General features: G+C 43.1%; 1 protein-coding gene across 1 annotated transcript; it reads right to left on the bottom strand.

The window, feature by feature from the left end:
* Positions 1-16,468: 16,468 nt before the first annotated feature.
* On the bottom strand, positions 16,469-61,163 carry LOC126272423 (uncharacterized). Its single transcript, XM_049975267.1, has 8 exons — positions 60,861-61,163; positions 58,662-58,762; positions 45,601-45,816; positions 33,611-33,738; positions 30,510-30,599; positions 26,525-26,617; positions 21,469-21,588; positions 16,469-17,062 (listed from the first exon to the last, which is right to left on the bottom strand). The coding sequence occupies exons 2-8, from the start codon at positions 58,756-58,758 to the stop codon at positions 16,769-16,771; spliced, it is 1,038 nt and encodes a 345-aa protein (XP_049831224.1). The 5' UTR covers positions 58,759-58,762; positions 60,861-61,163; the 3' UTR covers positions 16,469-16,768.
* Positions 61,164-72,089: the final 10,926 nt, after the last annotated feature.

Genomic DNA, 72,089 nt, shown 5'->3' with positions numbered 1-72,089 from the left:
GAGGACAACTGGTCCCGGGAAGCGATCGGCGGCCCGTGACCCAGGAAGGCACCCGGCGGTTGCAGCGACGCGTCCACTGCGGGAGAACAGGCGGCGGCGGCGGCAGTGGCGGCGGCGCGTGGCCATGGGAAAAAATGGAAGGCAGCGTCGGTAACACCTGGGGCTGAGGCGAGGTAGTAGATGGGTCCCCGGGGAGCTGACCGGACGTCACCGTCGCTGAAAGCAGACGGTGAGCGGCAGATCCCGTGCGACGACAGAGGCGCAGCTGATTGAGATGCCGACGCAACTCACCAGAGGCCCCCAAAACCAGATACACAGCGCGTCCGAGACAGCGGAGAACGCGCCCTTCGAGCCAACGCATTGAACCTCGGTAGTGGCGATAGTAGACAACGTCGCCTGGAGCAAAGCAGGTGTCTGCCGCTGCACAGGAACCTGATGCGGCGGATGTAGCAAAGACATCAAGGTTCGATGAAGACGACCGTGGAGCAACTCATCCGGCGAGCGACCATCTCGGGGCTGAGAGCGATACGAGGACAAAAAGAGCAATAACGCGTTCTCCCGAGAATGCGACTCTTTCAACTTCAACATCTGTGACTTGAAAGTCCTGACCAATCGTTCCGCGGCACCGTTTTACTGTGGCGAAAACGGCGCGGACGTCAGGTGTCTGTGGAAGACCTTCAATGCAAAAGATAGCAGATAACGCTTGAATGGTGGCAGATGACGTCGTGGAAGACATCCGGACAACAAAAGGAAAATTACTGAATGAATCTACCACAACCAACCATCGAGCATTCCAGAATGGACCAGCCATATCGATGTGTAAGCGTTGCCAAGGGAAAGTGGCTTTTGGCCATGCAAAGAATTTCCGCGGTGATGCTGATTGTTGTTCGCCACACACCATGCAAGAAGAGCACATATTCGTAATCGCGGCATCGATTCCGAACCAAGTACAGTGCTGACGAGCAAGTTGTTTCGTTCTCACTATACCCCAATGTCCTTGGTGGAGAAGCTGTAAGACAGAGGATTGTGACGAACGTGGCACCACGACCCTGGACTGATCATTATCAGAACGCAACAGCAAAAAACCACGTCGAACAAAAAGTCTCTCCTTGTGAGCAAAAAATCGGGTCCCCGATCCGTAACTTTGACAATGGCCATTGCGTAGCAACAAAACGCAGAACGGGAGCAAGGACAGTGTCGGCAGCTGTGGCTGTAGCTACACGACGAAAATCAATCGGAAACGATTCGACCACGTCATCGGTTTCCGCATCAATGAACATGCAAGCAAGTTCGGAGGAATAGAATGCCCTATCCTCAGCAACAGGCAAGCGGGACAACGCATCGGCGTTTCCGTGCTTAGCAGTGGACCGACACAAGATATCGTAGCGGTACTGCGAGAGGAAAATAGACCAGCGAATGAATTTCAGCGCTGTACGTGGAGGTACAGGCTTGGTCGGATGAAAAATCGATGTCAAAGGTTTGTGGTCTGTGATTATGGTAAAGTGACGACCATACAAGAAATCATGGAACTTCGTAACACCATATACGAGAGCCAATGATTCTTTCTCGATCTGTGAATAATTTCTTTGAGCAGGCGAGAGCAATTTGGACGCAAAGGCAATAGGGCGATCGTGCGATCCATCTTTGTGCGCAAGCACAGCACCGATCCCGAAATCCGATGCATCCACCGTCAACAAAAGGGGCTTCTGGGGATCGAATGGCGTAAGGCAAGTATTGGAAAGAAACGCCGATTTCAACTGGTGAAAGGCGCGTTCGCATTCCGTCGTCCAGACGAACGGAACACCCTACGGCGTAAGCGATGAAGCGGAGCTGAAATGGAAGAGGCATGCGGCACATAGCGATGGTAATAATTGAGTTTTCCCAGCACACTCTGTAGCTGCTTCAAATTTTGCGGCGAAGGCAAGTCTTGTAGGGCACGAAGGTGCGTGGGACTGGGACGTATGCCTTGGGCATTGAGTACATGGCCCAAGTATGGCAAGTCCCGAGCAAAAAACACACATTTGTCCTTCCGCAAGCGAAGACCATTTTATCGCAAGACCTGAAATAATGTTCTGAGATTGTCCAAATGTTCTTCTTCCGTCTTTCCAGAGATCACAATATCGTCCAGATAATTTGCTGCAGTAGGGACCGACGCACAATCAGTTTGTAGATATTGCTGAAATAATGCAGGGGCGGATGCACACCCGAATGGCAGTCGTTTGAATCGATACAAACCAAGGTGCGTGTTAACCACCAAAACGCGCTGGGATTCTTCGTCCACCGGTATTTGCATTACACATCTGCTAGGTCCAACTTCGAAAAATATTTACCCGGGCACAGTTTGTCAAAAAGATCTTCCGGGTGGGGTAAAGGAAAAGTTGCAACCACTAATTGTGGATTCACTGTTGCCTTGAAGTCCACACAAAGTCTCAACTTGCCGGAAGGTTTTGGCAAAATTACTAAGGGTGATGCCCAAAGAGAAGCATGCACACGTTCAATTACACCTTGTGATTCCAAATCGTGTAATGTTTTTGCGACCTCACCACGCAATGCGTGGGGAACATTGCGCGCTCTGAAAAATTTCGGTTGCGCGTTGACTTTCAGTTCCAACTGTGCTTTATAGTTCGTAGCGCAACCGAGGCCTGGTGCAAAAATGTCTGCAAATTCTTCACATAGACGAGAAACACTGTCTGAAGGCACAGTCTGGTTCACTGAGAGGACCTGATTTACTATAGACAAGTTAAACAACTGAAATAAATCGAAACCAAACAAGTTCACAGCAGAAGAAGAACGAAGGACGTAAAATGACACAAGTTTTGTTTGTCCTCTGTATGTTGCAAGAAGGCTGCACTGTCCTAACACAGGGATACCTTGACCTGAATAACTACTTAATTTAACGTTTGCGGCACGCAACGGAGGTGTGCCCAGCAGTTTGTAAGTGTCTTGATTGATCAGTGAAACTGCAGCACCGGCATCGAGCTGGAATGGTATCACTTTGCCGTTAATGTCCAAGTCCACAAAAAGTTTATTGTCCTGCTGACGACAAGAGCGATTGTCTCGTGCAACGTGAACTGACACTGGTACATAATCACTTGCTACTTGACGGGAGTTCCGGCGATGTCGACGCACTCTATTTTTGGGACGAACACAGTCACTGTTAGAGAGAGTGACACTGCGCGGAGTGGAATGAACTACATGAATTTCCATGGGCGAAGTATCGCGAGCCTGAGTATCCTTGGTTCGATTCCGATTCCGGAGCGAAGCAAAGGGTCTGGAACGGGTTTGAGCTTCGATCGAACCTTTTTCTGGCAAACACTCTGAACATGTCCTTTTTTATTACAATAAAAGCAAATAGCTTGGCGTGACGGGCAATTCTCACGCGAATGTTTAGTAGCACTCCGCGGGCATGATTTGATCACTGCATTTGCTTGCCCGCGCGACACACGTGGCTGAGAGCCTGGCGGCAGCGGCGCGGCCGGGCGCGAGGGCTGTTTACTGCTCCGTGCAGCTCGCCCGGAGGGCCCGTTAACCTGACACACTGCTGGAGAAGTTTCACATGATTCCTGAGCAAAGTCAAGTGTGTCCGCCCGATCCAATATGTCCATCACTTGTTGTAGGGAGGCATTTACTAGTTTCAAAATCTGTTCCCTTAAACGAACATCAGAAACGTTCTGTGCAATTGCATCACGTATCTATGTATCTGAATAAGGTAGTCCACATTGACACTGAAAAGCACAATCCCTAGTAAGTCCTTGCGTCTGCTGATTCTGTAAGCGATAAAATTTGGACAGTACACCTGCAGACTGTGGCGAAGCCATTACACAAGTAAATCAGGGCAATTTAGAGAAGGACACTTTTACTCTTGTCGCCAATGTTGTGCTTGGCAGGAGAGCCAACCCCTTGGTACTAAAGGAGGCCGAAATGCACGCGTTTTAGCTCACGCAGGCTGGCGTGAGGTCTGGTACATGGCAAGGGAATTAGAACTGAGAAAAACGGACGTAGCTGGTGGAATACTTAAATTTAATCTATTAATGACGAACGTCGCTCTTGACATGATTTACAATATCAATAGAAACTGATCATGGCGCCTTGCTAGGTCGTAGCAAATAACGTAGCTGAAGGCTATGCTAACTATCGTCTCGGCAAATGAGAGCGTAATTTGTCAGTGAACCATCGATAGCAAAGTCGGCTGTACAACTGAGGCGAGTGCTAGGAAGTCTCTCTAGACGTGCCGTGTGGCGGCGCTCGGTCTGCAATCACTGTTAGTGGCGACACGCGGGTCCGACGTATACTACCGAACCGCGGCCGATTTAAAGGCTACCACCTAGCAAGTGTGGTGTCTGGCGGTGACACCACAGGTTCGAATCCTGTCTCGGGCATGAATGTGTGTGATGTCCTTAGGTTAGTTAGGTTTACGTAGTTCTAAGTCTAGGGGACTGATGACCTTAGATGTTAGGTCCCATAGTGCTTAGAGCCATTTGGACTATTTGATGATAACACCGTCGGGGAAGACATGAAACATATAGGTTCAAATGGCTCTGAGCACTATGGGACTTAACATCTGAGGTCATCAATCCTGTAGAACTTAGAACTACTTAAACCTAAGGACATCACACACATCCATGCCCGAGGCAAGATTCGAACCTGCGACCATATCAGTCGCGCGGTTTCGGACTGAAGCGCCTAGAACCGCCCGGCCACCGCAGCCGGCAAACATATAGGGATGCAGGTGGTCCCGCAGCTGTCAGCGTTTCTTCGATTACTATAACAGCTCCCATGGAAGAGAATGTCTCCCATATCGTAATAGTGCTCCAACGAACCTGCGTCCTTAGCACGCTGCATGTTTCGAGCATCTGTTCACCACGAAGATGGCGTTTGTGTAGCAAATTTGTGATTCACCCGAAGAGCCAGTTATCGACGGTCGAATACCGATGGTCCCGCGTCGGCTGCTGTCGTAATTGACGATGTGTTTGGTCATGTGAACACGTAAGGGAAGTCTGCTGCGGAGCTCCATATTCAATAACGTACGATGAACAGAGCGCTCAGAAACACTTGTGCGTCTAATAACGTTGTGCTCTTTCGGCAGAGATTTCACAGATAACCATCTGTATTAACGTCGCGGATGTCCAACCATTTAGCGTCTAGTGGTATTTTCACTGTCATTCTACCTCTTTCCACAGATGCTCACGATAGTAGCACCCTAACATTTGACCAGCTTCACCGTTTTCGAGATACTCGTTCACAGACCCTGCGTAATAATAATATGCCCTTTATTAAAGTCGCTTATCTCAATGGATTTTCCCGTTTGCAGCCCACATCTTCCCTAGAGTGATTCCCCCGTCCGTATCTGGGCCGCTTACATACATAGGTTACCGCATCACGAGCCCGCAACGCCCACAGGCGGCATACAGCATTGCGGTGGGCAGTGGTCATCGTATTTTGGTTAATCAGCGTATAACCTATGAAGCAACGCACATCAAGTCTATACTGATCGTAGAAACAAAGAAAACAATAATATTATTGCGATATTCAGCGCATGTGATGGACACTGAATTTTTACGTGAGCATGGTGTTTTCAAAGTTTCTGTTGCAAAATAAACTTGGTTTACGTTCATAAGCGGTTTCCGGTTGTGACAAAATTTCACCGCGTATCACGCATTTCGAAGCATATCGCGGAATATTGCACAGAAAGCTCACAAAAAAAGTAGTACCAGCAACGACATTCGAAACAGAGGCTTTACGCTTATGAACCTAAATGATTACTCTCTCGACTGCGGACTGTGGGATATTGGCAATCCTATAAACTATTGGAGGCAACGGCCTTGTCGCAGTGGTTATACCGGTTCCCGTGAGATCACCTCAATTAAGTGTTGTCGGGCGTGGCCGGCACTTGAAGGGGTGACCATCCAGGCCACCATGCGCTGTTGCCATTTTTCGGAGTGCACTCAGCATTGTGATGCCAATTGAGGAGCTACTCGACCGACTAGGAGCGCTTCGGTCACGAATACCATCATAACGACCGGGAGAGCTGACCCCACGCCCCTCCTATCCGCATCCTCCACGGAGGATGACACGGCGGTCGGATGGTCCCGGTAGGCCACTCGTGCCCTCTCGACAGAGTGCTTATAAAGTGTAAGAGCACGCCTAAAAATTTCAGTCTCGGTTTTCTCGAAAACGGTTGAAAGTTGCGTCTTCCTGTTTAATATGTTGAGGTCCTAGTCGTGTCCTGCACACATACACACACTGTCGGTATGAATCAAATAGGTGGGGGAAAGTTCGTGTGGTCCTATTGTACGAGAGCTCTGCCCCGCACCCCGTAATGGTAAAAGCTTTGGGGAGTAAAATCTGCGGAACACAAAAGTGGCGTGAGCCATCTATCCTCGCACACGGCTCACCAGTAAGCGATTTGTGAATCGAGCGCTGGCCGCATTTCGCTGGTTGGTAGGTAAAGGGGCTGACCGACAAAAATTTCTTCGAAAATGTGGAACGAAATGAAACCTCGGATGTTGAGAGGTTACATTATTTTATTTCAGTGATTACAAAATCAGGCAAAACTAATAATTAAGTTGGCAGTATGAGCACAGTGCTAGTACTCGTATCAGCATTGTGTTGCAGTAAGTGGGACCCGAGCTGATACAGGGCCAGTTTAGGTCAGACATGAATAAAGATGGAAGCCACTGCACTATTAAATTCTGCAAACTGTAAGATTTCTTTCTCACGAAATTACTGCTACAATGTACTTATGGAACAGAATAAGTCAACTGCGTATTCTATGGCGAGAGAGAACAATGAAAACAGTATTCTCTAAATCAGATTGCTGCAACTGGTGCTTTACAGAGTTAGAATTTCTGTTTGGACTCCATGTGTTAGGTCGCTGAATCTGATGTGAGGTTTTCTGCTGTGCACATGTTTTATACATTGTTTAAGTGGATACTACTTTTAAACTAATTTCGCATGAGTTCATTGCTACGGAAACAGTTGATCTTCCCTAATATTTTCCGCTCTATACCACTTGAAACATTTACGTCGACCAAGTCAATCACGTTATCTGGAAAGAATGACCATGACTTAACTGAAGACATTAACTTTATTAGAGTACGGCTCAGCCTTCGACATACCCCTGTGGATGTCAGAATGATCTGCATTGGTTGGGCTGGGTAATAATTGGACTGCACCCCATGGAGACGCATGCACTTAACGAAAAAGGAGTCGCACAACGGCTAATTAACAAGACGGGGGTGACCTAGCCACCAAATGAGACATGGATGCTGTGCCTCACAAAGGATAAACAGAGTATCCATCCAGCCATGAAATGCAGCTGTGGTCCACATTAATCCCTGTTTATTACGAAGTTCCCTTCTCACATTCACGAATAACAAATTATTTGAGGATCATTTCTATGTCGTAATACAGGAAAGTACTTTTATTTATTTAATTTTTTCCGACATCCGTCACAGTTGCGACAATAGCACTCTCTTTGTGGCGAGTGGTTTCGGAGCATCACGTCCACTATGAAACCATAGCCTTAAACGTAAGTGTAATCAAAGCGTCTACCCATGTCAATTTGAGTAACAAATGTTCATATTCATCGTTAGAAACCATTAAATGAATTTGAACCATTACATGAATATGAACATTTGTTACTCGTATGTACATGAGTGTCCAGTATGATTTCACCTACTTTTAAGACTATTGTTTGCAAATGGACGTTATGGGCCGAAACTACTCGCCACAAAGAGATGGCTATTATCGCAACTGTGATGGATACTGGGAAAAATAAAAATATTTAATGTCCAAATTGAGACCTACCCTCTATCATGTTGGAACCTCATAAGCTATCAGTCGTTGACATGCGTTAATTATAATTAACACGTTAATGCATCCGCAAAGATCTGGGAGTTCTGTTTAATATGAGAAGTCCTTAATTAACACATGACTTATGGGGTGGTAACTCCACGGTCATCGCATAGTGACTGACTGAATCTGCCAGGAGAATAAAGAAGCTATACTTGCAACTAACGTTTCCGATGGGATCGTAATGGGTACGCCCGAGTATCTGGTCACTGGCCTTGTCCACTGTATCCTGGTTGCCTTATCACGTCCTGCAATGAACTACAAAGAAAATTAGTCAAAAAAGCGTCACAAGGAAGAATCCCATTCCTGGCTATCAGTGAGTTACTCACTAGACTCATTATCGATTTTAGTAAGAGACGGGAATAAAGTTCAGATAGTAATCTTCTTAAATCTAATCGTGACTTTGGATACCACCTGAGACTCATCAGGCTGGCAACTGACTTATGTATCAAATGTCTCTGATTTTGGAGCTGGATTTTAGCATCAGTTTTAGCTTTTTACAAGCGTCATTACTAAGTGGAAGTAATTGAAACAAAGCAATGCGATTTCTGTCATCAAGTGGAACGTATTGACTTAGAAGTAACGTACCTAATAAACAACTGAGAAGTATTTTCTACATTTGGAAGTAACTAAATTATCCGTGCGTGGTAACCATGCGGTCTGGGGTGGATTGTCACGGTTAGCGCGGCTCTCCCCGTCGGAGGTTCGAGTCCTCCCTACGGCATGCGTGTGTGTTTTGTCCTTAGCGTCAGTTAGTTTAATTTGTAAGCCTTGCGACCGATGACCTCAGCAGTTTGGTCTCATAGAACCTTACCATAAGAAACCTAAATTACCTGTTATACAGAAACAGTTTCTAAAAGTGATATAAAAGCCTCAAGTGCTTCTTGTAAGCACACCGGCAGGAGCAGGTAAATGAAGATAGTACTATAATAACAACATTAACCGAACCATCCGGTAACTTCATACTCTGCGGCGGAATTTCTCGAACTGAAGAATTTATTAAAACTGCAAATTTCCAAATGGCTTCATATCAAGGCTCTCATTGCAATAAGCCCTCTGGCAAAGGAGTAGCATAATTTCTGTCTCAGAAGCTTGCTGATAATTAACTAGTTAATAGTGAGATCGTTTTCCTTCATCCTGTCTAACTGTATGCTTTTTAATTATAGCTTCAGAAATTAACCGTAACCAATTAGCAGTTAAAACGACACAAACTGGTTTTGGCGGTTATTTCAAAATCACACAAAACATGACTGAATTATGCGATTTGAGCAGGCATCGAGCATAGCCTAGGTACCTGGTAAGTACAGATGCGATCGAATAAAAACTGCAGAGTCAGGAAAAGAACAGTCTGGAATCCGCTTCCATTGTGTCAGGAAGTTAGAAATCTCATACAGTACCGCGTATCTTCAGTTACAATCATCATGAGCCTGTCAAATGCCTGCTTCAGTGGCCTGATGGACCGATCCTAGTTTGATAGGCACTAGGTACAGGTATGACTACTAAAAGTGGCCAAGGCAAGTGGATACGATTGGACGTGAATGTATGCAGATAACCACACCCCTTGAACTGCATACTACGTGTTGGCACGCCACGTGATTTACACTGTTTCAGACAATAGTGCGGGTTGTGTCAGTGTGAATGGAGCAGTGCAAATGAGACGACGGTACTCACAGTGGAGCAGCTGGTGTTCGTTGTGTAAAGTCACGTGACAGAAGTCATGAAAACGCTGTGGTGAATTGTTTGCTGACAAGTGCCAAAGTGCCAGCAAATAGTGACATGCAGCGCTTGGTCCGGAAATTGTGTCGGACTGGATTTGGTTTCAGAAAGTCAAGAAACATACCGGAACGTACCCGCACAGCACAGTGCACCAGAAACTGCTTAAGAGTCCTACAAAATCAACCTGACGCTTGTCGCAAGAAACCAGCATAGCAAGTCCATCAGGCGGACGAATGCTCCACCTGGACCCGCACACGCACCCCTCTCATGCATTAAAACAGCAGATGCTCCACAGCGCCTCCAGTCTTTTGACTAGCTGTTCGCTGAGATTGCAATGAATGCCTTAGAGGAAGAACTGTTCGTTATGTCTGAAGAAGCCTGGCTTCACCTGAGTCAACTCACAGAATTACAGCTTCTGAGCAGCGGAGACTCCGCGTAACTTCCACGAAAACCACTGCATGATCACCGTGGCGTGTGGCGTGCAACGTCTGCACGCCGCAGTATTGGTCCCATCTTCATTATACGCTAACTTCGGCGTGTTACACTGCCAACATTTTGAAATCATTTGTGGCAGCATTAACGGAGGAGGAAAATACCTACAGCTACTTCCAACAGGATGGGGCAAGTGCCCATACTGTGCCGCTATCAACGCCATCTAAATTTCCCGCCGCGATGGGCAACTGCACAGAATCGCATCTCTGCTGGACGAATTCGCACCAGAACGAGGGCGTTGCCGTGGCCAGCCGCAGATCTCTTCGGGAGTAGGAAGCGCTCTCTTGGTTTGGAGTTTAGACCACCGAGTGAAGAGGTTTTCATCGGGGTACACAGCAATGATTCCGTGTTGGACTCTTCACCGTGCTTGTGGCCAATATTAGCGGACAACTTGCCGGAGTAAAGGAAAGACTGTTGTAGCGAGGTGTGCATAGGAATAGCGGAATTTGTGGGAATCCTACGTTGACACGTGGCACAGGAAACTGAATAAACGCAAAGCTAACTGTATTTGACGGATTGTTTATCTTGTGCCATTATACTTCAGGTAAGGGATACGTGTGGGCGCATAGTATTTACGGATGTTTACTTGTTGTCATTTTCTTGTGACTGGTTTAGTTTAAGGAGCGTGCTGAGTGTGAGCTAGGAGGTGTTTGTAATTGTGTTGCTTTACATCACAAGCTAAATGCTTGACAAATATTCATTGGCAAGTTCCCTGTTAATAATTGTGCCCAACTTCATAATTTTTCTGTCGGTCTATATCTCCGAGTATTTGTTCTTCGTTTATGGACGATAATCCGTTGTGTCATCAGGTTACCTTCCATTAGGAACGTGGGTGCACTCAGCGACTGTGATATGATTTATAAATTATAGAGCGTAGCTATGAGTCGTTCTTTTTTCCATGTTTTATTTGGCAAATCCATATTTCGTCTAGTGCCCAGCCATTATGCACTAATTTCTAGTCTCTACGCATGTCAGTTCCCTGTTGTTAGGGTGTCAGTCACAGTTCTTTCAATACTACTGTATAATGAAAGTAGGCTGTGTGGAGACTACATTGCTCCATTGTTTTAATTTTGCTAAAGAAGCTTGGTATTTTTGAATGAAAATTCACTTAGAGGAGCAAGAAAAAATTTCAATCGTTCTTGCACTGTGCTAACGGTCAAAATTTAATAAATTTTTTTAGCGATGTGTAAATATTTCTGTATTTCCTCTCAACCCAGCATTACTCACACCTCTTGGGATTGTGTAGTTGCTACACATACAACCGTGCTAACCTTGGAGCACGTTTACACAATTATCATGCCTGACAGTTTGAGGGGTAACTCTGGTCCCGGCCCTAGGTGCCCATCCATGTCACCTGATCTGCCAATTGGGGGGGGGGGGGGGCGGCTCAAGTCTAAAGTGTATCGGAACAACCCTCATGGTTTCAAGAAGTGCATCAGAACATTTTGGACGAGACTGGAGCTACTCCAGTAGTCCGACTTCGATCCACATTCAGCAGTTTGCTGACCAGGGCTAAAAAGTGCCAAGAGATGAATATTTTTCACTTTCGTCAGCTGCTATAGTAAGATTAGTGTTGTATTTCCTTTCGTCTGCTGTGTTTCTTTGTACTGGACTTCTGTTCTCCGGGCCACTTATTTGCCCCATCCTGTTTTGGTTCAATTCCCACTTCTGACTTCCATCTTTAACAGGCGCAGACCTTAAACGCCAATTCTGCCAAAAAACGTCAGGTTGCAATTTAGCACAGAATCCACATTCAAAGATGAGAACCATTCGCTACCGATGAGTTTAGTTTGGAAGAGGTGGAAGTCACGGCAAACATACTTTCACTGGAAACTCACTAGAAATTCTCTTTAGTGAACCAGTGTTCATTTTTAAGTTATTTTATTGGAATTTTAAGGCGTTGGAAATTTTAGGGTTTGATAGGAATTCGAATTCAGATCCCACTTTCGCAGTAGTTGACACTTTCAGGACAATACAGTTCTAACGTTTCATTGCGTTCAGCAATATTGCAAATTCCTCTACGGTTCCACGAAAGACACATATGAGTTCGAACCATAGTCCAGCACTTAATTTGAAGCTCTAGCACGTACACCAAACTGCTGACGAAAACCGGTTTTCATTTACGAAATCTATTAATCTGTAGCCAATTGTAACAAGAGGTGCTGGTTTCAGCTCAAACTTTTCACAACATTTCAGGTTCAGAGTCTCCAATCCTAGCTACGGTTGAATGAGATTTTGATAGTTAACGTGTGCGTGAATGGACTCCCAGCTAGCACAGAACTTTAAGTCTAATGTAACGAAAACACTTGCAGATTTAGATACTGGTGAAGAAACTCGATATGTAACGTCGATCCATAGAAAACGGTGGTAAGTACTGGGTTAGAATCCTCATCGGAAAACATGTAACGATATTTCAGTTTTAAACATATGCCCTCTTTGTTACTGAAAATATATGCGAATTGCTCCGTTGACAGCGGCGAGGTTAGACTCTTGATATAATTCCTGCTTCAGTACAAAAATTTTAGTCATTTATTTCCACGTTCAGATTGGCTGAATGATATTAGTGGATGCTTCTGTATTTCAGGTCTCTTATGCCTACCAAGCATTGATCATTGCCGCGATCGAGTCTTAGACAAACACCAAAGTTTTGATAAGGTAGCTGAGTTTGAATCCAGATAGAAAAAAGTTTGGCATGCCGTTTAGAGTTCAAACACGTGCACGAGTAACTATTCATGAATGCCTCAGATATTTAGTATCAGGCTGAGTTAGACAACAAGAGCGACTGGTGACTACCGGACTGCGCAGATCCACGTACCACCACCACAAGTGCGGTGAACTTACTGATACGCTGTAAATGTTACTGTTTAAATACAGCACTTATCACTATTGAAGGCTTCGTTTCAATTGGTTAGTTCAATAACCATTTTGTGCTAAACTTACTTGTGACTAGAATGATGGTTAGTAGGCGGTTGAAAAGTGTTTTAGATAGAAAAAATACTTCGAGTTATCATAAAACTTTGGGAGTCCAGATATTTTATCAAAATCTCTTGTTCATAAAAATATTGATGACTCAGGATTCTTGAATTATTTGTGAGGCACGAGTTAGTTGGCTCCGATTCAACTGAGTATGGAAATTGTTATGGAATGTCGCTTACTCCAGTTAACTTGAGCACAAAAGCGTAAAGAACCGTTCTTTCTCCAACAATGTATTCTTAAAATTTCCAACACCACTATGTAAATTTACGTTTCGATTTATTGTGATACGGTTCGTCATCTCAGTACGACTGCTAGTGTAGTGCAGGAGACTACACAATTAATCCAAGTACAATAACTGTCTTTATTAGAGCACTCAAACAGAACTTAGTACTCTTATATTTGAACACAAATAACATTGCTGGAACAGTTAACTTCCAATGAGTCAGACCGCAACTTAACATGCAACCCAAGTCCATCAGTTGTTCTTACAAGCGTGCAACTACGAAGTTCGAGATTACCACATGGAGGTCCACTGTACTGCCAGTGGCACCTGCAGGGTGAGTCACCTAACGTTACCGCTGGATATATTTCGTAAACCACATCAAATACGGACGAACAGATTCCACAGACCGAACGTGAGGAGACGGGCTAGTGTAATTGGTTAATACAAACCATACAAACATGCACGGAAGTATATTTTTTAACACAAACCTACGTTTTTTAAATGGAATCCCGTTAGTTTTGTTAGCACATCTGAACATATAAACAAATAATTAATCAGTGCCGTTTGTTGCATTGTAAAATGTTAATTGCATCCGGAGATACTGTAACCTAAAGTTGACGCTTGAGTACCACTCCTCCGCTGTTCGATCGTGTGTATCTGAGAGCACCGAATTACGTAGGGATCCAAAGGGAACGGTGATGGACCTTAGGTACAGAAGAGACTGGAACAGCACATTACGTCCACATGCTAACACCTTTTTATTGGTCTTTTGCACTGACGCACATGTACATGACCGTGAGGGGTGAGGTACATGTACACACGTGGTTTCCATTTTCAATTGCGGAGTGGAATAGTGTGTTCCGACATGTCAGGCCAATAGATGTTAAATGTGGTGGCCATCATTTGCTGCACACAATTGCAATCTCTAGCGTAATGAAGGTCGTACACGCCGCAGTACATCTGGTGTAATGTCGCCGCAGGCTGCCACAATACGTTTTTTCATATCCTCTGGGGTTGTAGGCACATCACGGTATACATTCTCCTTAAACGTACCCCACAGAAAGAAGTCCAGAGGTGTAAGATCAGGAGAACGTCCTATGAAACGCCCGTCGAACATCCTGTCAAGGGTCAGCCTAGTGTTAACTGCGGAATGTGCAGGTGCACCATCATGCTGATACCACAAACGTCGACACGTTTCCAGTGGGACATTTTCGAGCAACGTTGGCAAATCATTCTGTAGAAACGCGATGTATGTTGCAGTGCTCTCCGATACACACGATCGAACAGCGGAGTGGTACTCAAGCGTCAACTTTAGCTTACAATATCTCCGGATGTAATTAACATTTTACAATGCAACAAACGACACTGATTACGTATTTGTTTATATGTTCAGATGTGCTAACAAAACTAACGGGGTTCCATTTAAAATAACGTAGGTTTGTGTTAAACATAATTCCGTGCATTTTGTTTGGTTTGTATTAAACAGTTACAATAGCCCCTCTCACGTTCGGTCTGTGGAATCGGTTCGTCCGTATTTGATGTTTACGAAATCCAGCGGTAACGTTGGGTGACTCACCCTGTATATCTGATGACTTGATACTGGAGTTTCTTTAAGTGTAAGTTTTATGTCAAATATTCCTGCATAAAATAATTCATGTTTATATTCAAGCATTCTGAGCACCCTGCGTCACCCTTTGCAGTAAAGTCATTGTCATCAGGTTACCTTCCATTAGCAACGTGGGTGCACTCAGAAGCTGTTATCTGCTTTATAAATGATAGAGCACAGCAATCAGTTGTCCTTTTTTGCAGGTTTTATTTGGCAAATCCAGATTTCGTCGACTGCCTAGCAATTATCAATGCATTATTTTCTAGTCTCAATGCATGTCAGTTCCCTGTTCTGGTTTCATATTTCTTTGAATACCAATGTGCTACTGTGATATCCTTGCCGAATTATCACGCCTGCTGATTATGCTACCCGCGACACCATGCCGTAGACGGGCTATCTTCCGGCAGGCGCCTGGCTACTTAGTACGATTGGTTACCATAAGAACTGTTCTCTAATGGTCTCATTCGGTAAATTTTGTATAGTGAGCTGTTCCAAAAAAGATTAGAGAATCTGCAAGGAAGTCACGTTAAGTGGAGTGCATGCAAACTAGATTACTGCTTTTCATGTCTTGAATACTTCAGCATGACGGTACATTCTGTTCTTGTTTGCGATTGTAAAAATCTCGGTAACGCCTATACCGCAGTTTGGACTTTCTGGTGTGTCAACAGAAGTATTCATATTGAGCTTTGTTTGAAAAATGCTTGAATTACTGTACAAGGAGCTCAAGGAAGCTATTAGATTAATTTGTACAGACTACGTTAAAATTTCTAGTATCCTTTTCAGTGTGGAAGTCCAACAACTAACAAACCCACATAACTATGTGGATCTTTTAGGCTAGTTGTGTAACTATTACGTCTGCAGAAAATTTTACGTTTACATTGAATCACAGAACTAGTCCAAGTAGTCAATTTTGACGAATGTTATCGAGATTCATTTGCAGTCTTATCTCATCACGCACTTAAAGGCAACATGAAGGATACCAACAGTTGCATATGAATAACACAGTTTACAGTGTGTCCGAGCGTGGTACTTGTTTCATTTATACTGCAGAATTTCAAAAGCAGCTTTATATGTCAGTAACAAAATTCGAAACCTGTTTAACAATAGGATTTAGTTCTCTTGCTGCAGCATATAGCTACTGAAACTTTTGTAAGGGTCGGGGCCCTCATTTTGCACAAAGTACCCTTTTATGCTTCTGTCATTCGGCCATGTGATATGAATGTGCTAAATACTTTATAGTTCGAAGGTTTAACTCCGTATTCTATTACGGTCATTCCATCTTCTGAGATATAAAATAAAGAACGTATCAACTATTTTTGTAGAAACTTAGCCGCATCACAAGCAGGAAAGTTCTTTGAGCAGTTCCAGAAAGTCTTGTAGACGTGCAGAGGCTAACCCATTATTATTATACGGAAGTGCTTTACTTTTTGTTTAGGCGATCTAAAAGCGTATTGAAGCAGTATAGTATGTATTCTTTGAACTCGTCACTAGGAGGAATTTTGGGCGTAGATTGAGGCAATTAATGTAATGTTGTAGATTTGAAGGAAGTATGACCAGTATGGGAAGGGATAGGAATGGGAAGAATGATTTAAGTCCGAAGATTTGCTAACCAGAGCAGAGTTTAATGGATTCCCAATTTGAAGGCATGCTACAACTCACTATAGGCATATGTCTAAAATACTTTGGAATTCCTTTTCTTGGGTCACCTGCATACGAAATCAAGGTTTCGTATGGAACTATATTTCCTTTAATATGGTTTATTTAGTATTAACTTTGGTATATTAAAATTCCCTTTCCATAGACGTTAAAATACTAATATCAGAACACTTGTCTCATCTAAGGCTAATACAATTTCTTGTTTATACTTTCTCAATAATAGTACAATTTTATGCGGAAATATTTTAAAATAATTTCGGCCCAAACAGACTGAGGAGGAGCGAGGCCTTTGGGGCTTTCGAGATTGCTTTCTTTTTTCTGCTCGTGGCTTCTTCTGAGTGAGAGGTATCCTCAACAGCCAGCGGGTCCTTCGAGGACACACATGGTACCGATGGTTGTGGCGGGGGTGGAGGTACGACGCTCATGGCCGCCTTCTCCGCCTTCTCAGTGGACAGATGGTGCTCAGGAGAGCCCGATTGCTGTGGCTGCCCCGCAGTCCGTCTTTTTTTCTCTGGATTTGTCGTCGGCGGTTCTTCAGCCTGTGGACATGTTACATTACGTGCGACTTTGTGTGTCTGAGCTCAGGACTCAAATACAGTACTGGAAGTCTATAAGAGCAAGGTTCCTACAAAACGAGTACAATCTTTGAGGCACACATGTATGAAACTTATGATAGTACTAGATACACGTAAACCAATCATGACGGAATTTCACAGTTTCGTAACAATTAACAAAATAAGGCGTCTACATTGCCTGGATGGAAACTCGTATAAAGACAACCTCTGTCCTGTTCTATCATTGCATTGTTGGTACTTTGTGTAACTTCCGTTCTTCCTAATTGAAAATCTCTCGGCATTGAGCTCATTTAGCAGTGAAATTGTCACCATTCTTTTCGTATAGCTCTTTTCAGCTCAAATAAGGCCTCAAACTACCTTACATTGCGATAAACACGTTTTGGAAGTAATTATCTGAAGTCTTCCAAGAGTTTCAGATCCGAGCTACGTGCATGCCACGGCAAGACATCGTTATCTATCTTCCAACGAATTTTTGTTTGGACGAGGAAATCAAACAGATGCATTCTCTTGTTGAAAGTTCGAACTTTCGACCCCTAGGTCATATTTAAGTCCTCTCGGTCTGTAGCATCTGTGTGCAGGTTACAGTCCATTATAGTGTTCACCCAGACAATGCGTGATTTTCCTTTACCGCAGAAGACTGCGCAAATCCTATTTCCATCACCGAAATCTCTGTTCTCCCTTACCTGCTGCTCTCTTATCATAGCATGGCAATAATATGGAAATACATCCGACCCATCTAAATTAGGCCTCTCATCACTGAGTATTACTAACCCATTCTGAAATCCATGGCATATGTTTCTCAGCAAACTTCAATGTAGCCTAATGATATATGGGTGTTCGAATGGGCCTGTCCAGTCGTTTCTTGAATGCAAGATATATGTCAAGTTAAAATTTGTCGTACACGTCTGACAGTTACTGGTAACTGAAGCAGCAACAAGACGAGATTAACAGTTTGGGGTCCTCTTTACTCAAAATTTGCCTTTCTGATGGCTCAATTTTCGACCTTGTCCATATTTTCTGCTCTTCCCGTGTCGTCCGCCTATCTATCGAAATTATCAAGCACGATGCTTATCAGTTCACCTGTTTTATGATTTGACGATTAGAGTGACCCATTTCCGTGTATGCAACGATTTTTACGTCACATGATAACGTTTTCCGAGTGGCTTTGTCACAATCGTGGTTGATGTACACAACAAACACTGTTCACTGATGGTGTGTTTCCTATCAGTAGTAAAGCGATGTACGCACACATTAACACTGCAAATAGACGACTGCTTTTATGCCGAGTTCAAACAGCGATTCAGTGAGTCCAGTTATCGAGGATGGAAGAGAGCAAGGGAGGAACACCACAAACAGCACAGTCCAGTCAATGTGCAAACAAAGAGGGGAAAAAAGGGTCACCAGGAGGAGAAAAGAACAGGTGGGGAGGGAGGGAGGGAGGGGAGGGAGGGAGTTGGAAACCGTCAGAACATGCGTGCCCCAGAAATGATGTGTGGTGGGACAAGCATTGCCACCGACCAGTTATGACACACACACACACACACACACACACACACACACACACACACACACACACACACACACACAAATGGGGATGACAATAGATAAAGCAAAAAGAAAAATGGAGAAAAATCTGCGTAATGGATCAAGTTAAAATGTAGGGGAAAGGCAGGGAGAACCTGGTTGGTGTACAGGCAAGGTCAAGGCCTCCACAAGCAACATCTACGGTACCTGTTGGACTCGCTCGAGATGAAGACTCAGGGTACAAACCCTCTTCACTAAGGAAACCAATAACGTACGTGACGATGCAAGGGTCGTATTCTGACACCCAGTACAAGGAAGCGGGAGGGCATATTTAGTGCGTAGAGCCCTGCAACTACAGAGGGTGGCAGCTCATTGCCGCATAAAAAAACGATGAGTCAATCTAGTACAATCAGTAAGAAGACAGCAGAGAATGGTAGATTCCGGTCAGGAGAGGCAGAAGTGAGAATGTCTCATGCACGAAGTTTATTAGACGAGGGGGTAGCCTACCTAGAGCCAGTCCACAACTGGACACACAGGGAGGGATTTTATGTGAATCTGGGGGGGGGGGGGGGAGGGAGGGAGTCAGAGTAGGGGATAAGTGGTCGTCTCAGGTATATGGTATCAAGTTCATTGCTTGCAATACGTATGTGTTCAGGAACCTAAACGAAGTCACTCAAATAAGCATCACCACCAAGGTCATTGAGGTGGTTGTGGATGGCAGAGACTAAGGGGTGGTGGGAAATACACCGAAAAACAGGGTGCAGGGCACTTGTTGGGTCCATACATAAGTAAACTCGCGTGAGAGGACTATTTGTATTAAAAGGAGGTCCTGATAGAAGGCCATTAATTCCACAATAAACACTACATGTGGCAAGTAAGAGATGGCGTTTTGTGCCAAGAACTTCTGGCGCTATTAGAGTAACATTTCTAGTAGTCCATATCCATACTGGTCTATCCAAAACCTACTGTTGGCAGCGCGTTCTACGATTCCAGTCTTTAGGGTACTGGTTTATTGAAATTGACTGAGGCAAAAGTTGTGGCCGCAGAACTTTACAATGCCAGAAGCTCTAAATTATCTCGAGATAATGCCATCTGATGTACCGCTCAGCTTTCAACTATCTGCTTTAAGAATTCTTAGTGCTACCGGGACTGAAAACTATTGCACACAACAATGAAATGTGTATACGCGGAAAGGCGACATCACGTTAGTGACATCACATACTGGGATAACCAAGCAATTTTTTTTACAGTCAGGCTGAAGAAGCTGCTGCAGTAGGGCACACAATAACTGAGCTCCAAATACAGGACTTACTATTTAGAGGCATGATGCCTTCCATGTAAATGGACGCAGACATACCTAGTCTAGAACTCTAGAATCTTCCTGGCAGGTAAGTGGTGTGTAAATTCGTCTGATCATAGGATTGAGGCTGTTTTCAAGTACACCAGCTCTACAGACACCCTGTTTGTTTAATGGAGCACAGGTGTAGAGAGACTTTAACAGTAATTACGTTTGAAGTGTAAGGCGTTCCAAACCTGTCTTTGCCAAATTTGATGGTGTGTATTTCCGCAATGTGAATAGGTAGAAAGGTGCTGTTTGCGGAACGATCACGTATTATTAAGGACAAACCACTTTCGCGAAAAAACCTACGGCAGGCGTAACCATGTGAAAGACTTCTGGTAATACCAGGGACAAGGAAGGTGAGAAAGCATATTTAGTGCAAAATGCTAAAAGACGGGGCAGTTCGGCAAAATATGGATAACCGTGTGGGGAGCCCCCATCTACGGGGCGGGGGGGGGGGGGGGGGGGGGGGCTCATTGTGGAGTAAAAAAGAATGTTTTGCCCATCTGGTATGGCCGATAGGACGGCAGATGGTATATACCCGCTGGGAGAGGCAGAGGGAATAACGCCACGTGGTGGTAGTCGTCTTGATTGGCTCAAGTTTATTACACAGGGAGTAGCCTCCCGAGAGGCAGCCCACGATTGAGCAAAAGGGGACTTAAAGTCGCAAATCGGATCCCAGAGGGGTCATCTAGAAGGGGGGGGGGATACGTGGTCACCATATGGTTGGTTGTTGTTTGCTTCTCCTGAAAACCACACTGATAGGAAAAAAGATCTGAAGACTTGAGAACCAAGTATAATAAGCGGGCAACCATCCTTTCAAGTAGTTTGCATATCACATTGGTGATGCTAATAGGTCGGCAGTTGTCCAGGGACCTTGCGTTTCTGCCTAACCATGAATTGAATCAGCTTGAATTTTTTGAGCTTGGTGGGGATAGGATGGTGTCAAAACTGATTCTGCAGTATATAGATACCGAGGTAAAGATAACGGTGCTGTTGCTAACTGCATCTCAATCTGTTCAGCAACAACTGACACTGTTGTAGAACCGTCAGACTGATTCAGACTCTCCACTCGGCTCTGTACCGAAGGGCACGTGATAAACACTGGACGTTGGCGCAGTGGCAAAGCGTTGCATGGCCTGACAAATCCCGGTATCTTCAGCATGCTGATAGAGTACGAATTAGTCGTCTTCCAGGGGACCAGCTCCTTGACACCTTGCATTGTGGGAGAGACGTTGACACGCATGGGTTGAGTGGAGCACGTAAAGGCATCATGACGGCCAAGGAGTATCGTACACTGTTTGCAGACCACGTACAGCCCTTCATGACTCATGTCTCCCCAAAGCAGTGGCATTTTTCGGTAAGGTAATGTGTTATGCCGCAAGGTTTAGAGTGCGATGGAATGGTTCGACGAACACAGTGACGAGTTCCAGTTGATATGGTGGTGCTGTTGCTGAAAATCAAGTTCCTTCTACAGATGGTCATGCTCCCAACAACCGGTACTAACCTCTCTTTTGGGTGTCGCACGTTTTGCTACTTCAGTCAGGGTCGACGACGAGTCTGACGAGGAGGGCCTCGTCAAGGGCTCCAGGCGCGGCAACGACGTTAATTCAGTACCTGATGATTGCTGGAACATACATGCGATTAAGTTCACTCTGAGGAGTTACTTTAATTTTCGCTTTGAATAACTGATGCCAAAAGGGCGCAATGTGAAGCTAATATTAGTAATTTCTAAATTCACTATGAGAAATGTTGATCGAACGACTATTCAGATCTATTTGTAGGATCTGCGAGTGTAGAAACATACCATTAGACATTAAGGGTAACATCCACAAAATTCCGAAAATTGTGTAAGCAGCTCAGTAAGAACTACAGCATGGTCAGTGTAATGGCTAAAGCAGCCAATGTGAAAACAGTGATAATATACAGAATAACGGAAAATCTTTCAGATTACGTTCACAATATCGAAATCTAAGGCGATTCCGACAAAAGGCAGAACCTTTTAAGAACATTAGCTTGTATTTAGATACACTGATGGAAAAAATCGGCTTACCAAAAATAATGCAGAGTAATACAATTTTGGGCAAACATTTATCGATGTAACATTTTTAGGTGGTTAATATTGCACAACAGTTTACTGTAAGCGCGAGATAAGCCACTTGATATGTTAAAGGCTGACAACTGTTTTAGCAGCCTGAATGTCTAACGTAAGCATGCAAACGTGCTTGCACTGTGCTGTACAGGTGCTGGATATCAACTTGTCCGATAGTATTCCACGCCTGTTGCACTTTGTGGATCAATACAGTGAGTGTTAATGCTGTTTGTCGATGACGGTGTCGTCAGATTATTATTATTGTTGTTGTCTTCAGGCCTGAGACTAGTTTGATACAGCTCTCCATGCTGCTCTATCGTCGTCAGATTATGTCCCATATTTACTTGATTGGAGGCATGACCTGTTACTTAGCAGGCCAAGGCAACACGTCGACACAGAGCGGAGCATGTTTGATTATAGTAACGTATGTGGACGAGCGTTATCCGCTTGGAAAACATTCCCTGAAACGCTGTTCACGAACGGCAGCACAACAAGTCCCATCACCAGATCGCAAGTGCAAACAGGATGCTCCTGCTCTTTTATGTAATCGTAACCCAGGCTCGCCCACAGACCCTCAACTGGCCTCCTCGTAACACGGCTATCACTAGCACCTGAGGCAGAGCCAATTTTCATCGTGAATACAACCGACTTCTACCCTGCCCTCCCATGAGCTCTCGGCTGACATCACTAAGCCGCGAAATGCGATATTTCGGGGTCAGTGGAATGCACACTACAGGTCTTATGACTGAGTTATCCCTAAAGTAACCGATTGTTAACAGTACAGCCTGATATTGGCAGGGGGGAGAGGCCTTTGTTAATGTTTATTAAATAAATTTGAAAGTAGAAACTTTCAATGCCTAGACCACAATTTTCTATCAAAGTTCGATTACTAGTTTCGGTTACTGTCTGCAGTAATCTTCAGATCGTTCAAAATATGGAAAAGCGTGAATAAGCGTTGGAGAGCAGCGTTAGCTGTAGCCATGCAACATGTATTCTTAAGTACAAGGGTGAGTCAAATGAAACTTTAAATATTTTTTAAAATATTGTGCACAAGTGGTACAAAGCTGTATCACTTTTCAACACACATGTCCCCCACGCTCAATGCAAGTCCTCCAGCGCTTACAAAGTGCTGGAATTCCTTTGAAAAAAATTCTTTTGGTAGTCCGCGCAACCAATCATGCACCGCGTGGCGTACCTCTTCATCAGAACGGAACTTCTTTCCTCCCATTGCGTCTTTGGACCACTCAAACATAGAAATCACTTGGGGCAAGTTCTGTTGAGTTTCGTGGATGAGGAAGACTCAGAATGCAAGTCTTGGACTGTTGCAACTGTTGTACGGGCAGCGTGGGGCCTTGCATTGACATATTGCAGAACGACACCTGCTGACAGCAATCCACGTCAGCTTTGATTTGATTGTAAGCCGCAGATGATTTTTTAGGAGATCTGTGAATGATGCACTGGTGACAGTGGTCCCTCTAGGCATGTAGTGCTCCAGAATGACGCCTTTTTCGTCCCAAAACTGTGCCAGCATAACCTTCCTGCTGATGGTCCTGTTCGAAACTTCTTGCGTTTGGTGGTGAGGAATGGTGTCATTCCTTGCTCGCTCTCTCTCTTCGTGTCCGGTTGCAGAAAGTGAACCCAGGTTTCGTCCGCAGTAACTATTCTTGCAAGGAAGCCGTCACCTTCTCGTTCAAAGCGCCGAAGGAATTCAGAAGCATCAACACGTTCTCTCGTTTCAGGAGTCAGCTGCCATGGCACCCCATCTTGTAGACATTTTGTGAAACTGGAGCTTATCATGCACAATGTGGTGTGCTGATTCATGACTAGTCTGTAAACATGCTGCAATGTCATTCAGTGTCACTCGGCGGTTTCCTCCACTGTGGCTTTAACTGCTACAATGTTCTGTGGTGTCACAACTCGTTATGCCTGACCTGGACGAGGAGCATCTTCCACTGAAGTCACATCATTTGCGAACTTCCTACTCCATTCGTTGCCTTGCTGCTGTGAAACATGCATCACCGCACTGGACCTTCATTTGTGGATGAATTTTAATAGGTTTCACACCTTCACTACGCAAATACCGAACAACAGAATGTTGTTCTTCCCTGGTGCAAGTCTGAAGTGGGGCGTCCATCTTTATATTGATACCGCGACGGTATGTGTGCATCTGCACTATGCTGCCACCTGCAGGCCATTCTGCACCCTATTTGTAGCACGCTTACCAAATTACAGGATAACGGCGCTAAATTTCGATTTGGTATTAAAAATTTGAGGTTTTAATTTGACTCACCCTCGTACATAAACTGTAAACCATGTAGCTGAAAAATGTCACCGTGGGCAATCCGGAGTGTAAACAGTAATTTCTCTGACTGACGGTCATATAGGTAATTGTCCAGTTGCATGTGTCGAAGTTTAATCGAAAGCACAGTATCTGATTATAATGCGTGCTATACTGTTGCAAGTCGTGAGCTTTTTATCCAACTTCTACTCATGAAATTGGACTATATGTATGATCGTCAATCTGATAAACTACTGTCTACAACACAGCTTGTTCACGGTGACGTTTCCAGCTACGTAATGTTACTGTTTTGGTACTTCCGAATGCATGTTGTTGCATGACTGCAGCTAACTATACTTTCTGATGCTTACTCACCGCCCTTTCATGTTCTGAACGCTGTGAGTGTGGTTGCAGGTAGCTTTAACTGTGATAGGAAAATTGCAGGATAGGCATTAGAAGCTTTTTTAATAGGGTAATCCCAAAAGTAAGGTCTATTTTTTGGAAGTACTGAACTGTGTGTGGCAGTCACAGTGTTATGAAGAGTGCTTCACGCGGTGTGTGTGTGTGTGTGTGTGTGTGTGTGTGTGTGTGTGTGTGTGTATAAACAAGCGCACACCATGCTGAGGCGCTCGGTCTTGGCTCGGTAGCCGTTGAGAATGGAGCTCCCGCTGGATGTTACCGCCAAGTGCGAATTGCGCGCAATTATTCAGTTTTTGAACGCAAAGGGCACTGCTCCGATTGAAGTCCATCGCCAAGTGGCGGAAGTGTATGGCGAGTCTTGCATTGTTCAAATGGCTGAGCACTATGGTACTTTACATCAATGGTCATCAATCCCCTAGAACTTAGAACTACTGAAACCTAACTAACCTAAGGACATCACACAACACTCAGTCATCACGAGGCAGATAAAATCTCTAACCCCGCCGGGAATCGAACCCGGGAACCCGGGCGTGGGAAGCCAGAACGCTACCGCACGACCACGAGCTGCGGACGTGAGTCGTGCATGGATGTCAAATTTGTTCGTAAGTGGTGTAGCGAGTTTGCAGCTGGTCGGACCGACATTCACGACGGACAAAAGAGCGGGACATCTTCAGTTTCTGAGGAGACTGTGTTGAAGATTGAGCAAAACACGCGTGAAGATTGGCGGATCACCCTGAATGATTTCTGCACGTTGGTTCCTCAGGTTTCCCGAAGCACCGCTCACAATTTTAACGTAAACAAACTACCGGAAGGTTTGCGCGAGATGGGTGCCACGCATGCTGACAGAGGACCACATGAGGCAACGAATTCATGCTTCCCGCGCATTTTTTCACCGCATTGCAGCCGAACAGGACAACTGGGTGGTGACGAATTGAAAGAAGAGGTTCGTAACTTTCTGAACAGCATGGCGGTGAGCTGGTGTGACATGGGCATACCTGAACTGCCACAGCGTCTTTAAAAAAAAAAAAAAAAAAAAAAAAAAAAAAAAAAAAAAAAAGCATCGACAGAAATGGTGATTAAGTCGAAATATAGCTAAATGTCAAGTTGGAAAGTGATGTAATCAATTGTAGAAACAAACATGTCTATGTACTTATAAAAAAATACGAGACCTTACTTTTGGGATTAACCTCGTACTTTAAAGAATATTTAATAAACAATTTGTAAAAGTTTTTTGCGTCACTGTGGAGCAAACTACTGCTCAAATGGGTGATGCAGTTTGAGTACGAAGCCTCAGAGCCGTACGCCGTACACGAGGGTTTCCCCTTTTGGTACGGCCACGTGGCCATCCGTAGCACAGTCTTCTAGCGACCATTTCTTGACAACTGCTGCCAGCAGTGAGGTACGTTCCTGCCGAGTCTGCTTGCAAAATTGCCTCAGGAAAATTCGGCTTCTCATTGCCCCATTAAACGATCTCGTCCGAACTGAGAGGGCTGACAATGTCGCCTTTAAGTCATTCCCGACTAACAACTCACCAAGTCCAATCTCAAAGGTAATTAACGCTCACGACCGTTACAGCGTGTATTTAAAGCAAACCTTGCTTGTACCGTAGTGGCGCTTCTAGCGCCATTATGCAACAGGTGTGTATTTTAATAAACATCTGAGATGTAGACAAACGCCTACCAATGCTCTGCGACGTTAAAAACAATTGACATTTCATCAAGTTGCGAACTAGAACATGCAGTTGCAAGGGTGTTTCGGAGGAAAGTTACGTACCTTATCAACTCTCACCGGGATGATCCCAAGTTGTTGCGCCGCCACGTACGGAATGTTGAATGGCCACGTACTTAGAAAGCTGTGCGTGGTATTCTGGAACAAATTTACCACCTTTTAACGATTCACACACCAGAAAGTATTTTACTATGTGGAGAACATAATCCGAAGAAAGCATGTATGTTGCCAAGAAGCGCTCTCTCAAACCCAACTGGACACTGATTTAAAAGTTATCCGGAAGTACACAAGCTAGGAAACAGCTACATACACATTACAGGTAGGACGTTCTTATTCAAAGGACATGTACTTAAGTATGTTCCGCAGATACAGGGTACGTTCCGAAAGTAATGCAATTGAATTTCCCGCGCCGCTCCTAGTAGTCGGAGTGGGAGCGGGCCACATGGAGTAGGTGGTGGGGGGGGGGGGGGGGGGGGACGCTAAGCTTTGCCGCGAAACCGGTTTCAGTGCTCTCCGAGCTGTAGGAGCGGCAGGACGTCTGTTATTGTAAACCTTTGCGCGCCGACCGTGTCACGGAAACCAACCGACGCGGAAATTTCAAGTGAACTTTTGCAACGTGTTGAAATTGAACCTGATTATTTGGACAACGTCATCACTGGTGATGAAACCTGGGTTTTTGAATACGACCCAGAAACAAAACGCCAAAGCTCTGAGTGGCACACTGATCAGTCCCCCAAGCCCAAAAAGGCAAGAATGAGCAAATCAAAAGTGAAAACAATGCTCATTGTCTTTTTCGACAGCAAAGGAGTGGTCCATAAGGAGTTTGTTCCTCAAGGACAGACAGTTAACGCTGCCTACTACGTGGATGTGCTGGAAAGACTCCGCAAAAGGGTCGTCAGGACGAGAAAGGACATCTCCACTACCTGGCAACTCCATCACGACAACGCGCCTTGCCACAACGCGCTACGAGTCCGCGAGTTCCTGGCCAAACACCAGGTGCCAACGCTCCCCCCCCCCCCCCCCCCCCTATAGTCCTGACCTCGCCCCAGCTGACTTCTTTTTGTTTCCTAGGATTAAGTCAGCCCTGAAAGGAACCCGTTTTTCGTCCATAGACGAGATCCAATCCGCCGTGACGAAGACCTTGCGAGAGGTCCCAGAAGACGCCTTCCAGGGCGCGTACCGGTCATGGCAGAGTCGCTGGAAAAAATGTGTAGAGGCCCAAGGACAGTACTTTGAAGAATTTTAAGTGTTTGTGCAAATCTGTTCAATAAATTACTTTAAGAAAAATAATTGCATTACTTTCGGAACGCACCCTGTATGACTTGCATTTCGGTCACCTCGGTTAAGCATGTGTTCTGCTGCCTAGTAGGCACATTGTCCACAACGGGCCCTGATCTGTTCCATACGTGATGGAATCTACTCGTGTAAGGCACGAATGCCGTACTGTCGTATAGTTATCCACGCTGCATTCGAATGGTTCAAATGGCTCTGAGCACCATGGGACTTGACATCGGAGGTCATCAGTTCTCTAGACTTAGAACTACTTAAACCTAACTAACCTAAGGACAGCACACACATCCACGCCCGAGGCAGGATTCGAACCTGCGACAGTAGCAGCAACGCTGTTCCGGACTCTAAGCGCCTAGAAGCGCTCAGCCACAACGGCCGGCCAAGCTGCATTCACTTGGTTCCGAAGTTTATCTGTGATGGGTGGCATTGGGTCAAAGCGCTGCTCCGTCTGATCCAGTGGGCCATGGCCAAAGGCTAACATCCTGTGACTCCAAGAAGGCACGTGTCCGTCAAGCAACGTGAGGTCGTGCATTGTCTCTCTAAAATAGCATAATGTGTATTGTTCGGACAGGGTATGGCTACGCGTCGCAGGAGGTCATTCACTTAGGTCGCAGTGATCCCAGTGCCCTGGAACATACCAACTCTGATTTTTTGTTGTATCCAATAGCACCCCACACCGTAAGGCCTTGAGTTCGCCCTGTATGTCTTACGCGAGTACAGTCACTGATTCCGGTCCTCCTGTCTGTGGTAAACAGAAATGCGGCCGTCATTTTCAAACACATACAATCATGAAACTTCCTGGCAGATTCAAACTGTGCGCCCGACCGAGACTCGAACTCGGGACCTTTGCCTTTCGCGGGCAAGTGCTCTACCATCTGAGCTACCTAAGCACGACTCACGCCCGGTAACATCCTGGAAACATCCCCCAGGCTGTGGCTAAGCCATGTATCCGCAGTATCCTATCTTCCAGGAGTGCTAGTTCTGCAAGGTTCGCCGAAGAGCTTCTGTAAAGTTTGGAAGGTAGGAGACGAGATACTGGCAGAAGTAGAGCTGTAAGTACCGGGCGTGAGTCGTGCTTCGGTAGCTCAGATGGTAGAGCACTTGCCCGCTAAAGGCAAAGGTCCCGAGTCAGAGTCTCGGTCGGGCACAGTTTTAATCTCCCAGGCAGTTTCATATCAGCGCACACTCCGCTGCAGAGAAAAAATCTCATTCTATACACAATCATGATTCGTCCGGTAACATCTGATGCCATTCCTGCGCCGCGTGACGTTTTACGCATCATTGCTGTCTAGCACGTTTGTTCAGTCACCGAAGGTAGGTGGGTAAGTGAACGAAGCATCCTTGTGTAATAAAATAGCAACAGACTGTCACACGTGTTACGCTGTTCCACTATTTCTCCAGAGCCGAGGATTACGTAGATCTATCCTGCAATGCCATTCGAATGTTGTTCCGATCTCTGTGGGTGCTTTGGGTGGTCCGACCTGACCCATACCATCGTGTACTACGGCCTTCCGTGAACCATTCCACACACAAACAGTGGCACTATTGAAATACTTCGTTCCACACGAGCAGCAACTTTCCGCATGGATGCACCACTTTCTCACGCCAATGTGTACTCTTTCAAACTCACTGATTTGATGGAACAGCTCTCTCATACGTCCGCGAGGCATCCTACACGTCTCAAGTCACACTGATCGATTACCTTCGGCTTATGGTGACAACGAGAGCCACGGGCATATTTTAGCGGTAGGTGGTGTTGCACCGTGATATCTATGTTGACATTCAACTCTGAGCGACGTGGTTCAAATAATTATTTCTGCAGAGCGTACTAACGTACATTTCCTGTGAATATGAACATCCTACTTGTATATTGAATAGAGCTATCAGGCTTGCAGACGCTGAGCGCAGTATCTAGAAGTGTCATCGTGGTTCAGGGGTAGCATTTCGTTCAATTATCAAGATGTACTTCATTCCAGATTCGGTCCCTCCCCTTGCGTAAATTCGGAATAAAAATAAATAGTAATGGACGCTGAATATTTCCGACATAACAAGTCGACTCGTCAGAGGGTGGAGAAGGGGGAAGGTGCTCAGCTCTCTCACTTGCCCTTGGGGTGAGATACTGTCGCCCAAATAGCCGAAGAATTAGTGATAGGAAAACTAGAGTATGTAAAATGATGTGCTTTCCTTTGTTTCCTGGTTGGACATATAAATTAGCGAACTATTAAACAGGATTGTTATTTATCACTTACTGTTTTCATAAATGAAAAAGAGAAATGAATCTAGGTGATACAATGATATATTTGTTAATAAATGTCAGACTGCATTTTCTAGTGCACAGTTTTATACGTGTAGCAACTGAGGAAGAATGCCTGCAAATAATATACTTTAAGTCGTTTCACAGCTCAGGGAATCTGTTTCGTAGACGTTCTTGTCTATGTACAGTTCTAGTCATCATACTATTAATGTAATATTTATCTTCGAAAACGTCTTACGCAAGAAGTTTCGTTAGCAATGAGCTGCTTTTCCACGATTCAATCCACGCTAATCCTTCCACTTGGTGCAATGGTGCACAGTGCTGAAGTTCATATTCCAAGAGGAACATTTCTTATCTCATTTCCGACAAAGATTGTTAGTTTTACTCATGTGGAACTTTAAACATGCCCAAACGTCCTGGTTTCCAGAAAAACCTTTCACAGTTTCAGCAAGGTTTTCTTTGTACTGTGCTAGCGCAGCTACTTACGTTTATGTCGACCAACTGGGTGCGGATGTTGCACGCTTCCTCAGCCTGAATCTCTTCCAGCTCAATGCGTTCTCTTTCGAGCCACCTCACCTGTTGAGAGAGTAACAATTCTTGGCACACATTTTTGGCACTGTATGAACGACATTGTAGTTAGTCCATCTCTTATTACACTGTGCTGCTCTTTCCAGTTCGTAGGTCTAGATACATACCAACGCACATACAGCTGATCTTAATAAAATTTATCACTCGATTCAGCTTATAAAAATGTAAATGTTTTAAGTTCTATGGGTGATATTTGAATAGCTAATTATTTCTTGTTTATCTAGAAATATATAGAAGTTAAAGTAAAATATATTCACTATTTTCTTTTCAAATAAGACCGAGAAGACATATTGTAAGACGCTAATTTCTTGTATCTCTGATGAAGCTCAGGAACTTTTATGTTCATGTAAAATGCCTAGGTCGCGAGAGAAACAAGATACGTACATTGGATTTCACACACGTCACATAACTTCCGAAGTATTTCTGAACTAAACCATTAAAAATGCAATAAAATTTTTTAATATTCTGAATGTTTCTACAGATTTGGCACACTGTGAGCAATTCACCTTAGCCAAATACTATTCCTCCCACCAGATCAGCAAGTCTGCAATACGCCTAGTAAGTGCAACATTAGTTACTCGTTACGCTGAATTATTTTTATCAGTCTCAGGCAGAGCCTGTCTCACATGATTTCACTAATATTTAACTCCGTCCTGGTAAATGTCTTCAAGGGCCTTCCTTATCACTTCATTTCGTACTGCCATTTCGTACTGCCATTTCGTACTGCCATTTCGTACTGCCATTTCGTACTGCCATTTCGTACTGCCATTTCGTACTGCCATTTCGTACTGCCATTTCGTACTGCCATTTCGTACTGCCATTTCGTACTGCCATTTCGTACTGCCATTTCGTACTGCCATTTCGTACTGCCATTTCGTACTGCCATTTCGTACTGCCATTTCGTACTGCCATTTCGTACTGCCATTTCGTACTGCCATTTCGTACTGCCATTTCGTACTGCCATTTCGTACTGCCATTTCGTACTGCCATTTCGTACTGCCATTTCGTACTGCCATTTCGTACTGCCATTTCGTACTGCCATTTCGTACTGCCATTTCGTACTGCCATTTCGTACTGCCATTTCGTACTGCCATTTCGTACTGCCATTTCGTACTGCCATTTCGTACTGCCATTTCGTACTGCCATTTCGTACTGCCATTTCGTACTGCCATTTCGTACTGCCATTTCGTACTGCCATTTCGTACTGCCATTTCGTACTGCCATTTCGTACTGCCATTTCGTACTGCCATTTCGTACTGCCATTTCGTACTGCCATTTCGTACTGCCATTTCGTACTGCCATTTCGTACTGCCATTTCGTACTGCCATTTCGTACTGCCATTTCGTACTGCCATTTCGTACTGCCATTTCGTACTGCCATTTCGTACTGCCATTTCGTACTGCCATTTCGTACTGCCATTTCGTACTGCCATTTCGTACTGCCATTTCGTACTGCCATTTCGTACTGCCATTTCGTACTGCCATTTCGTACTGCCATTTCGTACTGCCATTTCGTACTGCCATTTCGTACTGCCATTTCGTACTGCCATTTCGTACTGCCATTTCGTACTGCCATTTCGTACTGCCATTTCGTACTGCCATTTCGTACTGCCATTTCGTACTGCCATTTCGTACTGCCATTTCGTACTGCCATTTCGTACTGCCATTTCGTACTGCCATTTCGTACTGCCATTTCGTACTGCCATTTCGTACTGCCATTTCGTACTGCCATTTCGTACTGCCATTTCGTACTGCCATTTCGTACTGCCATTTCGTACTGCCATTTCGTACTGCCATTTCGTACTGCCATTTCGTACTGCCATTTCGTACTGCCATTTCGTACTGCCATTTCGTACTGCCATTTCGTACTGCCATTTCGTACTGCCATTTCGTACTGCCATTTCGTACTGCCATTTCGTACTGCCATTTCGTACTGCCATTTCGTACTGCCATTTCGTACTGCCATTTCGTACTGCCATTTCGTACTGCCATTTCGTACTGCCATTTCGTACTGCCATTTCGTACTGCCATTTCGTACTGCCATTTCGTACTGCCATTTCGTACTGCCATTTCGTACTGCCATTTCGTACTGCCATTTCGTACTGCCATTTCGTACTGCCATTTCGTACTGCCATTTCGTACTGCCATTTCGTACTGCCATTTCGTACTGCCATTTCGTACTGCCATTTCGTACTGCCATTTCGTACTGCCATTTCGTACTGCCATTTCGTACTGCCATTTCGTACTGCCATTTCGTACTGCCATTTCGTACTGCCATTTCGTACTGCCATTTCGTACTGTCAGTGCGTACGAAATTTAACGCATTCAGTTAGACCCTCAATTCATGGTAGTACCAGACTATCACAATCATTCCATTCATAAGGAACTTTGAGAAATTAACGTTGGCAGCAGTGCTACGAGCTAGCACATAATGCTCAACAAGCTTAAGTATTTGCGGAAAGTGTGGTTCGAGGCACAAGTGCACAAAGAATAGACATCAAGTCGTCAGGCTCTGAGCACTATGGGACTTAACATCTGAGGTAATCAGTCCCGTAGAACTTTTAACTACTTAGAACTACTTAAACCTAACTAACCTAAGGACATCACACACATCCATGCCCGAGGCAGGATTCGAACCTGCGACCGTAGCGGTCGCGCGGTTCCAGACTGTAGCGCCTAGAACCGCTCGGCCACCCCGGCCGGCAGCAAGTCTTCACAAACGATGTAAGTACGTAAGACATCAATGTTGTAATAAATGTTGTAATAAATGTTGTAATAAATGTTTTCATCTCACCTTTTAAGGCTTTATCTTTGTGAAGTTTATGAAGAACTATTTCCTATGCATAAGAATCCAGTAGTACTGTTAGTAAGTCGTTCCCTTCAGAACTATTTTTGAAATTTTTTTCACTTTTCAGGCAACGTTGAGGTGAAAACCGTGTTATAAGAGCCTTTACTTTAAATAGGTTTGCAGTAAATCTTTCCGTGCATTTGTGGCCTTACCAATTCCCTATTTTCCGGCAGCTGGACGTCGAGGTACCTCTCTGCTAGAGCAGCTCCAGTCCTGACGACCATCAACCCCACAACGAGAGGCATCATGAGGTACCACGCGAAAGGCAACGGCTGACGATCTGAAACAATTTAAATGACGTTGTCTAACAGTCTTCATGTTGTTCATCAGCGTAGATTAATCACTCAGCATGGAGCACAAGATGGAATTTAGATATGAAAAATCGCTGACGTGTTCTGAGTAGGTTACGTCTTGTTAAGAGCTTATGCAGTGGGAACTACGTCCTTTGTCCTTAGATCGGGTGATTATGTTTCTTTGATGGTGACGCGAGGGTTAGGTTCACGTCACTTTCTTAAATTTCTGTGAAAGTGGTGCTTGACACCTCAAGTTCCTTGAGAACTTGAAAGGGAAAGTCGTGGTTATTGTCACGGAGAAATGAACATAACAAAATAAAAAGTTACCGACTAGAAAGGAAGACACTGAAAAGTTTGCCCTGCTATGGTGCAATGGTTGGAATATGTGGTGCGGTGACAGGCTTCCCCTATACTAAAGCTTTCAAAGTACGTATCGCTCTACAAGCAGTGCAGTGGCCACAGTGAGTGATAAGTTTTTATTTGGTGTTAGAGAAGTGTTTACGGATTTTGCTTTTAACCCTGGACAATGAGCTAGGCAGTAACTGTTAAACTGTTGGGATACTTCGGTATTGCAGATGTACCTACTGGAAAAGAGTGTGTCATTTAGGAACAAATAAAGCAACAGTTGACAGAAGAGAACGCTGTAGTCGCGGACGTTACTACACCTTCAACAGATGAAGAGGCATCAGATTAAGCAAACATCATAGTGCCAAGGCAGTGGGGTATGAAGTAATGTCACCCATGGCGGATTTCCAAGAAAGCAGCGATTCGTCTTATTACCCATCAGCTCCATGACAACGAAGTTGTCTGAAGGATATCTAGCTAATGAGTATAATAGAGGGACAAAAAGATGAAACTTTTGGTCCTTCCGTGTATGTCTTCCTGGATTAGCAACTGATATGATACTGTGACTGAAAATTACTGCAGTATTGACAGGAAAGGAAAATAAAGAAGACTGTTACAAACCTTTATCGAAACAGACTAAACTGACGTTATTTGTCAAACCCAAAAATTATTGAAGATTTAGTAAATCGTGAATTGCTTTATTTTATAGCAAAACAGCAGGAAAACGCAGTAATACATGACTGCATACTGAGACTGATCACCGAAAATAAGGGAATTGACCCTTACAGTTCATTGCAGTTCAAAGTTTCCAACTCGTGGGTAAAGAAATTTAACTAAGACTTAGATTGTCTGTCGTAAAAAAAACCGTGAAGTTAACAAACTGCTGGTTGAAGGGGATGCCGATATTTAACTGAAAGCTTATCAATTCGTTAGAGAAATCAGGTATCATTGAGGAAATCCGTTTATCATCAGCTGAAATAATTAACGCTGGCCAAGATTTGATAAAGAATTACGGTCTGGACGGATTCCCCCTGTGTACGGGAAGTAAGCATGTCTTTGGTGCTGATGAGTTCATAGCGGCACCCACACACTTCTCGTATGATAATGTCTGCAGTTGTGATTGATGGTAAACTGAAACCACATTTGCATGTCGTTTAATCGGACCCTACCGGTCTTTTTCCTGCAAATATGAATATAAATTTAGCGAACATTAAGGCGTTTGCTAACAAATATGCTAATGAAGAAGATGGTCTTAAAAGTCTTCCTAGACTAAATAATGTGGCCAGGCCTTCGTTTGAGTCCTGGAAATCAAAGATGGATTCTACAACCCTGTACTTCTTTAAGGAATTCAATTCAGTTCATAGAGAAGCTGATTCAAGCAAAAGAGCACAGGCACTGCAACTTGCCGAAGTTTCCTTCTTCCGCCCATACAAAAATTTTGTGAAATTTATCAGATACAATTACGTTCTCTGACAGTAGCATTAACCTGTGGCAGAGAGACCACCTCTTACGCCTACAGTCGTTCGTGTATTTCCAGTTCTCGGCGGTACATTTCTCCAACTTAAATTTGTTACTTTTTCAATGCGACTACGCCAAATACTTTCCTGGCCTATTTCAAACACTTATAATACTGCATAGAAGGATTAACGGAAAGGTTTCCGTAAGAGCAGTGATCAATCTGTTTTTGTAAAGTGTGTACACTGCGAGAAGAGATCGTGCTGTTGCTGACAGGCACAATTTGTTGCCTCCGATAATGTTGTCAAGTAGGTAATTTATTATAGATTGTTTCATGTCACTGACTACATTTTTGCAATAAATAATTCATACTTCTAGTAATATCATAGCTTCGACGACATATCTTCTGTTGTCTTAGTCCATAGTAACTACAGTTTTTGTTTGTTTTATTGCCCTATTAACTACGTTATGTGACTATAATTTCCTCTTCCACATATCCTGAGTCGCCCTTCTCAATTCGACCGCTAAGGGCTAGGCTTTTAGCACCCTATTTCAAAAGCTGTTGCGTTGCCAGAAATTTTTGTGCACGTTTATCTTCCGTTCAAGGTTTCACTTCACTCAAAAAGTTTGATAAAAGACTAGCAAACAAAATCTATTTTAGATATGTAAAATTCCTGGTACTGCCGGACCGAGATTCGAATTTAGGGCGTTTTCTTTTCGAGTTCAAGTGCTCACCGACAGACATTCAAGCAGGACTCTACTCGTCCTCTGTGTCACTTTCGTATCGGCACACTCCGTTGAAGGGTGATAAGCCGGCCGCGGTGGCCGAGCGGTTCTAGGCGCTTGAGTCCCGAACCACGCGCCTGCTACAGTCGCAGGTTCCAATCCTGCCTCGGGCATGGATGTGTGTGATGTCCTTAGCTTGGTTAGGATTTAGTTCTTTTAAGTCCTAGGGGAGTGATGACCTCAGGTAAGTCTCGTAGTGCTCAGAGCCATTTGAACCATTTGAGGAGTGATATGTTCTATATTGGATGTTAATTCCTCTTGAGAAATGCCTCCCTACATTCTACATAGTTTCTGCCTCAGCGATCTGTTCTGCTGCTGCCCAAGTAGCGAAACTTATCTACTGCTTTCGCTGTCATTTTCTCAGCACTACCTAATTTATGTCAACTACCCTACTGTTCTTTTACTTTTGTTAGTCGTATTCATAACGACACTGTCCATTCCCTACAATTCCTCTTCCAAGCTATTTGTGAAAATTACAACAGGTACGAAAACTGTAATAGCCAAAAACAGAGTGCAAGGTACTTGTTCCAATATTTAGTGTGGAGGTACAGAGACTAGGGAACCCGAGGATGTGACACAGGAAGGCACAGTTGCTTTTTGAGGAACAGGTAAGCACTCCACACCTGATGGACTGTTGCTACTGACTGGCCGCAGCTGATACGGGTCCTGTCACTCCGACCATGTTACACAACATGACACGAAATTTCTTACTAAGTCCGACACAATGTGCTTACAATCCTGATGGAGTATTGTGCGCCGTTTACGGTGAAAATGTGAAATGTACGTCTACTCCGAATCTTTATCAGGCCCTGGAATCTACTACTCAGCATGTCTTAACAGCAAAGTGTTCCTCTCTCTGCCCCTAGTGGCGTCAAAGTAACCTGTTACTTTGCTCTCTCGCTCCTTCGGGGTGTGAGCCCACCAAAACAGTCATTTTTGGCCTTTCTGGGATCGTGTACATTTTTCACTAAACCGAAAACTTAGCACTTAATCTGAAAGATTCCCCGTTGTTTTGCAGAAGATTTTTGGGTGAAACCCTACCACAACTCATTCCAAAAGCTTCAGTGCCGCCAAATGGCAAATCACCGCTCCCATATATTGCAGAAGACTCATCCATGTAGGCGCCCCGTGGCTACTTCACGACATGATTCATCTTACAGGAGACGTCGCTTGCGTGGGTCACCCGGTTCCTTCAGAGAAAACTCGTTATTCGTATTCGTCACTGCAGCGGTGATAGGGGGGGGGGGGGGGTCCACTGAACTCCCCCACGCAAGCGCTTTCTTTCCTGAGCGTTTTAATTCTATGAAAGACGGATGCACCGTCAGCCGCAGTGAATGGGGCAGATGCGGCTGCTCCCAAGGGACTGGCAGCCCGTGTTTACCTTTCACCACCCGCTCTGATCACTCACCTCGCCCACTGACGGCAAGTTGAGGCAAGCAAAAATAACTGCTAGGGCTGAGTTTTCTCTTCCCATTAATTATCTAGAGTGATTTCGACATGAATTTTACAATTAAAAGAAATCATCTACAACCCTCACACACTTCCACAGGTAACACTGCACCTTTCCGTATACATCGGAAACGAAATGAGCGGATGGCATTGTTGGCCGGGAGGCTCTATTCGGAGAAGTTCGGCCGCCAAGCGCAAGTCTTATTGCAGACGACGCCACATTGGGCGACTTGCGTGCCGGTGATGATGAAATGATGAGGTCAACACCCAGTCCACGAGCAGAGGAAATCTCCAACCCGGCCGGGAATCGAACCCGGGCCCGCTTGCACGGAAGGCAAGCACGCTGACATACATCGGAAAAACCGATCAGTTATACCTACCATACGTAAGACTTTTCACTTCTGAATTTTACAAATCGCGTTTGTTCATTATCACTAATGAAGCGTACTACAAGAAGCAAACGGAAGGATAATTATTAATTTAATCAAAAGAGGATGTAACATTTAAGTCACTAGGCAGATTATACATTGTAAGTGAAATAAATGACAGTAAATAAAATAAAGCAATTTGTCATTTACATTACGTTTAGGCAACAGTATTGGTTTCCTGTGATAAGGCACGAAACACCATGCACAAACGGACATCAGATTTGCAGCACATTGATGTTCCTTTTCAGTTTTATGCTGTGCAGAGTCTTTATTCCGTGGTACCGTAGCTACCAGATTTTTTCGTCATATCTGATGTCATGTATGACTACCTTGATACGTATTTCCCGCAGGGCGATCAGGACGTCTCTGGATTGGAACTCCGATAACATTTCACAATATAGCGCCGAAATTTCAGTTGTGGCATATTCATACCGTTCTGTAGCGAAGCCACGCATTGTGTACAGACACATCCAGTACCACGTAAAAATGGTAACTACCATTTCTTACCTCTGATGCTCTCTATATAACGCTGTATTTTCGTCTATTCTGCCAATGTCCTCCATATTTTTTGTTATATTCTCCAATACCTTGTGGTCGTGGTAGAAGTATTCGTTTCTTCTCTTGTCATTAACATCGGCTCATAGAAATTGGATTGATCTCATGGCTGGTCGAAGCAATTGTTACTGCAGAATTATCTAGCCAACTGGAAACAATCATTCCACTTTCCTTGCCGCTCTTTTAATGAAATTTCCTCATTCCTTTTGAACATTGTCTTAGAGTATAAAATATGACATTTTGTAGGCAGACGATTCTCAGGACTAATGCCGGTTGCACCATAATCTCATTTAGGTGAATCAACATTGTTGGCGGTGTCAGATTATCAAAATAGAACCTGTAGGGCAGATTTTCCTTTTTATCAAGAAGCGAATCATCTGAACCAGAAGTGCAGCACATTTTCCAAATGCTCTGTCACACTTCGATCCTTTGTAGATCAGTTCCTTCGTATATTTGAAAATCCAATAGATTTAATTCGTGTCTCAGGCAGAATTTTTTGTATCCAAATCTAATGAGTGTCTTTCAGAAATTGTTGCGTCAGAGCCGTCCAAAATACTTTATCATGTTCTCACTATCCAAATCTTACTCAGGCTAAAAATGGAGAGGAAACGTTTTTCTTATCTGTTAATAGACGAAGTTTGGGCATTTTATCGTTTACGTTGATTGGTGTGTCATCACATGACTGAATGAATCTCCTAATTGTTTCACATCTACCTCTTCGTCATGCTGTGCACCGTTTTATTTCTGATTTCCAAATCTGAATGCCAATATGTGCTAGGTATATGATTACAGCCCGAGAGAATGAGAATTCCTGGAAAACCTTTCATCTTTTTATATGTAATTTTGGGATCTGGGCACATTTTGTAGATTCAGTACTGAGAAAATTATTTCATCATTCCGAAACAGTTCAAAGCATTTAACTGGAGACAAGTTCTGTATTTACACTCAGGAAATGAAGCGTTGTCAATTGCAGATCCTTTTTTCTACAATCTCTTATTACAGTTTGCGAGATCTGTAGCTTTTCTGTTTGATCTGAAATAACATTTCCTGGTTTATTACCACCAGAGCAACCTGTCTCGCGTTCACCACCTAACTTGTTGGTTAATATCGCTTCTGCACCAGCATGTGCCTTGGTCCAAGATTATCTTTCCACTCATCTTGTCCACCAGAATCTTCATCCAACTTTACATTAGCTTCAAGAGGCTCAATAAATATATCCGTTGCATCTTTCTCCTCCTCAAGAATAGCCAGGATTTCATTCCCAGACAGTGTAAGTAGGCTGTTTAGGTTATGTTGGTAACGTCACGTAGCGCTCTGTATGAAAATCACGACTGTGCTGTGTGCAGTCTGTGGCTGGCAGGCATTGTTGGAATATTCGCTATTGTGTTGTGCAGTTGGATGTTAACAGCGCATAGCGTTGCACAGTTGGAGGTGAGCCACCAGCAGTGGTGGATGTGGGGACGGAGATCCAGAGTTGATGGCGGACAATATGGACGTGTGTCCGTCAGAAAGACGAAATATGGAAGACTGGATACCAAATTGATCATATATACATACATATGTAGCTTTTGAACTTTATTGAGGTAATTGCATTGGTTGTTCTATCAAAATCATTTGCGAACTATGCCTATCAGTAGTTAGTGCCTTCCGTAGTTAGAATCTATTTAGCCGGCAGTATTGGCGCTCGCTGCATTGCAGTAGTTCGAGTAACTAAGATTTTGTGAGGTGGTGATTCATGAAAGGTATAGGTTATTGCCAGTCAGGGCCATTCTTTTGTAGGGATTATTGAAAGTCAGATTGCGTTGCGCTAAAAAATATTGTGTCACTTAGTTGCTGATCAGCATAAGTAAAGAGAGAAATTCGAGTACGTTCAGTTTTACACAGCTGTCTGTATCAAATAACGTAGTTTACCAGCACCGTCATTCATAAATTTCCAGAGGGGACGTTTCAACAGGCCTCAAAGAAGGAAACATTACATGGACTGCTCTGCCTAGCATATCAGAGGCGCAACACAAAAACTGGATTTGGAACCATAATAACGAATTGCCTTTTGTGGATAACCTATAATATAAATTTCTGCACATTTAACATTATAATTAAGCAGACGTTTCAAAAATTGATGTGGTATACAGCTGCAGAAACTAGTATTTAGTTCAAGACAATCTAATTCATAGAGTCTTCAGTAAATGAACAACCCGACAGTCATCCTGGTTTATACTGGCAGAAGCTCTTCAGTAGCAACAATAGAGCTTCCGAAATGAGAAATATACAATAGGCATTGGAAATGCATGCATTATTTCCAGCAAGAGAAAACAATGGTAAAATTGTACGCGACATTCCCTCCCTGCCCGTGACCATTTCCTCCTCCCCTATCCATCTCTTCCACCCCTTCCCCCTCCACATTACTCTCTCTCCTCCTAGATTTCCCAATGCACGGTGTGCAGTGTCGCTGCCGAGGTGTGCGTAGAGTGGCGGGGGTTGGAGCGCACGTCTATGCTTCTAGCCATTAAAGTAAGTTGGAAGTATGGATTAAACACATTTAAAAATTTTATTCATTACTTTGAATCCTATTATGAAACTAAAATGGTTAAGGATTTTTTACACAATTTGATTCCGTTCTCGCGAAGCTGAATAGAGAGATTCTTCATAACTTTACGGCTGTGCGTGTTTGTATAGTACTTATAGCAAATATCGTCATAGAAGTTTTCACAAATATGATGAAGTTAGGAAGTCAAAGATTAAATATTTTTCCCTGATCCACGTAACGCATTCCAACTCATTAAGTATGTTGTACTGCACTCTTTCTTCCTTAGTGTTCAAACGAACTTCTCAAACTTTATTGAAATCGGTGCAGCAGGTTAGTAACAATACCTGATGTCACTCGTGATACAGCAGTTTTACTGCACACCACCTTCTGACAGATGGCAATGCAGAAATCGACGGAGGCAACATTGGTTTCCGCGTGCTGAGGCCCTAGACAGCAGCTACGGCAGCAGTGTCGGCAGCCTCCTTTCCTGGCAGACCGACACTTCCAGGAACCCACAGAAACATTACACTTGCCCCACCAATAGTGAGCAGTGACAGTTTTCCTAGACCCGATGCATTAAGGGATGGGCGGTGTACAGCGCACAGACTTTGAAGGGCACTGAGTGAGTGAGCAGAGGACAGTTGAAAAGGCTTTGTCGCCGGATTACTCCGTTGCTTGATACCTCCATAATAGTGTACGCTGTGTTTGCATGGAATGGCCAGCTGAACGGATTACTGATGAATGTTCGACTACATTGAGACCACACGCTCTTAAATAATGGTGGAATTTTTATGGATGGCAATGCGCCACGTCACCGAGCCACAATTGTTCGCTGGTTGGTTGAATTTTTAACATTCCAGCGCAATGATTTAGCCACCCAGATTGCCCCTTTGTGAATCCATCTGAACATTTATGGGACAGTCAAGTAGGCACCATGAAAGGTCTGTTGGATTCCTTGCATATTAATTTTTTTAAACTTGTCATTTACGGCATACATTCCACTTCTAAATTTACTGTGGTATTTCTGACTATCTGGGAGGAGACTGAGCAGTGGGACGAGTTACTTTTACACAATCAAGATCGATCTGTCACTACTACACTTTAAAATACAGTTTGTATGTAATTCATTTCAAACAGTTTCACACAGAAACTACATCCACTTTCTTTTATAGACTGTATGTATATGAGAAGATACTGTCATCCCCCTTCCCTTCTGTGTGGAAGGATGAATGAGCAAATTTTTAGTTGCATGCTTGATGGTAGCAGACAAGCCTGTCTGCTAGAGAACAGTAGGACCAACGTCTGCACAGGTAGCTACGCTTTCTAAAAGCAAAGAGGTTTCTATTCTTAGAATGGTCCTGCCCGTCCCTTATGATGGTATAGGAAGCTGCCTCTCTGGTCACTTCCGTTTTGTATCTGGAAGCACCCTTGGTAGGGGCCCATGGCAGTCTGTCCGCGGCGAGCGTATGAAGTGGTAAGATCTCCGGCTAAGCGCGTGTCTGCTAAGTCCGTAGGGCAATGGATTTCATAAGTTCAGCCTAACTGAAAATTTAATCACCTTTATTTCAGGTTTAGATCTAAAATATGTTATCCTAAACTGCAACGCAGTTTAATTCAAGTGTGAAGTTCAGAATATCTTCCAGTAGTTGCTTCGTCGCTACTTTGTTAGTAAAGTGGAACCACGTGTTGATCAGTAACTATGATCATCAATCTTAAATACGAATGTGCGTGAGAATGTCTAGTTCTGACAATATTTTTCGATGTATCAACTTTTCTTTACGTTCAACCCACGTGGGGTGTACTTTGTGGGACCAGTACTACATACTTATACAATTGTTTGACCGATCGGGCTAATAGTAAGACGACAGTAACCGTTTAAGGTTTTTCTTTTGTAAATTGCGTTTCGATATAATTTATTTTAATTATCAAAATTACTGTGGAGTTACACTGTGTAAACCAAGTTGACCAGGTGGAGCATGTGCTGTAATCATCAAAGTAGCCCTCAGCTATTCTTTTCGGGAAGTTTTCACAGAGTATGAATTTAGTATACCAGTGTGTCGTAATTTCATGACTGGCAGGATTGCGCTAAGAACGTAACTTCTTTGGGTGAAAATTGAATCGGTTGGTTGTGGTTGATTTCCTCTTGCGTATGTTTCTACGTTCTTCGTGTGTTATTTTATGAATGCAGTGTTGTATGCAGTCTCCCGATCTTGGCTCCATATCTGATGTGTTCCATAAGATTACGAACTCATATTTTCACTATCCTAAATAAGGGACCAGTTTAGTTATGAACCGAGTGCAATATGCTGAAAGTTTAACGGAACAATGATCAATGTTAAATGTCCAAATATAAACTGATTTATTTCTTTTGTTTAAATTCTGTTGGTCTGGTTTGGAATTTGGTAAGCTAGACTGGATACCTGGTGAAACAGTTGTTCAGTAATGCAAGGCTAACTTCCCCAGATAGCCCACAGCTTTTAACCCGCTTTTATTGTCTAATATCAGCACCGCTTTCAGAACGACTTAATACATCAACATTCCAACCGTGAACACTTGTGTCGCTCTGAGCACTATGAGACTTAACATCTGAGGTCATCAATCCCCTACAACTTAGATCCCTTAGATTTAAGTAGTTCTAAGAACATCACACACATTCATGGCCGAAGCAGGATTCGAACCTGCGACCGTAGCGGTTGTGCGGGTCCAGATTGCAGCGCCTAGGACCGCTCGGCCACTCCGGCCGGCACTGTAGGGACAGCATGGCAAGATTTCACCATAGGACTTGAAACTATTTGTTGAGTCTATGCACTACGCCAGGTAAAAGGAGGCTCGACACGATATTACGAAGTATCAGCTGAATGTGGATCTCACGTGCAACAGCGCTGTGCCATGTCCCCGGCTGGAAGGAAGACTATCAGGATTGTCTTTTAGCTCATTGTAACATCTCTTAGTAAAAGACATCATGTAATAAAGAGAAAGCGTTATGTGTCATGTTTTGTTCTTATATGGAATTATGTACTGATTTTTTATTATTTAGATAATATCTGTGGCGAGTTCTGAAACCGCCACAGACGATACTTATTAAATATCAAACAAAAATGAGAATATGCGACTAGTATAAATATTACAGAACGAACATTAATTTCTCTGTCATCTTCTTGGAGTTACGTGAGTAGGATAGCCTGTGACTTTGTATTGTAAGCTAGCGTAGCATTCTTTTGTCAAGACAGAGGGACGCCATGAGACAGCCTTGGAAAGGTGTGTAATTTATTTGTTTAAGTGTTTTGAATATAGTTAGTGAAACCTTGCATTATGATTTGTAATAAGCTTGCCTGGTATTTTATCCCATCCCCTTAAGACATTTTTAGTTCTTTAAATATTATTCGTGGTGCAGAGCTGCGCTACGAACGAACGAGCCGCTGCCGCGGCGCATTCAAACTGCATTAAATGAAATCATACCGCCAAGAAGCGGGCAGTAATAGTGAAGTAAAATTATTTCTTTCAGCTTTCAGAATTGCAGAGCAGAGCAGCAGATTTTGTGTGTTTTACAGGTTGACGCGGGCTGTTAATATATTACTAACAGTGAAAGAAGGTAATTTACCTTCATAACATAAAAGAAATCTTGCTGTGCGTAGTTCTGGTCTGGTAAACCTTATGGTAAAAACATCTTTCTCCGATAATAGTCTCATGTTCTCGTGTTAGTCGTGGTACTTATTGGTATTTTACTTTTAACAAAAATCCACTGAAATATTTTGATGTTGAACAATCATTGCATACTGTAACATCAGTATTTATAAAGTAATTTTCATTAACCTTTTCAATAACTATAAAGTAAGGAAGATATGTTTAACTTTATAGTGAGTTACAGTAACGAAAAATGTTCCTTTAACAGAAAGCCAGATCCAGAAGAAGAACGTAATTAATTTTGTTTTGTTGAAAATTAACGATACAAAGAAAGTCACAGCACAGCATCACTAAAAGGTATTTTGGGGCTCTTTTCGTAGTAACATTTTATTTCATATATTAGTTGTTACGCAAGTAATAATAAAACAAATCAAATAATAGAGCCAGCGAAATCACGCTGAATATGATGTGTAAATTAAGATTTAATTTAAGTTTCCTGATTTGTACGGAAAATATCTGAAATATAGGGAGGAGGGGGGGGGTCACATGTGGGTTCCTCTGATTATCACAAACACGTGAAATGAGTCCTGACTCATAGGAGTGGGTGGCCCGTATTTGCCCACCTGTGAAGGACATGTCACAGTACCGAAACGTCGTGAAGGTACGGAGTGGAGCCTCACCAGCAGCTTCTCCCGCGGCGGACCCGGCCCAGATGGTGGCGCGCTCCACGGTGGTCAGCGTGTATCCCACGGCCTCGAGCGCTCGTTGGCCCAGCGGCCGCGCGGCGAACCAGCGCAGCAGCTTGGAGAGCATGTGGCGGCTCGCCCGTAGAGCGCTCAGGCTCATCTCGACCTCTGAAGGCAGCGGCAGGGGCGCCGCCTGCTCCAGGGGCACAGCTGCAACGATGCCTCAAGTGCGTTTTAAAGTCTTTAGACGAAGTAATGGCCGCTGTCGACAGGGGATCTCAACTTGATTCCGTATTTCTTATTTCCGGAAAGCTTTGGACACCGTTCCTCATAAGCGACTTCTAATCAAGCTGCGCACCTATGGGATATCGTCTCAGTTGTGCGACTGGATTCGTGATTTCCTGACAGGAAGGTCGCAGTTCGTAGTAATAGACGGCAAATCATCGAGTGAAACTGAAGTGATATCAGGTGTTCCCCAGGGAAGCGTCCTGGGACCTCTACTGTTCCTGATCTATATAAATGACCTGGGTGACAATCTGAGCAGTTCTCTTAGACTGTTCGCAGATGATGCTGTAATTCACCGTCTAGTAAGGTCATCCGAAGACCAGTATCAGTTGCAAAGCGATTTAGAAAAAGATTGCTGTATGGTGTGTCAGGTGGCATTTGACGCTAAGTAACGAAAAGTGTGAGATGATCCACATGAGTTCCAAAAGAAATCCGTTGGAATTCGATTACTCGATAAATAGTACAATTCTCAAGGCTGTCAATTCAACTAAGTACCTGGGTGTTAAAATTACGAACAACTTCAGTTGGAAGGACCACATAGATAATATTGTCGGGAAGGCGAGCCAAAGGTTGCGTTTCATTGGCAGGACACTTAGAAGTTGCAACAAGTCCACTAAAGAGAGAGTTTACACTACACTCGTTCGTCCTCTGTTACAATATTGCTGCGCGGTGTGGGATCCTTACCAGGTGGGATTGACGGAGGACATCGAAAGCGTGCAAAAAAAGGGGCAGCTCGTTTTGTATTATCACGTAATAGGGGAGAGAGTGTGGCAGATATGATACACGAGTTGGGATGGAAGTCATTACAGCATAGACGTTTTTCGTCGCGGTGAGACCTTTTTACAAAATTTCAGTTACCAACTTTCTCTTCCGAATTCGAAAATATTTTGTTGAGCCCAACCTACATAGGTAGGAATGATCATCAAAATAAGAGAAATCAGAGCTCGAACAAAAAGGTTTAGGTGTTCGTTTTTCCCGCTCGCTGTTCGAGAGTGGAATAGTAGAGAGTATGATTGTGGTTCGATGAACCCTCTGCCAAGCACTTAAATGTGAATTGCAGAGGAGTCATGTAGATGTAGATGTATTCTTGCATGATACACATTGTATTTTATTTTTAATACTACGCTGAAGAGCCAAAGAAACACAGCTGCCTAATATTGTGCAACCATACCGGCTGCATATTGACGAGGCATCCTCCTCCATCGACAATTACCGCGCCCATTGTGCACATCTTGTGAATGACTTCCTTCAGGATAAATACATCGCTCGACTAGTGTGGGCAGCATGTTATCCAGACATGAAAATAATCGAACATGCCTGGGATAGATTGGAAAGGGCAGTTTATTGAGCACATGACCCACAAATCGCTGAGGAATCTACGCCGAATCGCCGTTGAGGAGTGGGAAAAATTTGGACCAACAGTGCCTTTATGAACTTGTGGATAGTATGCCATGAATACAGGCATGCATGAATACACGGGGACGTGTTACTGGTACCAGTGTATAACAATCTAGCTCACCCCTCTGAAGGCCTCGCTGTATGGTGCTAGAACATGCATTGTGTTTTCCATGAATAATAAAAATGGCCTGATCTCTTCCAAATTTCTCTACAGGTTTCAGAAGTCTCGGAACCAAGATGCAAAACTATTGTAAATGAAAAATCCAATCGCACATATTAATCTTTTCCTTTCTTTCAAGGCGGTACAGAGTTAATCCGATTCGAATGAAGACTGCTCCAATGAATGTGTTCATGCTCAAGATGCCTCATGCTTGGAGGCATGGGAATCAAATTACTAAAAAACTTTCGAAAAGGATAAAATCAGAATTCCAGATTTAAGTTCAGGTGTATATTCCAACACCACAAGCTAATCGAGCAGCCCACGAGGAAATTTAGCTACGAACTCCGTACGCAAAGGAATACGGAGATCTTAGAATAAAACTAACACCACAGCACATGAAATAGGCGTTGTTGGAGAGTACGTCAAAGTTAATCGAAAAGAATGAGGAAAACTAATTGGTTTAACAATAAATTTCAGCTATCAATAGCGAATTAACAGTTCAAACTCAGGAGGAGACGTGGGAGTATTACGTGACTGACAGACTGATTCCAAATATGATTTTGTATCCAGAGGCAGATACGGAATCCGATCGCCATCTATTAATGATCGAGAGTAGGCCGATGTTACGAGAATCGTGCGGAAAAATCAGAATGGAACCAAGTGGGATACTGGGAGTAGTGAAGAATGATGGTGCGTTTGAAGTTCTCTAAGGACGTGGACAATGCTACAAGGAAAACCAGATTATGCAGTTCAGCTAAAAAGTGGCCTTTTTTTAGAGAACTTATTGGGGAGAAACACAGGTACTAGTAACTCAAGAGACGTTGGCTAACAGAAGCAATACTTCAATTGATCGTCAGGAGGAGGAAGTAAAGGGAAAGATGGGAATGAAGCAATATAAACCAATTTTAAACTAACTGCAGGGAAGACAAAGTGAAATGACTGCAGAAAGAAATGATCAGCTGAAGGACATGCAGGAAGTAGGAAAGTGAACAACCTATGAACATAGAAGTAAATTCGTTGTAAGTAATAGTGCGAGTGATTCTACTGTTAGAAGAGAGAGTGACTAAGTGGGCGGAGGGGACGGGTATACTGGAGGCTTTTGTGAGGCGGGAAGCATTGCCTGGTAAGATACGAGGAATGGAAGTCAATGTGGAAAACTTGAGGGTAAGCAGTACCATAGTGAGTATAATACAGCTATGGAAGACCTATCACATGAAACTGAAGCTAGATAGAATCAGAGGGGGGGGGGGGGGGGAGTAAAATGTAAACTAGTCAAATTTGTGTGCAGAATCTGTGAAACTGGAGACATATCAGTATCTACGTAGTCCCGAGGATGAATACAGATGGTTCTGTCACGTATCATAATGATCGCATCACTTAAGTTGATCTAGAATAATGGAAATAAATCTATCTTTTAGATAACCAGTTTGCCTTTGAAAACGTCATGACCTTGGACGAAAAGATCTTTGTACTTTCCCAGTACATATAAACTTACAACATGTCTTAGACAACGTAAAATGGGACAATATATGTGTGTGTATAAGAACGAGAGGAGTAATGAACTCTTAAGACGGAGAGAAGTGCTTGGAATAAACTAGGCCAAAGGCAACCATGTGGCCTGTTCCTATTGTTCAACCTGTACGCCGAAGCAGCAATGTCTGAAATAAAAGGACGATGAACTGATGGATATGAGTGACTGGATTCACTGTTGATATATCTATCTTGAGTGAAAGTGAATGAGAAATAGACGAGTTTATAAAATAGAGTGAGTTCACATAATGGGTTCAGAGTAAACCGAAGGAAGAGTTAAGTAATGTGTAGCAGGAATGACTTTAGCGATAAGCCTATCCGAGAATCAGGTCAACAAAGGATATGTGAGATAGGGCAAGTCATTTTCATATTCGAAGCTGCTCTACGTTCTGATTACACCCTAGCATTGTGAGACTACTGGACGTTTATATGGTCAGGCATTGATTGGATCATGTACATTGCTAGTGCATGCGGGATCTTTATTGTGGTCTCGTCAATGGACATTTGGGGCTTTGAAGTCACGTGGAACTATTAGGGAGAGGAACATCTCTGAGCACTTACCGGCGACAGAACATCGATCCCAAATATTTCTTGCACCGGTGTGCAGACAATGCACCCGGTCGAAGTGGCGAAAAAATGCCGTAGGTCAAACTGGTCCATGGTATGACTGGGGAACGGGCGTGCCACAAGCGGGAATTTGTCGAGACTTCAGGGCTCCGTCAGTGAGCCAAAACGATCCCTCTAACGTATCACCAGGGCGTGACTTTGCATATTTCGTGCCTGTGGTAATTAATCACAGGCCCAACACATTGTTAAGCTGCAGCCGCTTGCACCACGACAGTCACCTCTGATATCGCTACGCATCGAGTAAGGGGTATGGTGTTCCTGCTCCAGCTTGGTAAGGCAAACAGAGTCACACTCTCGCCACCCGTTCTCACCTCCACCAGTGAGTATAAAATCTGAAGAACTATCAATGTCTGCCAAGCGTTAGAAAATTTGAGAGTGCGTTTTCCATGTTTTGAGCAAGGGTAACTAAGTATCTACATCTGTATGGATACTCTGCATATTACATTTAAGTGCCAATCTCGTAAAGCGCGCGGAAAGAATAAACACCTATATCTTTCCGTACGAGTTCTGATTGCCCTTATTTTATCGTGGTGATCGTTTCTCCGTATGTAGGTCGGTGTCAACAAAATATTTTCGCATTCGGAGGAGAAAGTTGGTGATTGAAATTTAGTGAGAAGATTCCGTCGCAACGAAAAGCGCCTTTCTTTTAATGATTTCCAGCCCAAATCGTTTATCATTTCTGTTCTGTGACTCTCCCATATTTAGAGAATACAAAACGTGCTGCCTTTCTTTGAACTTTTTCAATTTTCTCCGTCAGTCCTATCTGGCAAGGATCCCACAGCGAGCAGCAGTAATCTAAAAGAGGACGGAGAAGCGTAGTGTAGGCAGTTTCTTTAGTAGGTCTGTTACATTTTCGAAGTGTCCTGCCAATAAAACGCAGTCTTTGGTTAGCCTTCCCCATATTTTCTGTCTGTTCCTTCCAATTTAGTATTTAGTTGAATTTACGGCCTTTAGATTAGACTGACATTTTAACCAAAGTTCAACGGATTCCTTTTAGCACTCATGTGGATGACCTCACTTTTCGTTATTTAGGGTCAACTGCCAATTTTCGCTCCATTCACACCTCTTCCAAATCTGTTTGCAGTTTGTTTTGATCTCCTGATTATTAGTTTATGAACGACAGCGTCGTCTGCAAACAACCTAAGACGGCTGCACAGATTGTCTCCCAAATAGTTTCTATAGATAAGGAACAGCAAAGGGCCTGTAATACTACCTTGGGGAGCGCCAGATATCACTTGTCTTACTCGATGACTTTACGTCAATTCATACGAACTGGGGTCGCAGACAGGAAATCACAAATCCAGTCACGTAACGGACGAAATTCCATAAGCACGCAATTTCACTGCAAGCCGCTTGAGTGGTACAGTGTCAAAAGCCTTCCTGACATCCATAAATACGGAATCGATCTGAAATCCCTTGTCAATAACACCAACACTTCATGTTAATAAAGAGCTAGTTGTGTTTCACAGGAACGATGTTTTCTAAACCCATGTTGACTGTGTCAATAGACAGTAATCGTTTAATCCGTTTATAGTGTAATCAGACAAACCTTAGTCTTTGCCACCCAATCGCTACCAAGTGAAGTGTTAACTTTCTTACATCTACTTGTGTTGCCAACAGTGCAGTTCATGATTTGTTATGTCGCTTAAGTTGCGTTTGCCGTATTTTATGATAAACTTTTGCCATTAATTTTTAAAAAAGTTAACCCCGTTGTTGATATATTAATCTCTTATCAATTGTTGGCTGTAATAATGATAGGGCGACGCTTAAATTATTTCAGCATTTTTAATTAGAGTCTGAGAAGCGATTGCCTCCAATGCCGACTAGCAACAACACTGCCAGAGGGCAGAATCAATTTAGCAGACATCAGGCAGAAAAGTGGAGGACTTAAAAGTGATATCTGTTTGGGCGTAATCTTACAGTCGCTCGTAGCCCTTCAAATCAAACCGCAATGTCAGTATAGTCTTGCAGATGAAAGAGTTCAGGTACCTCTGGAGAAGGACAAAGGATGAAGTAAGGACGAAATAAAACTCGTTAGTACACAAGAAGAGAGCTTTCCTGGTCAAAAGAGGTCTACTAGAATCTACCAATTGCCTCAATGTGAGGAATAAATTTCCGAAAGTGTGTTTTGAGCACAGCATAGTAATGAAGTAAATCGAATTGGGGGGGGGGGGATGATCTGGACAGTTAAGCATTAGATGTGAGCCTACTAATGTTGAAAACTGAGCTGATAAGGTAAGAAACGAAATTTTCGTCACAATCTGCGATGAGATAAACACGTGGGAAAGCTGACTAGAAGCAAACACTTGGCAGAACGTGTTAGGAACTTCAACAAGAGTGAAGGGGCAAAAAGAAGAGGAGTCTAAGATTGGAATACATCCATCAATAGTTTATGACACTGGCTGCAAGTGCTAATCGGATGAGATTGGATGCACGAAAACAGCAGTAATAGTTGGATGTCAACTCCTCCCCAAAGAAATTTCTATACCTGCAGCGGTGAAGTGTAGTTTCCTGTGTCGATATTACTGTGTCTGGCAACTGTTCGCAATGAAAACAATGTTCTTCGTATCCCATGAATTAGTGCAGTGGACGAGTCATTTGTGTCATGATGTGAGGAAATACTTGCAGGTAACACTATGTTTTCAGGTATAACAGCCAGTTTCAAATGTTGGAACGTATTGCGTTCCAATCTCAGAGAAATTAAAAAGGAGATGTACGTTTCCAGTAGGCAGCGCTTCTAATGTGAAGCAACCTGAAGGAAGGATTGCTAGTGTGATTCTTGTTAAATGGTGAAGCAGATAACTATAGCAGAATTTGGGTGTCGTTCTTTACATTAAAAATGACAGTGCAGCTGAGAGAATGCCGTCACAAAATGTATGTATGAGGATATACCATTGTAATGCAATAACCTGCGAGTGCCAGAAGACGGAAGATGTGGCTAATGTAGCAAAGTCAAAGAGCGTGAGCTCTACCACCAGGAAAATATAGACATGCAAGCCGCATATTCCAGGAGTCCCATGAATGTTGTGCGACGCCAAATTTAGCCTGTTTCTTGGCTCCGTAGACAGTGACCAAATGGCATTACGCGAAGCTTTAGTATATGTATTCTTAGAGAATTATTGGCCATGGATTTTCACCCGGACTTTATGGGCAACAGCTGTATCAGCTTCATCCCACAAGACAACTCTAAGCTTTGTCTCGTTTCTGAAGCTTAAGACCATGTGTTGATCGATCAAGTCCTAAGTGGTGTCACGCCGGTAGCGACAAGAAAACAAGCATATAGGACTGGAGGGGATAGCTAGATCGAGCGCTCATGCTTGCGACCGTGTCATGTCGCAACGTGGGGCGTTGTACGGGATGATACCGTGATGTTACAAACTTTCAGGAATAATGGTTGAGAGTAGGTAAATGTATCACTGAGATAGTGACCCTGATCCAGAAACGACCGAGTTAACGTATGAAAGAAAATCATTCAGACAGCTCAGAGTGGACCTTTTGTACAACAAGCTCTGTTTCCGGATTTTGGAAACAGGTATTATGCGGGCACTGTACCTTGATAGTTTTAGGCTGAGAGAGAGTAACTGTACCAGTAGAGGTCGGGCATAAACTACTACTGCCGACCGCAGCAAAAAATTGCGCTGTAGCTACTACCGAATGCCATGTGTACTCCAGTTTATTTTGTTATGAGTGTAGGGACTAATCCTGGTGCGTAAAGGGGATCGAATGCGTCCCTCACCAAAACAAAAGGAATTAGCGGTCCCTGTGACCGTTAAATCAGTTCTACTTTCGTAGAAGCCCAGGAGGCGGGGCTTATTCCTCTCCCCTGCCTCCGGCCGGTCTGATTTCTCGTTTGTTTACGATCACAGCCGGCTGCCACAACACACTGTCCGCATAATAGTATGCACCGAAACAAGAACATTTTCTAGTGGGCTCGAAAATGCATATCTTAAAATCTATGAGCACTTTTTCAATAAAATGCTTTTCGCAGCAGCGAAGAAAAAGCGCTCTTAAGGTGGGCATTTTACGGCCCACATTTACCAGACTTTTTCTTTGTTTTCGTCCATACTATCCACTCTGCAAGTTGCCTACCACAATCTTAGCAACAGTACAGCGCTGGTAGATGTGTTTAACTGTCAGATCAGAACGATTTTCACTTAAAACTTTCCATCTCGTTTGCGGACCAGGGTACCTTACCTCAAATTGATACGTACACCCTTTCCATCATCGATTCAAGTTTACAAGATCACGGAATCTTGTTCTATGATTTTCGTGCATCAGTTTCCTAGTTAGTAAAACAGCACCTCCGTTTGCTAGGAATATCTTCGTAGTCGTCTAAGGTGAAGTTATGAAGATAGATTTAGGCAGTACTCAAAAGCAAGAGCGTTTGAAAGAACTAAATCGAACGCAGCGTTATTAACGATGCAGTCACATCCGCTGTACAGTACTGAAAGGATAGTACTGGAAACAACGAAAGTCTTACAGTTTCACACACTGGAAAAGACGTGGCCATTTTAATGACACAACTTCCCCCACCCGGTTCTTATAGCTTAAATAACGTGAACGTGGTAATGGTGGCAGTGGGCGGGGGGGGGGGGGGGGGGGAGGCAGTGTGACCTGCATGCAGTCAGTTAAGCTTAACAATGCTGTATATGCGTCTACGAAGCAGGCAACACAGCCATCACCTAGCGCTAGATAAACAACCAAGATTGCCTGGCGGGTAGTCCCAACTATAGTCGGTGAAACGTCACTTATTTCAACATAAGTAAACAATTAAGCCGTTGAATTACAAATTAGGTACATCTCCTATAGTGTAGTCATGTATGATGGTAAGGACGTCACCAATATACAGGGGCCTGGTTAAAGTCGTGCGGATGAACAGAATTAAGCCGAATTTGGGATTCTTATCGAATTCAAAGGAGAATGGGGGCGGGGGTTCATGTATCTTTGGGGGTGCACCCCCTCCCAAGAACTATTTCTTCTAAGAGCGAGGAATTCTTTGCAACATAGCTTTCAGACCTAACAGTACCGAAAAATTGTCGCTATTGTAGTTTGTCTTAATATATTAAGACAATGTCTGTTTAGATAATTGCGATTGCGTGACGGCACGATGACAAACAAAATCTGAATTTATTCGTAGTCGTCCCCTACTCTCCCCCTCTCCCTCAAGCTCTATTAAATATTAATACGTAAGGTCAATACATAGCTAACTGTTTAAGAATCATGAAAGAAGGTTGTATACATGGAAGAACCCTGGAGATACTAAAAGATATCAGATTATATAATGGTAAGACAGACTTAGGAACCAGGTTTTAAGTTTTAAGACATTTCTAGGGGCAGATGTGGACTGACCACAATCTATTTGTTATGCCCTGTAGATTAAAACTGAAGAAACTGCAAAAAGGTGGGAATTTAAGGAGATGGGACCTGGATAAACTGAAAGAACCAGAGGTTGTACAGAGTTTCAGAGAGCATAAGGGAACAATTGACAGGAATAGGGGAAATAAACACAGTAGAAGAAGAATGGGTAGCTCTGAGGGATTAAGTAGTGAACGCAGCAGAGGATCAAGTAGGTAAAAAGACGAGGGCTGCTAGAAATCTTTGGGTAACAAGAAATATTGAATTTAATTGACGAAAGGAGGAAATATAAAAATGCAGTAAATGAAGCAGGCAAAAAGGAATACAAACGTCTCAAAAATGAGATCGACAGGAAGTGCAAAATGGCTAAGCAGGGATGGCTAGAGGACAAATGTAAGGATGTAAAAGCTTATCTCACTAGGGGTAAGATAGATACTCCCTACAGGAAAATTAGAGAGACCTTTGGAGATAAGAGAGCCACTTGTATGAACATCAGGAGCTCAGATGGCAACCCAGTTCTAAGCAAAGAAGGGAAGGCAGAAAGGTGGAAGGAGTATGTAGAAGGTTTATACAAGGGCGATGTACTTGAGGACAATATTATGGAAATGGAAGAGGATGTAGATGAAGACGAAATAGGAGATACGATACTGCGTGAAGAGTTTGACAGAGCACTGAAAGACCTGAGTCGAAACAAGGCCCCCGGAGTAGACAACATTCCATTAGAACTCCTGACGGCCTTGGGACAACCAGTCCGGACAAAACTCTACCATCTGGTGAGCAAGATGTATGAGAAAGGTGAAATACCCTCAGACTTCAAGAACAATATAATAATTCCAATCCCAAAGAAAGCAGGTGCTGACAGATGTGAAAATTACCGAACTATCAGTTTAATAAGCCACGGCTGCAAAATACTAACGCGAATTCTTTACAGACGAATGGAAAAACTGGTAGATGCAGACCTCGGGGAGGATCAGTTTGGATTCCGTCGAAATGTTGGAACACGTGAGGCAATACTGACCTTACGACTTATCTTAGAAGAAAGATTAAGAAAAGGCAAACCTACGTTTCTAGCATTTGTGGACTTAGAGAAATTTTTTGACAATGTTGACTGGAATACTCTTTCAAATTTTAAAGGTGGCAGGGGTAAGATACAGGGAGCGAAAGGCTATTTACAATTCGTACAGAAACCAGATGACAGTCAAGAGTCGAGGGGCATTAAAGGGAAGCAGTGGTTGGGAAAGGAGTGAGACAGGGTTGTAGCCCCTCCCCGATGTTATTCAATCTGTATATTGAGCAAGCAGTAAAGGAAACCAAAGAAAAATTCGGAGTAGGTATTAAAATCCATGGAGAAGAAATAAAAACTGAGGTTCGGCGATGACATGGTAATTGTGTCTGTAGTCAAATTAAAACGGGTGATGCAGAGAGAATTAGATTAGGAAATGAGATACTTGAAGTAGTAAAGGAGTTTTGCTATTTAGGAAGTAAAATAACTGACTGTCTAAGTAGAGAGGATATAAAATGTAGACTGGCAATGGCAAGGAAAGTGTTCCTGAAGAAGAGAAATTTGTTAATATCGGATATAGATTTATGTATCAGGACGTCATTTCTGGAAGTATTTGTTTGGAGTGTAGCCATGTATGGAAGTGAAACGTGGACGATAACTAGTTTGGACAAGAAGAGAATAGAAGCTTTCGATATGTTGTGCTACAGAAGAATACTGAAGATAAGGTGGATAGATCACCTAACTAATGAGGTATTGAATAGGATTTAGAAGAAGTTTGTGGCACAACTTGACTAGAAGAAGAGATCGGTTGGTAGGACATGTTTTGGGGCATGAAGGGATCACAAATTTAGCATTGGAGGGCAGCGTGGAAGGTAAAAATCGTAGAGGGAGACCAAGAGATGAATACACTAAGCAGATTCAGAAGGATGTAGGTTGCAGTAGGTACTGGGAGATGAAGATGCTTGGACGGAATAGAGTAGCATGGAGAGTTGCATCAAACCAGTCTCAGGACTGAGGACGACAACAACGTCAACGTCAATACCGGGCTACACTAAGGTTAGGAACATGCATATTACGAATATTTAAAATTGTAGGTAGACCACTACCCACTAGCCTGTGAATCACTGACTACGAGAAGTCTAAATACTAAGAACCGTAACCCAAAAAGATTACTTCAAATGGTTCAAATGGCTGAGCACTATGGGACATCTGAGGTTATCAGTCCCCTAGAACTTCGAACTACTTAAACCTAACTAACCTAAAGACATCACACACATCCATGCCCGAGGCAGGATTCGAACCTGCGACCGTTGCGGTCGCGCGGTTTCAGACTGTAGCGCCTATAACCGCTCGGCCACCCCGGCCGGCAAAAAGATTATTTGTTCGCGTTGTGATACCGTATGTAAGATCAGAATTCAAAGACTGGTATCAAGAAACCGCTAAAACCTGCTGTATTTTTTACTGACAAGCAGATTACATCGCACCATTTACAAGGAAAGTCCCTTGGCGTCAAGTAAGTGACCAGTTGCAACATCTGCCACATAAATGCAGCTATTGTCTTTTACGCTTTCCCATCAGTAACGGTAAGATAATAGGTACATATGCAAGTGAGACGCTGAAACAGTTGTGGATCCGACGCAAAGGAACATTGCTTGAAACTCCTCAGGCTAATGCAATGGTATCCGTGACTGACCGCCTGACCAAAATTTGTTGTCCGTGAAGGAACGCACGGTACAACAGCTTTCGTGGTTTCGCGATGCCGTTGTTTAATTAGGCACAGTTACGCCGCACTGTTTACAGAAAATAAGGTCAATGGCAGAGAGCAGCTTTCCTCCGGATGCCCGATAAACAAGCAGCAAAACTATGGAGTCTAGACTCCAAGCAACGAAAATGAGAAAATTAGTCTTTCGGGGGGCAGCTCCCACCTGGTCTTACATTTCACACACTTCAAGAAAGTTAATAATACCTGGACTATCTGCCGACAAGTTTGTATTTTCCGCCATCGCTATTTTCACAATGTTATGTTAAAAGATACCCTGCTTTAAACCAGAAGTAATATCCGATTTCCCGACGGTATTTTGAGAGAACCCGTCGTTAGTGACAAGTAACAAGCCTGTCCGTTTATCCGTTACGAAATTTCAAAATTAATACGTACGATGTTTGATATGGGCACACTTAGTATGTGCCACTAACGATGGGCTCTATGCCTGAATACCGACCTAGCAAATATTTTAGATACAGTGAAGTATGAAGTACCTACATGCTGCGGAGCCCTGAGCAGAATACATTTTGATCGTTATTGCTACATTACAGCGGCTGCGATTCCTACCTAAAAGAGTATGAAGTATTTGGATATGACTTCGCCGTCGATTTTACAAGCTCTTCCCATCCACTAAACAAAATACAGATACCGTGCCCAAGCATAGAATTTGGTCGTAATCTGACAAAGTAAAGTTTGAGAGTGAACTGGTAGTTCTTCGACTACCAGAGTCGGACATTATGTAAAAACCGACTTAAAATATGAAATTGTTTTAAATACCTCACCTTCATAGTTCCTTACTTTCCTTATTTAACTGAGGATTTAATTTCTCTGTTTGACGTCTTAGCAGATGTTACATGTTACAGTGAATTAGTGGTATTAAACTTGCAGTTATGGCTTCTGTGAGTAAGACGAATTACTGGTTGCTTGGAACATACCTGCAGTGAACGGTGGCAATTGAAGTTCAGGAAACTCGTCGTCACCGCTGACATCTTCCTGCTCCTGTCTATTTCGGTCGTCTGATGGAACCGCCATTGATCTACACAGGTACGGAACTACATTATTTCAGTATACTTCCGAAAACAATGATTAACACTATTACCACCACAATGTCGTGTAGTAGGAAACATTTTTATGTTTAACGCTCTTATTTTTATTATGTCACGAGCAAATGACTACACTGGACATTTACACATTCATTTTGCTCACCATCTGGTAGAGTTTTGTCAGGTCTGGCTCTCCCAAGGTTGTCAGTAGTTCTAATGGAATGTTGTCAAATCCCGGGGCCTTGTTTCGACTTAGGTCTTTCAGTGCTCTATCAAACTCTTCACGCAATATCTTATCTCCCATTTCATCTTCATCTACATCCTCTTTTTTTGCCCTCAAGTAATAGACCTTGTCTAGTCCCTCTATATAGTCCTTCCACCTTTCTGCTTTCCCTTCTTTGCTTGGAACTGGGTGCTTCCTTCACCGAGCAGAAATTCACAATTCGCGAACGCACGCAGGCGCACCCCATTCACAATGTTTATAACAAATCATAGCACAGTACAGAACAAACATACAAAAGATGTAATTGCTGAAGGACGTCGTTTAAATTACAGACGCAGTTGCAGGGTTTCCAAAAGCATCGTTTAAGATGGATGAAATTAAATTCTTCATGATAAGTGAAGATTTGTCGAAATCTGTTACCCTATGCGTGCGGGATTAATTCTAGATTTCGGGTTTGGCAATTGTACTGTCTCAGTACACACAGAAATACCGAAGTATGTAATGCTATTTTTGTCTAGTTTTCCTTAAATATAACGGATTCGGATCATCGCAATCTGCAGATTAATCACAGAATAGAGTATTTGTAAAAATTCCATCAGCTCACAACTTTCACTTAACGTAGAATCTTGAAGTCGTGAGGTGTGTACAGAGTGCAATTGGGTATTCACGTTTTTTCTCCATGGGACTGTTTTGAGCTGTTTGATTATATGCAATTGTCCAGTTTTGTCGGTACTGTGGAGACGCTGATTCAAACGCGCAGTGTCTAAAGAGAAAAATAAAGTAGCGATTAAGTCTTTCCTACTTATCATTAAGAAAAAGGTCATTGCTTTGGTATCACTTTTACAACTTTACATTCGACTGGATGGTCAATTTCAGACAACTACAACATGTGCAACCGATAACTTTAAAGTTAGTGAACACAACAATTTCCGTCTACGTAGTTTATTCGAAATTGAAGAAGGCAAAAACAAACGAAGGTGAAGAGAATAATATTCTTCTACTTCATAACAAAAATCTGAGAAAAATGGTCAAATATAGTAGTGTGTGTGTGTGTGTGTGTGTACACAAACGATAGCGCTATAGTCAAGTACAGAAAACTCAACAGCAATGGCTATCGATAACCAAATATTCCATAACTTCTCCAATAACTGATCTCATGACTTCAAATTAACCACAAATGCTGTAAGAAACAGTAGTACGAAATAAGCATAGTAAATAAGCTAAAATACACGAAAGTCGAAATATATAAACCAAAGATTTGTTCCTATGTAAGAAAAATTAACGGAGATACAATTCTGAAAACTGCTCGTGAACTGGAACTGGAAAAACCAACTTGCTTAAGGACGCTCGATACTAGACAAACTTCACTATGAAGTTTACATATCTGAGATGTCTGTTCTATCGGACAGAGAGCGTGACTGCTCCACGACGTTTTCTGCACTGCGGGATGCACTAATAGCCTATAGCGCGAAATAGTACAAGAATCAGTTTGCAAGGAAGTAGTTAGTGGACGGAGGACGCTGCATTCTAGCGTTCAATAGTTTGAGAATTTGAGTCTGACGGAAAGCGTGCCCTTAACGCAACCGATCCAGAATACCGAAGCACCCGTGTTCGAGTCCCGGTTGTGCCCAAATTTTCAAATTCCAGCATTGCATTACCACAACGCCTTGTGCGACTCGACGTCACGATTTCCCAGCCATCATTTCCCTTCACTTCCCCACATTATATTTTATATAATCAGATGTACGAGGCACTAGTAATAACAGATTGAAAATGAGTGACCGTTTTCAGCATTTAATTAACATCAAAAGTCTTGTATGCTAACATCCATCGCAACTTCGAGCTCAAAGGAAAAGGCAGTTACTTACCGGCTGATAAGATACCTGCTATTGCCGACGAACTTCGGAGCAGAAGTGACTTATTTTGTCGTGCCCCTCTAATACAACCGAGCAACAGTCGCGCCCTCTGAGGGCAGACGGCGCTAACATTTAGCAAAGCTAAGGGGTGGAGCTCGTGTGTATAGGACACTATACATGCACCGACCGTCCGACCTACCAGGAAACTGGACGTGTGTCGAAGTTTCCACTGGCCGACTGACGAATTTAACTTGTCGGGATGTCGGGCGGGCAGAACTACGTGACAGCCAACTCCATCACCATTCCCTCCAAGAAACTGTGCCATGTACAGCGCTGTTGTGCCAACCGACCGACGAAAGTTCGTCTTTTGTCGACACGCGTAGTATTAAATGCTGTTCTAGTATTCATAACAGAATGTGAAGCGGTCGAAACTTTATGAATAAAGTTGCTGGAGAAATCTAAATACTGCATATGTTTGTGGGACACGGCGTGCGAAAAGTATAGCAATATATCTGCTAGAAATGAAGCCCTTTTTTTATTTTTTAACGAATGCGTAGTGGTTTTGTGTGTCAGGGCCTCCTCTATTTCTGTTTTTAGGTCTTATTCCCGTTATTTATAGGAAATGATATCTAAAAATTGATATATTGACATTGAATGGGCATTAATTCATCAAATATATTCGTTTCATTGTTGTGTGAAATAGATCCAGCCTATATCTATGTCCTCTAGTATGAAGAGCGAAGATTTTTTTTACAGTTCTAACACATTTCTTATTAGATGATGCTTCGGTCGCAGGTTCGAATCCTGCCTCGGGCACGGATGTGGGTGATGTCCTTAGGTTAGTTAGGTTTACGTAGTCCTAAGTCTAGGGGACTAATGACCTCAGATGTTCAGTCCAATAGTGCTGACAGCCATCTGCACCATCTATTAGATGACGTGAACCACCACCATATGTAATTATTTGTTCTTTGAATATGAAATGAGTTTCTTAAGCTTACAGTCATCTTTAATAAATAAATTAATAACCGTTATATGAATGTCTTTTGTTTTATTCTGTTTGCTTTACCATGATGTATTTCCTCAGTCAACTTTTAAATCATGTTGCAAATTTCAGGAATCAATTTAATTAACAATTGTGGGGATACAACAGAAGTGAGTTTTAGGTCCTCTTAACTTCTACCATTGACTAGAAATCGAAATGTAGCTCATAGACTCTCTTCGCAGTTTACAGCCTCTCTCATTACTGTATCCTTTTTCGTTAAGACTAGTTTGACGATGTTCAGCAGCTCCGAAATGCATGATTCATCCTTTCTTAGATAGTAACAAAAATCATCGGCTCCCAATTGTTTAAGTAAGAGAACGTGGGTGAATTTGTTTCCTGCTATTCCCACTGCTGTGCCTACGGCTTTCTCTCGGGGTCTTTTGGCCTTGTTGCTTCTAAGACAATAAAGGCAAAACCCCGTTTTTCTTTGTGTGTGAAACGGAGCGGGATATTATGGCACATAATTAAATAAACTTGGTAGAATATTGCACAGAGCACAACTTAATCATAGCTAACACTTGGTTCAAGAATCATAAAAGAAGGTTGTACACATGGAAGAAGCCTGGAGATAGTGACAGGTTTCAGATAGATTATATAATGGTAAGACAGAGATTTAGGAACCAGGTTTTAAATTGTAAGACATTTCCAGGGGCAGATGTGGACTCTGACCACAATCTATTGGTTATCTCGTAGATTAAAACTGAAGAAACTGCAAAAAGGTGGGAATTTCAGGAGATGGGACCTGGATAAACTAAGAGAACCAGAGGTTGTAGAGAGTTTCAGGGAGAGCATAAGGGAACAATTGACAGGAATGGGGGAAAGAAATACAGTGGAAGAAGAATGGGTAGCTTTGAGGGATGAAGTAGTGAAGGCAGCAGAGGGTCAAGTAGGTAAAAAGAAGAGGGCTAGTAGAAATCCTTGGGTAACAGAAGAAATATTGAATTTAATTGATGAAAGGAGAAAATATAAAAATGCAGTAAATGAAGCAGACAAAAAGGAATACAGACGTCTCAAAAATGACATCGGCAGGAAGTGCAAAATGGCTAAGCAGGGATGGCTAGAGGACAAATATGAGGATGTAAATGCTTATCTCGCTAGGGATAAAATATATACTGCCTACAGGAAAATTAGACAGACATTTGGAGATAAGAGAGCCACTTGTATGAACATCAAGAGCTCAGATGGAAACCCAGTTCTAAGAAAAGAAGGAAAAGCAGAAAGGTGGAAGGAGTATATAGAGGGTCTATACAAGGGCGATGTACTTGAGGACGATATTATGGAAATGGAAGAGGATGTAGATGAAGTTGAAATGGGAGATACGATACTGCGGGAAGAGTTTGACAGAGCACTGAAAGACGTGAGTCGAGACAAGGCCCCGGGAGTAGACAACATTCCATTAGAACTACTGACGGCCCTGGGAGAGCCAGTCCTGACAAAACTCTTCCATCTGGTGAGCAAGATGTACGAGACAGGTGAAATAACCTCAGACTTCAAGAAGAATATAATAATTCCAATGCCAAAGAAAGCAGGTGTTGACAGATGTGAAAATTATCGAACTATTTGTTTAATAAGTCACAGCTGCAAAATACTAACGCGAATTCTTTACAGACGAATGGAAAAACTAGTAGAAGCCGACCTCGGGGAAGATCAGTTTCGATTCCGTAGAAATGTTGGAACACGTGAGGCAATACTGACCCTACGACGTACCTTAGAAGCTAGATTAAGGAAAGGCAAACCTACGTTTCTAGCATTTGTAGACTTTGAAAAAGCTTTTGACAACGTTGACTGGAATACTCTCTTTCAAATTCTGAAGGAGGCAGCGGTAAAATACAGGGAGCGAAAGGCTATTTACAATTTGTACAGAAACCAGATGGCAGTAATAAGAGTCGAGGGACTTGAAAGGGAAGCAGTGGTTGGGAAGGGAGTGAGACAGGGTTGTAGCCTCTCCCCGATGTTATTCAATCTGTATATTGAGCAAGCAGTATAGGAAATAAAAGAAAAATTCGGAGTAGGTATTAAAATCCATGGAGAAGAAATAAAAACTTTGAGGTTCGGCGATGACATCGTAATTCTGTCAGAGACTGCAAAGGAGTTGGAAGAACTGTTGAACGGAAGGGATAGTGTCTTGAAAGGAGGATATAAGATGAACATCAACAAAAGCAAAACGAGGATAATGGAATGTAGTCGAATTAAGTCGGGTGATGGTGAGAGAATTAGATTAGGAAATAAGACGCTTAAAGCAGTAAAGTTTTGCTATTTGGGGAACAAAATAAGTGATGGTCGAAGTAGAGATGATATAAAATGTAGACTGGCAATGGCAAGGAAAGTGTTCCTGAAGAAGAGAAATTTAACATCGAGTATAGATTTAAATGTCAGGAAGTCTTTTCTGAAAGTACTTGTATGGAATGTAGCCATATGTGGAAGTGAAAAATGGACGATAAATAGTTTGGTGAAGAAGAGAATAGAAGCTTTCGAAATGTGGTGCTACAGAAGAATGCTGAAGATTAGATGGGTAGATCACATAACTAATGAGGAAGTATTGAATAGGATTGGGGAGAAGAGAAGTTTGTGGCACAACTTGACCAAAAGAAGGGATCGGTTGGTAAGACTTGTTCTGCGGGATCAAGGGATCACCAATGTAGTATTGGAGGGCAGCGTGGAGGGTAAAAATCGTAGAGGGAGACCAAGAGATGAATACACTAAGCAGATTCAGAAGGATGTAGGTTGCAGTAGGTACTGGGAAATGAAGAAGCTTGCACAGGATAGAGTAGCATGGAGAGCTGCATCAAACCAGTCTCAGGACTGAAGACCACAACAACAACAAGCTAAACAAATCACAAAAACAGGGCGCCCCTGTAATATGCCTCGAAATTGGTCGGGCGATAAGGTGGTCAATTTGTAGGTGCCTTATACGTACATGTATCGCGAGACACAAATTCAAGGAAGAACGAATTTCGTTTCTCTTAGGGGTCACATCAAGCCGAAGCTCTCTTGTCTCTGCCTTTGGAACTATGACTGTTTCACGAAGGTATACGGCTGCGAGCCATAGCTATCTATGACAATAATGATTTAAATTATAAGCAAATGCATCAATTAGGTACGTGTGTAGGATGGACACGTGTCAGGTATTTACACCCAGTTGGAGTGTGCGAGTGAGGATGTGACGCCTACCTCTATTCCTGCAGTCGTTTTCTGTGTTCTCACTGCAACCGGAAGACCAGAAAAAGAGCTCGTAAAATTTTAGATGTTTGTGTTACAGGCTAGTTTTCCGTGTATCTACTTAACAGTTAATGTGCTTCCTTCAAAGCACAGAAAGTCACAATTCACGATCGTACGCAGGCGCTCGCCATTCACAGTCACAATGTTAGTTTACATCAAATCATAGCATAGTACAAACATACCCACAAAAGACGTAACTGCTGCAGGGCATTGTTTAAATCATTGTAGACACAATTGCAGGCTTCCCAGAAACATCGTTTATGATGGATGAAATTAAATTACCCGTGGGTAGTGAAGATTTGTGGAAATCTGTTAGCCTATGCGTGTGAGATTAATTCTGGATTTCGGATTTGGCAGTTGTACTATCTTAGCACACACAGAGAAATATTGAAGTCTGGATGCTACTTTTTTCTAGTTTTCCTTAAAGATGACGAGTATGGATCGACGCCATCTGCAGATTAACCACAAACTCCAGTATTTGCAGAAATTCCATCAGCTCAAAACTTTCACTTGACCATGAGTCTTGGATTCGTGAGCTGTGTACAGAGTGAAATTGCATATTCGAGTTTTTTCTTCAGGTGACTGTTTTGAGCTGTTGGATTTAATGCAGCTGTCCAGTTTTGTCAGTACTGTGGAGACGTTGATGATTTAAAATGTAAGACAAATATAAATAAAAATACCGTAGCGATAAAGTCTTCCCTATTTATCATTAAGAAGAAGACGATTCAGAGCGTGTAAAAGCAATTTTTCTGCCCTCATGAAAATGAACTCGTTCTTTGCTCTTAAATACAGGGTGTTCCAGAAGCAATGATTAATATTCAGGGATACGACGGGAAGAATCATTCGTAGCAAAAAAAGTCGAGTAAACAAGGCCTCTAAAACGCATATCTTAAGAGCTTCGAGCCCTTCATCTGCGATACTGTGAACAAATCTCTTGTACTGCAAGTTATTTGGTTTCCATATTTAGGGAGGAGATAGTGTGGTCAAAAACAAGAATTGTCTAGTGAACATGGGCTCAAAAATGCATATCCTAAGAGCGATGAGCACTTGTTCAATAGAAGACATGTATTTCATAGAGGGGAAGATGAACAATGGCTCTTAGCTCTTAATGTATGTATTTTAGTGCCCAAATTACTAGAGTTTTTTCTTGTTTTGGTTCATACTACTACATCTCAAAATAAGGAAATGAAAGAGCTTGCAATAAAAGAGATTTATTTCACAGTGTCAGAAATGTAGTGCTCATAACTGTAAGATGTGCAATTTAGATCCCATGTTTACTAGACTTTTTTTTCCTTAGAATGATGATTCCTTTCATATCCTTTAATATTGACCATTCCTCCAGTATACAATAAACCTTTGCATTCACAACAATTTTATTACGTGCATAACTTACAATAAGTGGATTTGTATTAGTAATGGGATGATACGAGTTTTAATTTCGCACGATTCCGAAGTAACAAATTCTAAACAATAATTTGGCAAGTATTGCAACTGCAAGATACTGTTTCCACAGAGATGTACAGCAAGACTTGGGATATCTGAAATTCGTAATAGCTTATTCCTCTTTCCACGGATTATACGTGAGATAATTCGTAATTTGGTAGTTGATAATATGTTACAAAATTGACGAGCTCTGCAGCAAAAGACAGATGCCGGCTTAGAGTGCCAATCCAATTTTCATTTCTAGCGTGTAAGCAAGACAATTACACCCAGCGAAGGTAATTAACAAGGTCGATATAACTGATGTACGTTAGCTTTGCATTGGATTGTACTGGCCTTCCAGACAATTTAATTTTACCCCGAGCTGCGCTCAGTTGCCTGTGCGTTGTATGGCGGCATGGTTAACTGTGTGCATCTGTAGTTCATTTAAATCTGTTTCAAGACTTCTGTAAACAGTGATATTTGTCATTGTACAACTACATCAATAATTACTTTTTTTTTAATTATGGGCACACTATAGCAGTTTCTGTGTTTCTGGATCCTGTGTTGTACTACTTGAAAATTCTTAACAGTTCAATTTTATGCTAGCTTTTTGGAGTTTCCCCTTAAAGATGGGACGTGAGTTCCCATTTCGAGTCATAACGAGAATTTTCTGGCTTTCACTTCGCCTAGTGTGCTGTACATTCAACAGCTGCAAGTCTTTTACCTCGTTCTTTTAGATGTTTTTCCAAAAAATTTACTAAATTTTAAATACTGTCTTCCGTCTGACTTGAGACAAAATACCGAAAACAATCCTAGTTATACAACATTCGAACGATCATATAGGCTTCGTTCTAACCAACCCATGACCTTAAGGTTTTTATTATTTTATGCTTGGACTCCGTAAAATGAGGTCTGCCTTCGAAAGACAGCTTAAAATAGTTGCACGGTGTGGGATCCTTATCAGATCGAACTTACGGTGGACATCGGCGAACACAAAAAGGGCATCATGAATGTTTGCCTAGCAAGAGAGATTACCGGAAGAACTGAGAATTTTCAACTGCTAGACTCTTTAAAAAATAAAGACCTAGCGAAATTCAAATTGGAACAAATTATGAGCCGTTTTCCTAGCCGATAGGCGCTAATATTGTTCCAGCTCACTAGACCATGTTAGTAAAATTAATTTATAACATCTAGTACAGAAACATTAAGCAGTCATTCCTACCTGTCTCTATTCGTGACTGGAAGGTTGCGATGCGACAAAATTAGGCTGAAAATACTCTCTGCCACAAAATTTGTAGCTATTGGATTATTTTAAATGTTAGTTGGTGGTCCAGTTTGGTATATTCTTCATCCGCCCATTCGATTCGACAACACGACTCGAAATAGTGTTCCATAGTGAAGTTCCGAAGCGTATAGTGAATGTGTAGACTGAGGTCTGAAATGATCAAGTTTTTAATATCTTTGAATGTGTTGACACCGAGAATATTCCCACACAAAGTCCTTATATTCCCGCGGTGATCCGAATATTTTGGAAGTTAAAATACTGACCTTACAACGTCAGAGATGCGACTGGCCAAACCTGAGGGGTTGTACTAGTATCGCGTTGCTCATTATTCCCGCACAATATTAGTGCGCTAATACGAATGTGATATTACAGGCAGTATGGCAAGATCATTGTTCGAAATCATCCCTGGAATATGGGGAAGTAATAGATAGAGACTTCTAAGAGACAGCAAGAGACGTAGATTTAAATTAAGATTCTTCATCGCTGCTCTTTCTAGGGTTTTCTGCAATCCATATGTTGTCGTCTTCGCGGGAGTTTGGTCACATGAAGAACTCTATATAGGGGCGACGTTCGCTACCCAGTCATACTGAATGTGTGTTCAGAATTGCCGTCCAGAGTTCACACTGAATGCTTACTTGAACTTTGTCTAGTTTGAAGAAAGCCAGGTTCTTAGTTAAGCGCTGTCACTATTGGCTTCACGAAACGTGCTTAATGACTAATGTTTTTAACATGCGACTTCTCAGAATAACATCTTTTGCAAATATGCCTAACGGCAAATGCACGTGCGACTGTACCTTTTTTTGCATTGTTCACTTGTCTGAGCATTCCTAAGCACGTTGCAAGTACTTGCACTCAGAATGTACTTCCGTTCCTGATTTGATATTGGCCTTGTACTATTTCTATTTGCTCTTCACAGTTTGTCTTTTGGGTAAATTTGCCACAGGTATCTGATGATGATTATTCGAAACACGTCATAAATAAAGTTTTTAGCGATCAACACGTTTCCATGATAATACAACATGTCAACTATGTATGGTCGCACATCTTACAAATTGGATGACTTCATCAGTCAAATCGAATCATATTAGTACTGATTCGATAGAAGTGTTGTTAATTTCAGAGAGTTTTTTGTCAATGTTAGAAATAACAGTTCAGTCTTTGACGAGGTAATTTCTGAAACTTAACAATATTAAATCCTAAGCTTTTTGGTATCTTTCAATACTACCCATTAATAAGACGGTCTCGGCAGAAATTCGTTCTTTTCAGTCTAATCCCAGCATGTGTAGAGTAGCACAGAGGTGCTAAGAGTATTTGGGAAAGCAGTAATGTGTCATACACTGTCTAGACCTGATGACGATCCGCCCACGTGTCTATGGCAGTTGCGTGTGGTTAATTAATCAAGATCACAATGTAGCCAAGATCACGATATATCACGTGTCAAGAACCCTCCCCCCCCCCCCCCCCCCCCACACACACACCTCTAGCATAACTGTGTGGCATAGAAATGACAAGAAAATAAAGGTCACCCATCTAGTGTGACCATTCCAGCACCAAATTGTCCGCCTCGATAGCTCAGTGGGCAGTGCGGCGGAAAGCTGTGCAAGGGGGCCCGGATTCGGTTCCCGGCTGGGTCAGAGATTTTCTCCGCTCCGGGACTGAGTGTTGTGTTGCCCTCATCATCATATCATCCCCATCGAAGCGCAAGTCGACGAAGTGTCGTCAACTAAAAAGGCTTACACCAGGATTCCGGTCTACCCGACAGGAGGCGCTCGCCACACATTTCATTTCATTTCAGCACCAAATTCAAGGTCACCTACCCTCACTGATCTTGATCAACAGGATTACTAGTGGAAAAATCTAATTCCTCTCCCCTACCATCTACTCTCAGCATTTTCTGACTTGTGCGATTGTGTATTTGTCACCACACCGTAGGGAAGAGATTATCCCGAAGCGCAATCAGATACCAGGCACCACCTCCAAACAATAAGAATATACAGTATAGCGGTCTTCTCCTCCTTCTCCTCTTGGCGAATTGTGTGAGAGGATGTCATATGACTTAAAAATGGCAGCAAATATTACGTTAACTACCTTAATTACCTAAATTAAGTAGCACAATTAGCAGCAACGTATGGTGCATTTTCTGTAGACACTCCCACATATCACGACCTGCCATTCCATAATTGTGAAAATGTTGCCGGTATAGAAGATTTTGCACTAACTGATCTGTCGATTACGTCCCGTAATTTTTTGGTGGAATTCATGTCTCATTATCCGGGTGGCCTAATTATTCACTCGAATTGTCCAGAATTTTCTTCAAACCAGTAGCGAACAACTGTTGCCCAGTGACATAACACTTTGTCATTCATAAGAATTCCATCGTTCATCGGCAACATGAAGTCCATAAATAACTGCAAATGGTCTCCAAGTAGCCGAACGTAACCATCTCCAGTCAATAATCGGTTCAGATGGACCAGACAAGCCTCAGTCCCATGTAAGCACAGCCCACACCACTAAGGAGCCACCATCGGCTCGACAAATTGAGTTTATGGCTTCATAAGATCTGCACCACACTGGACCCCTTCCGTCAGCTCTTCCGAACTGAAATCGTGACTCGTCTGACCACACCACTATTTTCCAGTCGTCTGGTGTCCAAACGATACGGTCACGAGCCCAGGGTGCAGGCGATGTCGTTCTGTTTGCAAAGACTTCACGTCGGTCGTCTGCTGTTTAACCCATTAACGCCAAGGTTCGCCGCAGTGTCGTACTGGATACGTTCGTGGTAAGTCTCCCATTTCTGCGGTTATTTTGCGCAGTGTTGCTTGTTTTCTTGGCGCTGACAACTCTAAGCAAACACATGAATCACCTGAGTACAAATGACTGCTCCGCAAATGCACTGGCCCTTTACACCTTGTGTACATGATATTACCGCCATTCGTATAAGTGCATAAAGCTATTCCACGACTTTCGTCACTTCAGTGTAAATTTTAATGTTTAACAGTTACCTTATCTTGATATTCTAACAAATTCATCGCTATCTCATGTTAAATAATTAGAACAGTGCAATATTTTAACAAACACAGCAATATTTCACATTAAAGAATTTGCACAGGGCGATATTTTAACAAATACACTGATATACCACATTAAATTGGTCGTACACTGCAACAAATACGCTCTCCGTACGTACCAAGTCTACATTTCACTGTAAGGAAATCATCCCCGCAGTATTAGCGGGTTAAAGACAATGTGATTGCTTTCAGGGTGCCATAGATGGTTAACGCACTGTAGGATTACACTACAATGACTACAACGAGGTGACAAATGTCAGGGGATGGCAATATGCACTTACACAGATTGCGCTGGTGTACACTGGCGAAGCTGTCATTTGTACTCAGGTTATCTATGTGAAAAGGTATACGACTTGATTATGGCCGCACGGTGTGAATTAGCAGACTCTGAACAGCGTTTGCATAGAGTTGTCAGTGCTAACAAATAAGTAACTCTGCGCGAAATAACTGCAGAATCAATGTGCGACGTTCGACGAACGTATCCATTAGGACAGTGCGACGAAATTTAGCGTTAATAGGTTATGACAGTAAGCGCGAATGCCGGGCTAACTGCAGAACTTCGTCCGCAGCGCCTCTCCTAGGCTCGTGACCATATCTGATGGACCCTAGAAGACTGGGAAACCGTTGGATGGTCAGACGACACCTGATTTCATTTGGGAAGAGCCCCACGAACCCGCGGACCCAATTTGTCAACAAGGCATGTGCGAGCTCCACAGTGGTGTGGGCTGTGTTGACATGAAATGGACTGTGTTCTCTGGTCCAACTGAACTGAACACTGACTGGAAATGGTTGTTTTTGACCACCTGGAGACCATCTGCAATCATTCATGGACTTCAGGTTCCCAAAGAAAGATGGAAGTTTTATGGATGACAATGTTCCATGGCCGGCCGTTGTGGCCGAGCGGTTCTACGCGCTTCAGTCTGGAACCGCGAGACCGCTACGGTCGCAGGTTCGAATCCTGCCTCGCTCATGGCTGTGTGTGGTGTCCTTAGGTTTAACTAGTTCTAAGTTCTAGGGGACTGATGACCTCAGATGTTAAGTTCCATAGTGCTCAGAGCCATTTGAACCAATGTTCCGTGTTACTGGGCCACAGGTGTTCGCGTCCGGTTTGAAGAACAGTCTGGACAGTTGGAGCAAATGATTTGGCCACAATCAATTCGCGCACGAAATACTGCACCTCCAACACTTTTGCAGTTGTGGACGGC

This window comes from Schistocerca gregaria, chromosome 5 (assembly GCF_023897955.1).
Source record: "Schistocerca gregaria isolate iqSchGreg1 chromosome 5, iqSchGreg1.2, whole genome shotgun sequence".
Lineage (NCBI taxonomy): Eukaryota > Metazoa > Arthropoda > Insecta > Orthoptera > Acrididae > Schistocerca > Schistocerca gregaria.
The sequence above is the reverse complement of the archived record's forward strand: the minus strand, read 5'-3'. Positions and strand labels throughout refer to the sequence as shown.

Coding starts and splice junctions, on each gene's coding strand:
- LOC126272423 (XM_049975267.1), bottom strand. CDS start 58,758: ATGGCGGTTCCATCAGACGACCGAAATAGACAGGAGCAGGAAGATGTC. Junction 45,817..58,661: donor ATTGCCACCGTTCACTGCAG/GTATGTTCCAAG, acceptor GCATCGTTGCAG/CTGTGCCCCTGGAGCAGGCG. Junction 26,618..30,509: donor CCCAGTTGGTCGACATAAAC/GTAAGTAGCTGC, acceptor AATTTGTTCCAG/AATACCACGCACAGCTTTCT.